The sequence below is a fragment of the Haemaphysalis longicornis genome, unplaced genomic scaffold, assembly GCF_048455015.1.
Source record: "Haemaphysalis longicornis isolate Haplotype H1 unplaced genomic scaffold, Haemaphysalis longicornis Haplotype H1 scaffold_7, whole genome shotgun sequence".
Classification (NCBI taxonomy): domain Eukaryota; kingdom Metazoa; phylum Arthropoda; class Arachnida; order Ixodida; family Ixodidae; genus Haemaphysalis; species Haemaphysalis longicornis.
Window position 1 is genome coordinate 66,621,521 of NW_027526422.1, and position 72,089 is coordinate 66,693,609.

Here is a 72,089-nt window from a genome sequence, read left to right on the forward strand (position 1 = left end):
GTAGTGGAGGTCTCCGGATTAATTTTGACCACCTGGGGATCTTTAACGTGCGCCGAAATCTCGTGCACACGGGCGTTTTTGCTTTTCGCCTCCATCAGAAAAGCGGCCGCCGCGGCCGGGAATCGAACCCGCGACCTCGTGCTCAGCAGCGCAACGCCTTAGCCACTGAGCCACCGCGGCGGGTAGCATATTCACGGTAGTAATAGCCACTAGGAAAAATTAGTAGTAGTAGTAGTAGTAGTAGCAGTAGTAGCAGTAGTAGTAGTAGTAGTAGTAGTAGTAGTAGTCTTAGTAGTAGTAGTAGTCGTAGTAGTAGGGCCACTTAATTTAACATTGCGTTCGGGGTAAGGTTGTGGCAAAGGCCCGAAGGGCTCCCGCCGTCCGCGACGTCCAGGGCTGTGGCCGTGACGGCTTCTTGCGTAGCGAGGTCAGAGCTCCACAGAGCCTGCTCCCAGTGAAGGGGGAGGAAAAAAGGGGAAGCGGTCGCGTGGACACTCACATAGGGAGTGGAAGAGCGTGTCCAGCGCATCACATAAGGGGCAGTGGGGGGAGGCGAATTGGTGTGGGTTGGATATACACAAGGACAGTGTGGTGTGGGTAAGTGTAGGTTTGTAAGAGCCGTCACATGTGAGCGACCGGTGGAGCAAGCGAAGTTTGCGGAGAAAGTAGGTTCCTGGGGAGGAGGCGGCAATAATGAGTTATCTCCCTGTACGTGGGAACGATCGAGAGGGACATTTAGGGTATGCCGTGTGTTGGCGCAGAAGAAATGGGAGCCCGGGATATCAAAGCTCGTGCGTGTTGGTGTGCCGACTCTTTACAACCTACGCCGGTGTGGGCCGGGGCCCATAGCAACATCACGGGGTGGGAAAGGAAATTCTAAAGAACAATCTTGAGGGTAGCAACGGAAATGACGCCCTTTAGGTAATAGCGTATAGCAGCTTGGGAGTCGGAATAAATGAAAGGGGTTCAGGTAATTGAGTAAAGGCAAGGGCAATGGAGGGGGCGGCGATTTCTGCCAAGACCTAAGGAGGTGGACGGGTGGGGTAGGCCGCTGCGTCTACGTAGAGCGTGTGCTCAGCGGGAGGGTAGCAGGAGAGGTGTGCTTGAGCGCAGGCTAAGCGGTGTGTATTGCGGTAGGTGGGATGCATATTTCGCGGGATAGGCCTATGTGCCGTGCGCGGAGAAGCCGGGGGATGTGAGCTGAGGGTCTAGTAGCAACAGAGGGTTGGCATGGATTCGCTCAAGGATCTGCCGGCCAGCCGGGGTTTAAGAAAGGCGCGCGAGCTGGGCCAGGCGATGGGCTTCGATTAGTTCGTCTACGGTATTATGTATTCAGGTAAGTTAACTGCTTAGAATGAAGCGCACAGCCTTGTGATAATGCAAAATGTAGAGAGACCCTGTCACAAAGTGATTTCAATTGTTCGAACGAATTCAATAGTTTTAACTGGAAGCACGATAGGTTGCTCAAAAATGGATTTTCGAATTACGCTCTTTCTGCGCGGTAAGCCGCGTACATCTCCGCATTTCTCTTCATCGTTTACGTTGTCCTTCGGCGTCGCGTTCACGCAGTTCATCATCCTTAGGTGCCGTCGTTGTTCAGCCTCAAGAACTACAACCTTATTCTTAAAGGGACAGCGAAGTGGAAATACAAGTTGCTCTAGATAACACAAATATACCCCTCTTACGCGTAGCTTTTAAAAAATAGTGAAAACGTGAAGACAGGTGCCACCGCCACTGGCTAACCGCACAACTGGCACCGGAAGTGGTTACAACGTCTGGCGTGCAGAACGACTTTCCTGACTGCCACTGGATGGGGCAACTAGTCCATACTTGGGTTGGCGGTACCGCTTTTCGAGGAAGCGTGCGAGGTATGCACGAGTGGTTGGTTCGACGCCAACATTCGCGGGACCTCAAAAGGACTAACATTGTCACGTAGCCAAAGACGACGCAGCTGTCTTGAATAAAAAAACAAGTTTATTGGAGCGAACTTTGCTCCCCTAACAACTCAAAGAATACACACGCGGCGAAACAGCAATCAACAAAGTGACGCGGGTAGACTGGTCTCGGCGATTAGAATGCCGCGGCATCTGCTCAGCGGGAATTTATCACTCGGCGCGAGTGTTTCTGGAATAGTCGAATTGTATCCATAATACTGTAGATCAACGAAGATTATTCTAGGCTGTTCACATTCGTTCGGAACGCTCTCCCTATCAGAAGAGATAACACATGCGGCACAGAAAGAAGAACGGAACACGCGCCTCCCTTGGCACAGAGACAACAGCGATAAACAGTGGCTAAACTGTGGCTAAAGTGGCTAAAGCAAAACACAAATAAACAGACCCAATGCATGGTTCGCGGCAATATGTTTTTTTTTTCAACAAAGTGTAAATACTGATTACCGGTCCTATGAAGGAACACTTTGCTTAGTGGTCCAAAGCTGCAAAGGATGCGGGACTGGCCAAACCGCTCTATACGTGGTCGCGTTGTATTCGATTTCTTCTGTACCGCTTTGCATCGCCGCTGCTTTGCTTTCTCCCGCTTTATCGTGACGCAGACAGCGGCTGCAGTCGCTGTTACCGTCACGTGTGATCATCATTTGATTAGCGATTTCTCAGCATTTAAAACATCTTTCAGCACCGCATCAAAGCTAAAAGGGCTATGGGGAAGTCGAACTCTTGTTTGAAACCACCTTCCTGGTTATCTTCAGTGTCGCTTTAATACCTTTTCACAGCGCGTACGTGTTGCTGTCCTTCTCTCGAGTTTAAAACCCCGAGTAACGTGTGAATAAGTTGTTATGCTTGCTTTATGCTTATTGTTGAACTATCAACATTGGATGTCCCACCTGCTGTTTTTATCTTGATCTCTTCCAGAGTGTTTGTACCAATTCATGGATCATGTAGACTCTTTGGAATAAAATTCACATTGAAAAATAGAAGTCGGAAATCAAGTAGGCGTGGATAAATAAAATATTTTGCATACTCTTCAAATTTACAGGCTACTGTGGGACGCATGCAGCAAATAAACGAAACAGTATTGGCGATTTACTCCGGCTGTCCGGCAATTTCCCTCTCTGCGTGTACTCACGTCACAAGTTCGCAAATAATGATTTGTCAAATGTCATTGATCCGAACCTTGTTTGAAAACATACGCAGGATACACATGGCAGCTTCGGGCGGATGTTATTCACGATCCTTTAGTCATTAGCAAACCGCAGAATTAAAAACAAAAGTCATGTCTTGATTTATTATGCGGTTTCATACGCCGACGCTACACCTGTGGCCATGAGGCGCGTCGTAGTGGATGGCTCCGGATTAGTTTTGGCCATCTGGGGATCATTTAGGTGCGCCGAAATATCGAACCCACGGGCCTTTTCGCTTTTCGCATCCATCAGATAAGCGGCCACCACGGCCGGGAATCGAACTCGGGTCCTTGGGCTCAGCAGCACAAAATTGGGATGCCTTACTTTGCGTCGAGAAAATACTTCATATAAGAAAAACGTGAGAGAGTTTGAGAGAGGGAGAAGGCAAAAAGAGGTCCTTAAAGACATTAAATACAATTGAGGAGGCCAACTCTGCTAGCACCGGGTATTTCTGCGTCAAATGGATATGAGTGTAGTGATACAAAATGATCGTGGACAATCTGGTGGAGAGTGGCGAGGAGGTGGACAAAAATGCATTGATGTTTAAATCTTGAACAATATTAAAAACAAAATTCCAAGTGAGATAACACTTGAAGGAAGAAATGAGGCGAAATAGAAAGAACACAGTGTCTACAGTACCGTCGGACGGCGCTTCAGATAAGCTCTGTAGCCATGTAATCAGCGCCGTTCGAGGTGGGGGTTATGGAAAAGAGGAGGGGTCGCTGAACGTGCTTGCTGCCAACGTTGGCATTGGAAAGCGGTGCAGGTTGAGAGACATTCAATGTAACTATTCAGAGCTCAAGAACAGCCTACAGGCTCGGAAGCCTGTGTACACCAGTCGTTGCCATAAATTTCACTCAGAGCATTACAGAGCTGCTCGGGGAAGTTCAATGCTATGATAACCTGGCTAATCAAGGTTATGGAATAGTGGAAGCGTACAAAAGCGAGCTTGTCTTTCCTTTTTACGCTGTACTGGTTGATTTCTTTCGCTATCTGGGGTGGCATTCGCAGTTTTGTGTATTTTATGTCCGTTTCAAAGCGTACATTTTGAGCCAACCTTGATTGGCTGGAAGCAGATGACCCGGCGCTGGCGGCGCTGGTCTGGCGCATTTTTTGCTCACCAGTTTGTTGCTTCACGTTTCTTAAAACGGCTGAATAACAGTTTTTAATTTTCAGGTTACCGCTTCAGTATCACTTCTCAGTTCTTTTTTATTTTCGCCTAGTTACCGCGAAAAGCGCATCCCCTTGGGACCTTGTTAAAGAGCTTGGTGACCCCTACAAGTTTCCCACTGTGCGTTTTTTTTTCTTTTTTTTTTGGGGGGGGGGGGGGGATGGGGTACCTGTACGAACTCCCCGGGAGGGAGTTGACGCGTGTATTACTTGAAAGTTTGTTCCCTGTGTCCATTTACCTTCAACCATATTAAAGTATTTAGGCAGTACTGTGTTGCAGCGTGTCAACCACATGCACATTCAGGCAGCTCGCTTTACTCCTACGTTGCCTGTTACACCGTAGCTTAATAGTTAAGAAGTATTTGTTTCTTGGCCTGTTAACTGCCGCTTGTTTAACCAACCCGAGGGAACTGACCATTGCTTTGTTTTGTGCCGGATTGGTGTGTTCTTTTCGGAGGTTCTCCAGTGGACTCTTTAGAAAGATATATCACCCCATATATTCGATTCTTGCCAGTGACCAAAAACTGCTCTGTGCCCTATGATCTTTTTTGGTTGATTGAAATTTTCAGCCTCCGAAGCTTGGCATGATTGACCGCAATGCGGAAGAATCTCCAGGAATAAAAATCCTCCGCAAGCAATGTGCGCTTGTTTACAGTGTCTATGCCGCTAAACCACAGCAGCAAAAATGGTTGTACATTCTTCAAGCGTGCGTTTGTCCGCCTGATTTTTAGAAAGATGTTCCAATGAACCTACTTTTGCCTTTTAAAGTATGTCGCTTAACGTTCTACCCCGTGATTTTATATTTTCGAGGGGTAGTTTTTCATCGTGCTGCAGAGGTTCCGTGTCAGCTTCCTGATGCCAACAGTGGTGGCGCGAGTCCGGCACTTATTTCTTAAATATTTTTTTTGCATCTCTAGTTTCAGTTATATTTTCATGGCTTAGGTTAGTTTTCGGTGTTTTAAATGATTGCTTTCATTCTAGGGTAGTTTACGTTACGTTACGTCGGGAAAAGCAAAATAGTGCCGAATGCGGCATTCCTTTTTGCGTAGCTTTACTGGAGTGCTTACAGTACCGTTGGACGTCTCTTTAGAAATAGCCTAGAAAGAAAACTCAGCAGATGAGAGGGCAGAATATTCATTCAACAGAAAGGATAGTACAGGCACGACAACGCAACGAGTATACAAGTCTTAGTCACTTGTCACTGTTTAACAACTAAAACGTTCTTCAAGCCGGACTTCTTCTGAAAACATCACAAAATTTTAGTTCCCCAGAAATGAGTACGGACAGCTGAACTTGGGCGCGAGGAAGTGGCGCCATTAAAGCCCTCCTCCACATCGTAAACGGGACAATGAGCTAGCTGCTGTTCGCGCAGCGGCGAATCGGGGACAAATGCACATCATGTGGTTTGTGTTCTCGCGCACAGCGCTCGCACGGCTCAACAGCGAACTTTTTCCTCCAGAACTAAATTTGAGTAAACATCCCGCTTTATTTCTGTATTTCCAAGCAAAAAAAAAAAAAAAAAAAACACGCTTTGTCGGCGCAGAAATTCTGAGAAAGACATACAAGATCGCCTTTGCAAGAGCACACGTTTATTTTTAAAACGACACTAAAGGCTGAATGAATTTTTGTTTTTACTGAAACATCACACGTTTCGTTGCATTATTCGCTGAGAAATAAGTAAATAACGCTAGCATTTGCCTCTCCTCTTTTCCTTGCATTTTTTGTGTCGTAGCCATTGCGTCACAAAGTAGGAGCGAGGCACCGGTGCTGTATGGCGCTGTCGCGCTGGCAACGGTAGCTTTTTGCATCACTAAGCCACGGCCGCTCGATGGAACTAGTTTCCATCGAGCGGCCGTGACTAAGCTATGGACGACCCCGGCAGCGTTTCTCTGGTTGAGGAGGCTGGCTTGGACTTTAAGGATTTATCACCGACGAAGTCAGAAATTCTTTTAGGTGCTGGAGCAGCCGGTGTGCAGCGGCCACCCAGACCCCATCGAACCGGCCGCGAGCGAAGCCCCTTCTGAAACGTTAAGCACCGTTTCGAATATCGTGCAAGCGCGGGCTGCACGGCTGCCCGGCCAGGCGCCGTTCAGGCGGGCGCCTTCAGCTCACGTCGCCTCGCGATCCGGTAATCTCATAATTTCTCCTCTCGCGTGAACCTAGCGTGAAATAACAATCTCTTTCCGGCCCCCTTTTTGAGTAGTCCTCGTGGCGCAGTCTTTCCGGAGGCCCAAACATAACAAAGGAAGAGCTAAGCTACGCACGCTTTAGGGATTGTTTATCAACAGCGGTTCGCGGCAAGTGCAAGAGCACAACTTCGGATCGGTCGGCTAACCACCTGCAGTACATCTTGTTAGGGGCGAAGCACCTTAGGACCTCGCTTTGTCAGTGATTTGTCCCTTGGCGTCCGTGTACACAGTGTTGCGCATGCGCGAGGAGCATTGCATTGAATTGGATTGGATTAAATTGAATTGTATCGGATTGGATTGGAATTGTATATACTGTACACACATGTTGTCACTCATTTACATGCGCGAGTGGGCAATGCCACGGGTGATTTACGGTAAGAACGATCCCCAGTGCTTTGTCCACTCGTCATGATTCACTTCGTAGAGATGCGTGAATTTTTTATTTTACCGCTTCCTTCCGGGTTATTGCTTGAAGAAGCTCGAGCGTTCACCGTCGTAGGTTACTGACTTCGCTAAGTGCGCACCAATGCTTTTCCAAAACTAACCTGAAAGCATGATGGCTGACTCTGAAGCGGGAGAGCAGTAGCCTGTCCCGCAGTGCATAAAAGCTGTAGTCTGTGTCAGCTCACGGAACGTTTGGATTTACATTTATTTCACACGCTCAAAAATTTGGGAACTGTTCACCAAATTTGAGAAAACATTCATAGATGCTTCTACAATGTATCGACGTTAACAACATTTGTAACGTCACAAGCCGTATAACCAAAAGCGTACGGGGCTTCGACACCTGTTTTCACGTTTGTGAGATTTTCCGCCTCACTTAAGAACTCCTAGTTGCGAAAACGGTTGGTTTAGATTCTCGGCACCGTAATCTATTGATACCAGACAACTTGTTTCCACCCTTTAGTGTCCCTCTAAGCTGTTTGCAATTAGAGAAAGATGTCTGCTCTTGCGCTACAATGCTTGTAACCCGTAATAAAGATCCTTCGAATATAGTCACCGACTGAATTTATTACCCCGACATAAAGTCTCTGATTTCACTATCTAGGAGTAACCGTGCAGTAATTTATTATGTAACTCACATATCGATAACTTTTCCGCCTCAGCCTTCCATAAACTATCTGTTTTACGACTCGAATTATAAATGCTCCTTCAGGTGTTTAGCGTCTGGCTTTCCAGTAAATAATAAGACCAAGGTTAGAATATGCATGCACCCTTCGGCTGTCTCACCCTTCCAAAGACGCTCCTCTCGGTTTTCTTTCTCCACTCTCACGGCCGGGCTACAGCGGCGGCGACCGCCGCTCTAGCCCGGCCGTGGCCGACGCTGCTGCGGCGTTCGGGGCGCCGCCCCCGTGAATTACAGGTAACGGCTGGCAGAACCACTGGTTTCGCTCTTTGTAGAGCCACGTGTGTGAATTCAAGTGACGTCGCATTGGCAATTGTCGTGGGTGTCGTTTAAAGCTTAGCTTTCCAACCACCTTCACAGCGTGGATTGGAGCCAGTTTGCTCTCCTTATTTGAGGGGCTGAGCTTGTTCTTTTTATTTATATCGTGCCCACCTGCTTGGACCTGTGGCGGTCTGCATTAAGGATTGATTGAAATGAAATGAAATACATTGATTTGAAATCATTTTATTAGATGCCAAATTCTGCCTACATAATTCAGAAAACATGACGAAATTGTTTGCAAAGCACTTGCGCTGATGGGATAGATTAGATATAGAAACAAAGCATGTTAGCACGGTGAATGGTTTTTATTACGTCTTAAGAAGCAAGGGGGAAATCTTTAAGTTATGGCATAGCTACTGGGCCGTTATTTGTTGACGAATGCGGTGATTGTGACGAAATTGCTCTCTCCACAACTGAGTTCTCAGAGCTCGCGGTGCCTGTGGATGCAACAGTGCTTCCGGACGTAGTGGTGCTTTCGGATGTAGTGGGGCTTTCCGTTTCGGCCCGTTTTGGTGTGGATATTTCTGATGTAGTGGGGGTGTCGACTGTCGATGATTGTTGGGTAGGCTCTGAAGCGTCAGTAGATACTTCAATGCACTGTCCGTTTACACAAACCCCTGTTTTGTTCTCATTTGATCCTTTTGAGGTATCTTCTTCGGTAGTCGGCCCATTTTCCTTGTAATTGAGCTGAATGTTTGGTAAGAAAAAATAGTTGTTTGATCTTTAGTTAAGAAATTCATTTTAGAAATTGTATAGTAGCGTCATTTTTGCAATAGGGCCTAGTACTGCTCTGGGTAGTACTACCACGGTAAGCCGTTGACGAACCTTAACCTATGAGCACGTGCAACTACCAAGCGGTACAACGGCACTCAAGCCTAGTTACTCCACATGCGCCACTTACACGAAGCTTGGACGGTATAAAACGCAGCCCAGCATAAAGACCAGCAATAGTAGAGCTCGGAGCCAGTGACCTAGGCTTAGCATGGTAATGAATGTTCAGCAATCTGAGCAAAGTGAGCGCCTACAATTTGGTAGGCATATTTTGTTACCAGTGAAGAACATGTAGGCTCTGCTTTAAAAGTGAGATAGGGCCTTTTGTATAAGGAGAGCTTACTGACTCAAACTGATATGTGAAAAATGGTATCACGGCGAGAGAACTTAAAAAATAGTCTGCTTGAAGATTAATAAATTACCGTGTGCTTTTCTTCCGGATTCGCGAAAGCGAATATGGGATTGCCTACGGCGCCCACAAGTGCTCACGGGTAGCTAGCTATCTTCTCAGGCACATTCTGCCATCAGTGAGTCAATGAGCCGTGAAATACTTGCAACTTTGTATACTAGCATTAAAAGAAGTAATATTGGAGCTAAGACACTGCATGTGTGATTCTGTATGCTATGCGACTGAAAGAAGCGATCAGCCCTTTGAGCGCAGTTATTTTCCAAAAACTTCGCAACATCAATGAAAAAAAAAAAATCAAGTATAATTTTTCAGAACAATTGCTCAGAACACAAGATGCGATTGCGATGACCATGATAAAATTAACCTCCCCAAAAACGCTTATAGCACCGGCATAAGCGGTATTCGTCAGAAACCTTTGTGCAGGCATAACACAAACAGTACGCGCATCCTGGCCTTCGCCACCACGCCTGCACGACGACATATCAAGTGAGATAAAACTTCGGTATAAGGTGTTCACGCAATGTAAGCAGGAAAGTGTGTGTAATGCACACCCCGATGTAACGAGGCATGATGCACAACATGAAGGGATAGAACAATATGCAATAGTAGTGCAGGCAGTTTTTTGACGCAGGAAAATGGGTGAATATTGCCTGACAAAAAATAATCAGTTCCCGTGCGTACCTTATTCTTAAATTTCACTGCGCACGAATGGAAAAACCTTTCCGCCAACATTGCCACTATTACCGGTAATGTCAACTTCAAGAGTGCCATTGAAAATGGTTATCGTGATAAATCGTATTCTTTGTTTGTTGCCTAGCTGCTGATGTGTTTGCCCACCCCTCATGTAATAACCCTCCGGGCGCCTTTGAGGTACTAATAAATGAATAAAAAAATTAGGCAAAAAAAAAAAAAACTAGCGGGAACACACCTTGCCGATATTTTTCTCGTTACATTTTATCGCAATCGCTTCGCTGCTTGTATTAATCACGGGTAAGCTTCACTCCCGCGTTACTTGGATTGTCTGGCAATAAATGCTATGCGCCGTCCCGCTGGACGTCCAGCGCAGCTGTTGCACAGCCAATAAACGTGCTCATCGGGGTAAACGTGCTCAACGCTTTATTGCTTTGTAATAATGGTAGCGACAATCGCTTTGTGGCCAGGATCATATGACCTCTACCCTGTGGTTGGATGAGTGAGGTCGTTGTAGCATGAAAGAAAAAAAAAGTTCCAGATGACATCTACGTTTACGTCTTAAGATGTATCACGCGACGGCGTTACTTCGGTGTCGAGGGATCGTTTTGGCACGGATTTGGAGTATTCACCATGTATTCGTTCCAGACACTGAAATTCCGTGACTGGAACTCGACTTAATCAGCGTGGCAGAAGAAACTCAGTGGCATATACAATTGTGTGGCTTAAGATTTGGGCGTGAAAAACCTTTGTTGAGTAAGGGTTAGTGAAAATTTGGGAAAACGGGGTAATGAGATTGCAGATCCCAGGGGTTGAAGCCAAAGTCTAGGGCCCCAGAATCAGCTCACGCTAATTTTCAGGCTACAAGCTGAAAAGAGAATCCTTCCATGTGTCGATATCAGAGGAGTATATATTGAATGCACTGTTCAGCCCTCGGCATTATCTTAGATATGACCTGATTTCGCAGAAGAGCCTGGGTGTTTCCCGGTATTTAACACGGCTTTAAGTTAATGTTAGATGTTTTCTACCAAAATTCGCAGTCAATCAAGATTTGTGGTTATGTGTGTTGGGGCATATCCTGCGCTGAATTTGCGATTCTTCCGTGTTGAAAATCACCGTGTGGCTCGGGAAGGGTTGGTGTTTCGAGGCGTAGGATGAGGAGCCGTTTTTCCAGGAGGCATTTTCCGTAAGCGAGTGTGGTAGTCGTGGTTAACAAGAAGTGTGGTATGCGAGTTCGCGTGGATCTTGGTAGTCTGCCTCCTTTCCTTCCAGACCCGTGTGTGCGGGTGTTAATGGGATGTTTACTTCGTTGTTGTGCATTCGAGAATCTTTCTGAAGTGTTTAGGTACAGTGCCTGCAGCGAAAAGACTAATGGACTTTTGAGCATGTGTAACGACGTTGAAGCATCTATTCTATAGTTCCGCTACGCGGATAACGAAGAGGTTGGTTCCGATTTCCGCTATTGCATTCCTATGTTTGGGAGGGTAATGAAGTCGCAGCCATTGCCACTGAGACAATTGTTGCCTTCGTACTTTCGGACGTCCTGGCGTCTAGGCACACTGTGTTTTCGGGCTTTTTGAACTTTCCTCGAAGGAATGTGATCCCTGGTTGTCACCACTCGTGGGTTAGATTTGGATCTATGCTTTTCAGTAGGGGGAGCTTTTATGTAAAGTCACTGGATCGGTAACATTTGGGTCATGTCATCCAGCCATTCTTTCTCTTGAGGTGTCCGTATATTTGGTAGGGTGACTGCTCCCAATCACGTTTTTTTTCCAGAAGCCCATTTTGCGCTAGGAGATTGGCATCTCTGGTTTCTTCAAATATATTGTAACACACAATGTAAAGACCCTTGCTGTGATCATAAATGTTGGACGAGAGTGGGCCCTTCTTTATATACTGCCCTGATGATTGTGTTTATTTGGCCTTCTTCAGTGCGCGAAAGTTTCTTGTACGGCAGGCTGTACAATATCGGGCTCATCATCAGTGGCTTTGTAAGTTTTACCATTTCTTGTATCCCCCCTCTTCTCCTGTCAAGACGTTTTACAATGTGGGCCAAATGGGCAAGGATTTCCTCTATTGTCGCGATTGTGAGATTGTCTCTGCCCGTTCCGTGTAGCGCCATGCCAAGGAGTCTTACGTGGCTGTTCTCTGGGATCATATGCATGCTGAGCTATCTTTCGGGGTTTTGTTGAATTGAATGCGTGGCGCCATTCATCGTTTGCCGAACAGAGCTTGCGGCGGTTGCAGGGACGCGAAAAATTCGAAAAAGTTATTTTAAGTTTTGTACAATTAGACGCCATATATTCGCTTTTATTTCTTACTGGGACGAATTTTATTCTATTTGTGGTTATGACCTGGGCTTTCGTTCGTTTTTAAGAGCCTGGATTTAATCTATGGCCCCCATTTAAGCTAGGTGACGCAATGTTGGTGCCGGCATTATTTTTGGTCGTCATACAAGCGGTCTGGTAGAGGTGATGCGGGGCGTAAATTGCGGCACGGCCGGAGGCCGTGTCTGCCCAGTGTGTGCCTACACAGGCCGCCTAGAACGAACGTCACTTCACAGGCGCGGTGCAAGCTCAAATCGGGTATCTTTTTTCGTCTTGGTGGTAGTATTATTGCCCTCCTTTCGACTTTCGAATAGCCGCTGCTCTGTACTCCCGATTCCTGCGAGCCCTCGTACCTTTGTGTTTCAGTTGTTTCCTGTTAGCACCGATGACGCACTTCCGTGGACGCTTGATGGGCACGGCTGATAGCGGAGGGCTAGCCGGCACGGCAAAATCGAGAAATGAGCGTAATACTCGGTCGTGTTAAAAAGCTGATTTGATTGATTGATTGTACGGTTTAACGCCCCGACTCAACACAGACGATGAGGCGCGTCGTGGTGGAGGGCTCCGGATTAATTTAGACCACCTGGACATCTTTAACGTGCGCCCAAATCTGGTAAATACGGGCGTTTGCTTTTCACCTCCACCAGAAAAGTGGCCGCCGCGGCCGGGTATCGCACCCGCGTCCCCGTTGATCAAAGTTGTCCAAGACAAAAGTTGCCCAAAACGAAAGTTCGGAACCAGTCCTGCTTGTGTTTTATAGCGTCAACATGTAAGTCATCCACGATATTGACTGGTGTTTCTGGTTCTTTCTTCAGCCGTGCAAAGTGCTTATACACAAAGGTGTCAATGTGTGTTTCGGATTTCCCAGGGGCGCTGTAGACTGCGAAGGTTAGCATTTCGTCACTGGTTTACACCACAGACAGTACATTATTAGGCAAGAATATCCAGAATTTGGTCTCCTGCGGAACTAAGGGACTTCGCCACAATCATAAAACCCTTGGTCACTACATTTGGGAAGCCGAACGGTTGGTCCGCAACCGGTTTGTCCGCTCCGATACTCCCCAACGACGAACTGCTGGAAGGATGCCGCAGGAAACAAAAACGAAAACAAAACAAAAGCAAACAAACAAAATAAAAACAGCGCCACCAGCCAATACGCTGCCACTAGGCCCCGAAGCCTTTGTTTTCGAAACACAACATTTATTTACACAAATGTACAGGCGGCCACTCTCAGAGGTAGCACGGAGCGTGGCGTGCTACCTCTACGGTGCGTGTCGTGCTAGGGAGCGTGGCGTGGCGGAGGGTAGCGTGGCCGCGCTCCGCGGACCGCCACGACGGACTATGCGGGAGTCTTGCAGCACCTACGCAATCAGTACCAGAGGCGGAGATCATAGAGTTTCTTACTATATACACTAGAGAGAAATCTGGCGCTGGCGTCTATGCGGCTCACATCAAAGCCGTCTGTGTCATCATGGGCCGCCATTATACTGTGCACTCGCCTTAGTTAGATTACCGGCTTGGATTGAAACGCCGTAAATTTAAATATACTGCCACGAAAATGCTAAGAGGAGTGTGTAACTATATAATTATAAAATAAAACTCGCTCTTTTAAAGCAAAAGAAAAAAAAACAAAGCGTGATTTTTTTACTGGGAGTCTACCAGAACGTTAAGGCTACAACTCTGCAGACCAAGCTTGTAGTTATCAATAATGTGAAATTTCGGGAGAAACTCAAGACTTATTTTGCTGATATTTCAAATAATGAATAGTTTGAAAAGGACAGAAAGGTTTTATGCGGGAACCTATACAAAAACGAGCACCTCGTTTTCGCGGTGTTTTCTTTAGTGTTTTCGTAACAACTTTCGCAACGGCAAATTAATTACCCGCTCCGTCAATTTTTCTGATAAAAAAGGTCGTAAAAAGGTAGTAACGGGCGTATTTACTAACTCCTTACGAACCTTACTACCCAGCGGTTCTGTACGTAGGCTCTGCCACTAGCAACTGCATGGTTAGGAAATTAACTGAGTGTAGGAAGTAGTATGCACTAGATTAAGGTCGTGCTTATGACTAGGTTACGCATGACTAGTTAGTAAACGCATGCAGCTCAGAAGAGTGTTATTGCTAGGACTTTATTAGTGGAGGTAGTGGTGCTTACTGCCTCCTTCAGTTACTAACCCTGACTAGTGGTAAATTTACTACCTCCAGTTACTAAGTACCTAGTGTATACTGGGACAAGTAACTTGTTAGTATTCGATTAGTGAATGCCCCGACCTTTTTTTAAGAGTGAAGATGTCCGGGCGCTATTAACCGGGAAGCGCACACTCCTTGCCTCAAACTAACGTTTTGACACTGTGGGCTTGTGCTTATGTAAATATGTACCGACGGTCGCTCGCGGACACTAGTCCTCCCCCTTGCTTATAATGAAGCACAGCTCTCCTCGCATGAACCAAAGGAGCGAATTTCGTGTTTTCAAGCAAAGCAAGAGAAGCGAAGCGACTTTCGACCATTTCATCCGGAGCAGCTACCTCGTAGACATAGCACTGCATAGGGAAGAAAGCAAACCCAAGACGCTTAAGAATCCAATAGACATGCCAAGCCACCAGCTGTGGTCTTCCCATAAGGCCATAACCAGCCACGCAGATATGGATTCCTAGGCGCAGTTTCTTGTCTAGTACACTTACTAAGAAACTCTATGGTGGAGATGGCTGCCTCTCGTTTGCTACGGTTTCTTTCACCTTGCCGTGCGCATATACATGATACACTGGCCCGTACGAGGCGTTGACCTCACTGCGCGTACATACTGTCTTGACCTAACCTTCGGCCACCTTCAGGTTGAGCATTCACTTAAGTCACACCAAATACACAAAAAGGAACTAACAGAAAACTATTGCGTTACAAAAAGTGTGTAAAATTTGGAAAGTACCGTGTTCACATGTGGCTGTATAGGTTGTATTCACTGGCGTGTAAAGCGTGCGGGCTACCATGTGTGTACGATGCCAAGCGTCCATATTGCTAGGCGACGGAGCCAAATAACGTGCCTCTGGTTACGTCGGGCTCCACGAGATAGCGGTACTTGTACGGGCTGGCGCCCTTAGGACATTGGGAGGTCCTAAGGTACTGCGTACCGTTACAGGCAAGGGAGTAAGCCGGTTGACTCTCGGGTACTAACTCACGGTCGTAGCCCAATGGGTAAGACTACTGACACTGTCTGTTCTACCAGACACAGGCTCAAATCCTCCCGGTACCTGTGCGATTTTTTGCATTGTAAATGTCATGCGCACGGACGCGGACGGACATTGTGCGGTCCTAAGGCACTCCGCACCTATAACTTCAAAGCCTACGTACGCGTGCAACTGAGTCGTGATGGACGACTTCGCGCGCATATGCTAGCGAAAGCCGATCACTCCTTCGAAGTCGGTCGCCTGTTCAAGGTTCAATTGCCTGTTCAAATGCACGGTGAATTAACTAATTATGACAAGTAAGAAATAATTCAACACATGTTATACCCTTCAGTGGCATAAAAACAGTGGCCCACCAATACATGGCCGCGTACTACGACTAATATAATTCTGAAAATAAAATTAGGTAAGAGGAAAAAATAGCCTGGGGCACAACAAACTTCTTACGTATCCGCAGCGGAAGCCGTAATGATTTTGCATTGAGAGCACGTAAAAAGACTTGCTCTTATAATTTAATTGTTTAAAACTGTGACTGAAAGTTGTCCGTGCACTACTACTGCACTACTTCCAATGGTTATGCAGCTGTTCGGGCACTTCTCCGACAGAAAACTTGTTTTAAGGTAATTGTGATTAAACTCTAGATAAAGCCGTTTTCTATAACCTTGCTTCTCTTGCGGAAGCCCATATACTGACGAGTCAGAAATTCACCAAGCGTTTACCACTTCAGAACGAGGTAACTGATAATGCAAATTCAAATAAAAAAACTAAGCGTGATAATAGTCGCCTTATCGGCCAATGGCATTATGATTTTTTTCCGAGGAATTAGACTGCGAGCCACAGAGCATACCGAGAAAAATTGACTTTGCCGCAAAGGGTATACTGCTGTCGGACACACACACACACACACACACACACACACACACACACACACACACACACACACACACACACACACACACACACACACACACACACACACACACACACACACACACACACACACACACACACACACACACACACACACACACACACGCACACGCACGCGCACGCGCACGCACACGCACACGCACACGCACACGCACATGCACACGCACACGCGCACGCACGCACGCACGCACACACGCACGCACACGCACACGCACGCACACGCACGCACGCGCACGCACACGCACACACACGCACACGCACACGCGCACGCACGCACGCGCACACGCACACGCACACGCACATGCGCACGCACGCACGCACGAACGCACACACGCACGCACACGCACACGCACACACACACACGCACACACACACGCACACGCACACACACACGCACACGCACACGCGCACGCACACGCACACGCGCACGCACGCACGCACACGAACAGCACACACACACATACCGGGATCTGAGCCATATACAGCCCGCTGTACAATTTGTTTTACTAGTCACACTTATTGTATGTGATAACAAGTTGTCTTTGCAATTAGATGAAAGCTTCCGAATTACAGGAATTATAGGAAAATAATAAGCCAGGATACACTTACTATGCACTTTTCTCTGTTTGTCAAGAGCTGTGCTTCGTCACCGCATGCGAAAAGGCATAGCTGATGAACCTTGTTCTGCAATAAAAACAATGAAGACAAACAATTTTAATTGGAGAAAAAATAGACTAAATTTACATTGATTTTAAGGCAAGCGAAGATTCAGCACGATCTTAATGCGCAAGTCCAATGTTGGCTGATATTTTTGTGGACCGCTGTAATTTTGGTCTTCCGCAAGTTCTTCGGGATAGGGAGAAGTGCGTGAGAAAAGTGGGCAAGACCGCCGGCTTTTTCGAGTAATGACTACCGACAATTCTTGTGATATCGCAAAGAATGCGTTGATTCGGAGCATTCTTGAAGCCATTGGACAATATACGTCGCAGCTTCCAGGCATACCCCATACATCTCCGCCGTGAATCACCATATTCTTAACGAGTTTTTAACCAGATCCTCAACTACAAAACAAGCGAAATATGCAACACAACATTGAAAACATGCCTGCCAATCAATACGCTAAGCATATACACTGGAGTAGTACCTAAAGCAGAACCAAACGTCCTTAGTTCTTCGTTCGACTTAGCAGCACTTAAAGTCAATGATATTGTTCGCTCATTACCACCAGATGCCACCATTAAAGGTGCTTAACCAGAAATTACCATCTTTTCACCTGATACATTGTTCATAACGTATTACCCATTTCCATTTACAGAGGCACACAGGTTCACAAAGATAATGCACAAGATTTCTTTGTATATGCAGTCATCAACTATTACACAGCGCACGAGTAAATAAGGTCCAAATAATGGGGAGCATCTTTTACCATCGTAACACTTGCGTCGTCATCACATGGGACCCCGGTCATGCCAGAATTCCCGGAAATGAGACAGCACATTTGGTTGCACTTTCAAAGCTCGCAAACAGACCGCAAGCCAGCTGGATGCCTTCAGAGTGCGACTATGATCCTGATGAATACCGGACCTCTATCCAACTGCGACGGAAAGACCTTGTGGCTTCCCTACATTAATTCACTCCTACTGTCCGCCCAAGACAACTAATGACGCTTACAAAACTTTCCCCTAAAAACCGCAATGGTTTTTCATTCGCCTCTTAATCAAGGCATATTCACCACATGTAAAATTGCGGGCAGCACTTAACGTATTCGTTGGGAATACCCACAATTTCACGAGGAAATACATTCTCAATGCCAGCCTTCTCGATAACTCACGACTAAATTACTTAAATGATCTCCAACATCTACTCATACACACCAAAATTATCAATCGCAGTCTAACCCCGGTGTTCTGAGTCCCTCCTCCACTCGAGCCTCCGCTCGAGAAGACCCTTGAAAGCGAGTTTCGGTTTCATAAACTAACCTCCACTCGAGTGTCTACTCCAACGGAGGAGCCGCTCGGCGATTTGAAGCAGCCACTCCAAGGTGTCGTCTGTGCTACCTTGAACCAGGCAATGCATACAGTACTATTTTCAAGATGGCCACCTACGCTCCTCTCGGTTCGAGCCGGCTGTGCTCGCTCGCCTCTTTCGCTGAGTTCGCGGAGCATGTATCCCGCATTGACGGGGCATTTAATGAAGGTTTAGGGGACTTCCGCACCGTGAATTTGCCATGTCAGCGCGCAAGGTACTGGCTGAATACGCTTGAGTACTTTAGCAAGGGCGAATTCGTGTCGCGGTGCCGCTTTACCAAATCGATCACTGCTGGAGCTGCCGAGGTGGGTACCCTTCAAGCCAAGCCCCAGCAACCGAGACCTCCCACTGCTCGCGCGGCTGCTGGTTACGTTGCGATGTTATGGCGCCGGGACATTTCGAGTTATAATGGGTGCCTTCGTCAACGTTTCGCCGCCGACAAGCCGCGTCGTCAGGCGTTGGTTAGAACTCGTAATTCGAAGCGTCGTGATGTTTTCTGCGACGGCAAGTGAGCTCCGAGATATCCGTGCGGACTTGTCTTTATCCTCGCAATGACAAGGTTGTCGCTGTTTATTTTTGTTACGGTGGATAACAATCGTTTGGTGAAGCAGTAGGTATGATTAAAAAACCCGGGCACGTAAGAAAATGTCGCTTATGCCAGTTGGCTAGTGTCGTGTCAGGCGAGCCCAACGCGCCGGACGGCTGTGTACCTGCTGCCGGCATGGTGCGCGCTGTACGCACTGGTGCTTTTATGTTTGCGTGTTTGTTCGTAACTTCTATTGTTTATCCCACCACCACTCTTACTGATTTAAAAAGAATGTGCACTAAATTTAACCACAAAGAGCTCGTTCTCCAAGCTTATAGTATGTGTTTTATTGGCGTTTTATTTTCTCGACATCAGCCAGTGTCATGAGCTGCTCATAATACTGTAACGGCGTAATTTGGTCACATATCTGCCGCTACGGTAGCATTCCGATCGGAGTGAAGCAGTCAAGGCGTTGTAGAAGTTTTAAAGTTAACTGATTTAATTTACTGGTAACATTAATGACATTTAGCACATAAGAATCAGAACGAATAAATTTGTTACATAAATGAGAAGGACAGTCAATAGATCAACAGTACTTAGCGGGACATGGCTGACTGGATCTCCGTCTCCCGGCGGGAGGGCACGACGACGAGCGGCAGAGTTTCTGAAGTGAGTCCTGGTGCAGGCCGCCCGCCGCCCCCAATAGCCGGAGGCGCCGCGTTATATTCGCTTCAAGCGGTCCGGTGAGGACGTATTGGGGGAAAAAGCGCATCCTGGAGCGTGCGGACGCAATGGAACAAGGCTTTCTGCAGCCAATCGGGGAGACGCTTCTTAGCTCCAATCAGCCATGTTCCCGCCAAAGTGAAAAGGAAAAATCAAACACAGACAAAAGGCCGAACCCGAAAACGCGCGCTTGGAGAATTATGGGTGTAAAGAAAGTAGTTCAGACAAAACGCACTAAGTAAAGAGTGACCCGGAGCCCGAGAGCGACCAGCGCACACGGCACGGGGGGAAGGAGACGCCACTGTGGCGCTGCTGGGACGATGGTTTCCCCCTCGACAACCGCGTCTCTTGGTCGGCACACGCCGGAGGAGTTTCTCAGAAAAAAGGGGGCCAGGGCATCGCCGATGCCGAACCGCTTTCACACACAACACTTGGAAGCAAGAGCCCTGGCGGCGGGCACAGAACGCTAAAAATGAACAAACAACATCAAGAGACCTCGACTTCGCGACACCTCCCCCGACGGAAAAAAGAGGATTACGAGTCAACACATCCAACGAGCCAGTACATCCAACGTGCCATCACATCCAACGTTGGATGTGTTGGCTCGTTGGATGTGATGGCACGATGGATGTATTGACATGCTTTTGGATGTAATGGCACGTTGGATGTGTTGGCACGTTGGATGTAATGGCACGTGGGATGTGATGGCACGTTGGATGTAGTTGCTCACCCTTCTGAAGAGGGAAGGTGGAATGACAGCAGCGTCAATAGGCACTGCCGTGACGATTACCCCCTTCCCTTCTCGTGGCTTTGTTCTGTCCCCCTCCGTCGGCGAAAGCGAGGTGTGGCCTCCGCCGACGCCAGCGAGTCGCAACCCTTTGTATGGGCCTAGTCGAGGCTTTTTACACCGCGTCGGGGAAGGCGTTCCTGTCCTCCTCCTGCCCTTCGGGGACGGACAGAGGGGTATCCCAGGGCAAAACCTTAATTTGTACAGTCGGGATCAATTCGAAGGTTATCGCGGGAGCGCTGACCGACCGCGACGACAGCGCCTAGCGTGACACTTTTTAGCATTAGCCACAACGGGATTATGCTAGGTTTTCTCTCCCATGGCTGTTCCAGGAAGTGCGCGCACTGCCGTCAAAAAACGATAAAGGACACGCTCGTTTTTTTTTTTCTTTATCCTTTTCTCTTGTCATCGACATACTTCGCACTGATACGCAGCCTTCTCAGGGTAACTATGCCGGCATGCCGGGGCATTGTTGTGTAGAAAAAAATTGTAATTTGCTTCCCCAATGCCGCAATGCCGAGGTGTCTTCGGTGTTATTAGGTTGCCGAGGAACGAAACGCGGATACGTCAAGGAATAAAAAAAAAAAAAAACTGCGGCAGTCGGCCTTTGCTGAAGGGGGTGAGCGAATTCTATGCAACAGCCAGGGGGTGAGGGAGGGCAGCATAATCTCATCTTCGTGAATGAAAAAAAGTGCCACAGAACGGCGTTCTGGTCTTGCTTGCTCGGTGCTCCCGCGATAGCCTTCAAATTGATCCTGACTGTAGGTGCGCTGCGGAGGGGAGGCGGCTTCGTTTACGACCACTCGCGCATCCGTCAACGAGTTCGTTCGTCCGGAGCTGTTACCAAGAGCGGTCGCATTAAGACTAGCTCCCGTGGCTGTTTCTGGGCGCCTAAGAATTTTTTTATTCGCACCGTGGCATTTCCCATCCCGTGATCTTTTTCGCTTCCGCACGTTCTGCGGAAAAAAATAGTGCCTTGACACCCCCTTGCCTGGCCTAGACGAAGCTGCTGCGCGTACTTAGCGACACAAAGGGCATCCGTGGCCCGATCCAACCGGGGCGAAAGTTTTAGGTGAGTTCCCGCGCAAGCAGGCGCCATGCACACTCGTTCCCCACTTCAAGGGCGTCGACAGGAATTCGGGGAAGACAGGTGGCTGACCCTCACGGCGAACGTACATCAGAATTCCGCAGCCCCTTCGGTCGAAAATCTCGGTTCAGCATAAAAAACTTAGGGGTTTTAAGGAGCGTTCGGTGCATGAACATATAAATTTGTCTTTTATTTTGTTTTTCCTTTGATTTGTTTATGGACAGGATCTATGGCATCTGTGCTCTTGGGATTATTTAGCGCCTACTTATGAATCTGCATACTTTTCAAGCGATTTCTCCTGTAAATATTTGTTGAGGATAGTTCCTCGATCATCTCTTTGTGTGATTTTCTCGTAAATGTTATTTGAATTGATTAATAAATTCCTTAAATGCATTCTTTTAAATTTTCTTCTGAGTAGGGAAGATTTATTTCACAAAAGTACCGAATGTGGGCTTCAGAGATACCAATGAACCGCGATCCAACATCGCCCATATTAGGGGGCGCTGCTTTGATGTGAATAATGGCTGCATAAAATATTTCTTGCGCACTAAGCGATATTCCGTGCTGTTAAACAAAGTGACTTATAAATGAGAATGAGATAGTTTAACTATGCAGTTAGCAAAAACTTATCAGTCGGAACAGTGGCATTAAACTGTTACAAAACTTTATATTTTGTAACTCAATGGGATAAACAAAACTCAATGTTCTGTTAATTACAAAACATAGAGTCTCTCGCAAAACCGTCATCACCTTCCGCTTTCACGGCGGCACTCAAATTAGGTTGACTGATTTGTGGGGTTTAACGCGCCGACGCAACGCAGGCGATGAGGCGCGCCGTAGTGGGGGGCTCCGGATTAATTTTGACCACCTGGGGATCTTTAACGTGCGCCGAAATCTCGCACACACGGGCGTTTTTGCTTTTCGCCTGCAGCTGTAACACAGTTACTTTTTCCTGGTAACGTGCCCATGACTGCTGTTCTCCTCGCATTCCTGCGCAGCGAGGGTCCACAAACTCTGAACTCCGAGTCAGCCGGTGTCCCTCGGAGGGTGAAACTAGTGTGTTGTGTGTTTGTTCTTGTGCGTGTGAATGCGTGCTTCTCCTTCCCTCTCCGAGCCGGGGACGGCCGGAAAAGGAATTCGGCCCGTTTCTCCCGCTGCCCTGCAACCCCGGCGAGGTGTTGAGTTACGTTACGCGGAACCGTGCCGCGACTGGGTCCAGAAACGCCACGACCACCAGTCTGCCGCTGCCAGCCCTCGAGACAGCACCACTTTTTTACGGAGCTAACCAGAGGAAGGGACTTTTCTTTTTTAGACTTGTAACCTTTTCCTCTTTTTCATTTATCCTTAATTAAAGTTTGTTTTTTAAGCCTTGCAATGTTTACCCGTCATCTTTATGGATAGCGGACGCATCCACCCCGTCGAATAGCGTATGGCGAGGCCAGAATAGGACCCCATTGCTAATAGCGAATTAAGTACTTCCGTTATTAGGAGCAAGAAACGCACACAAATACAAAACCCCAAGAAATTGAAACTTATTTGTTATTACGTTATAAAGGCGCATACTCTTTTCCCCTTGCAGTGGCGCTCATTTACGCAAGCGTTGTCGTAGGCCCGTAAAGTGCAAAGAGAAAATAGTTACTCTCACTGACACTGAAGGTCATACCCGATCCTGGATAAAACTGTAGCCCTTTCAGGCTTCATTACTATCATGAACTAAAAATAGGTTAAATCGCAAATAACAAACTCTCGTGTACTGTTTCTTCACTCGTTCGTACTGCAGCGCCCTTTCAATACGTTCGTAAACAAGATGTTATCAAGAGGGCATTTGCACCGGAAGTAATGAAACGTTGGAGGTGTGGTGCATTGGATGTACTTGCTGAAATTGGATGTAATGGCACGTTGGATGTGGTGGCACGTTGGATGTGGTGGCGCGTTGGATGTAGCGGCACGTTGGATGTGATGGCACGTTGGATGCAGTGGCCAAAATTGGATGTTTCTGCTCGTTGGATATGATGGCACGTTGGATGTGATGGCACGTTGGATGTGCTGGCACGAAATTGGATGTTTCTGCTCGTTGGATGTGATGGCATGATGGATGTGTTGGCCCCAAGCGAAAAAAGAGTGCCCCCACTCTTCACAAAGTCTAAAACATAAAAACACAATTTCGCCAACTGACAGCGATACTGAAATGACATGGCATGCGGACTCGAGAAGACAAACAACAGGCTCTCACACATGTTGGTCGATGAAGTATCTAGGCTGGATCAGTCACCAAACACGCGTGCACCTAGTAGAGTTCCGTTTTCAGTTCACACACGCATAGTCTCTTGTCCAGCACAGACGAAACACTCCACTTGCATACAACGTCAAGTGAATAACAAAACCGACAACGTGTATAACAACAGAATAGCATGCACACTCTAGGACTCATACACTGAAAAGATCGAAAAACCAGCTCCGCTAGCCGGGCCGCACACTCAGTTCTGGGGAGCTTGACGTGAAACAAATAGTCGGTCCTTCGAAACAGATCGCATAAAACATAACACTGAAACAACTTGCAAGGTAACTAAAAGTAATTGTCAAATAAAAAACAAGCCCGGTCTCGGATATCTTCACACAATAATACTCAGTGCCTTAAAGATAGGAGTACAAACAGTTCATAAGATGGCACTAGAAAACTGAAATAAAATTATATACAAGGGCTCACCGTATTGAAGTTATGTCTGACGCGCAAGTTGAAATCTACGCACTCCAGCCACTCTTGGGCACTATACTCGACACATTTCTATATTCAACCCTACTTCTTCCAAAACCATTATTCTCGTCCATTATGAAAACCGTGCATTCGAAGTAGGTCTCAACGTTCGTTCAAACACTGGAAATCAACACACAATAGTGGCTTAGAAAACGAGTTACAAGGCAACTGCTAATCTGCAAACACAAAAACTGCGCAATACAAAAACTTGACAGTCGCGCGTATGAAGCATGATACAAAATAAAGGGTTGCGCCTGACGAAGCCTTTAAGGACAGTTCCCACGCTTCTACTCGCTCAATACTCCGATACAAACAATAAAAGCGAAAAAACATTCATACTTGTTCATTAACACGAGCGGAAATGATACAGGTAAAACATGATCAAATATCAACGAAGAAGACTTTAAAGCTACATAATAGTTACTGTTCATGTTTACAAATGAAGAAAAGAATCTGTGAAAGTTTATGCAGTGGTCAGAAACTTCCGCCAACCCGACGCATTCGCAGCACTGCACACCCGCTAGCTGTCCCCGTCCGCGGCATCCCGGGCACCCCTGCTGGTGTCTTTGTCTGTACTTCAAGCAGCGTCGTGCAGCGTAAACATCTCCTCTACTCCTCGTTCCTCTCAGACCCCCAACCCCGAAGTGGCTGCCGTATTTGATTCATCGTAAGTAGCGCTTGAAACGGGACACAGAAGAGAAGACACACACGACGGCGCTAACTCGCAACTGACTTTATTAGGCGTAAACACGAATATATACTCAGAAAGAAAGAACACGTGCCCAGGTCAACCCCGAAAATGCAGTTTGATAAACACAAAGGTCACAGGATTACGATTAAAAAAAAAACACACAAGATTACACTGCACATAGTCAACTACCAACCAGCCAAACATCTAAGTTAATGCATTTGACAAGAACAGAAATTCTTTTTCATGAAGTGCCACCGACGCGCGGCTGGCACACTTATCATCGTGCTTTCTTATATAAAAAGCTTCGATTACCTCGCGTGTCAATTGGTGCTTGTGTCGCCACAACACGCTGGTGTTTTCAAAAAGTGGACTGCATTGCGCCTAGGCCTTATCTTTGTGGGTCGCGCAATGTCGAGTGATATGTGCATGAGGGTTGTTTTTGAGCGAACTCCGGTGTTCCATCAGACGAACATTGATGCATCTGCCTGATTGGCCGATATAAACGTTGTCACATGATAATGGCAATGAGTACACATGCTTCGCCTTTTGTCCCGCGCAAGACAGGAATTGTGTACTCATTGCCATTATCATGTGACAACGTTTATATCGGCCAATCAGTCAGATGTATCAATGTTCGTCTGATGGAACACCGGAGTTCGCTCAAAAACAACCCTCATGCACATATCACTCGACATTGCGCGATCCACAAAGATAAGGCCCAGGCGCAATGCAGTCCACTTTTTGAAAACGCCAGGTGTTGTGGCGACACAAGCACTAATTGACACGCGAGGTAATCGAAGCTTTTTATATAAGAAAGCACGATGATAAGTGTGTCAGCCACGCGTCGGTGGCACTTCATGAAAAGGAATTTCTGTTCTTGTCAAATGCATTAACTTAGATGTTTTGCTGGTTGGTTGTTGACTATGTGCTGTGTAATCTTGTGTGTTTTTTTGAATCGTAATCCTGTGACCTTTGTGTTTATCAAACTGCATTTTCGGGGTTGACCTGGGCACGTGTTCTTTCTTTCTGAGTATATATTTGTGTTTACGCCTAATAAAGTCAGTTGCGAGCTAGCGCCGTCGTGTGTGTCTTCTCTTATGTGTCCCGTTTCAAGCGCTACTTACGATGAATCAAAACCAACTAGCCCAACTGTCAATTTTACTGCCGTATTTGGTCCAAGACAAAACCTAACTTCGGTGGAAAGGAGCCGAGGAAACGGATATCAGGAATCTCTAATACAGTGAGATCTGCGCAAAAAATCAGCCTTTTTATAGGCGCGTGGGGGTCTTCCTCTTCTTCGGGGCCCTTTCGCTGGGAGAGCCGAACGCTTGTGCTGTTTAGATCCTGACTACAAAGTCGTCCAAATCCCGCGCGAAGAGCCCACGTACTCCATGGCTGCACGCTCATAAATGTTTGCTTTAGCATCAACAGCGGCTGGTTACATAAGCAAGCTGGTGCTGATAAAGCAAGCGAACCAAAGACAACCAATCAGTGGGCGCCCCGGATACACGGAGAAGGAAAGCCTACAGGGCTACAGTCATGCGGTGCGCCGAGAGGCAAAAATCTCTCACCTTAATGCGTGAGCGGAAATTTGGCCGCCGCGGTGAAGGTCGGCGGTCGTGGAGACGTTCGGTTCATGTCACCTGCTCCTTCTCGCCCGGACCGGCGCCTTGCTCGTCGAGCTCGGTGTCCGCCAGCTTGGTGCCGCGGTGATGGCTTTGGACTTGAAAAGTCCCTTGTGCACTCACGGCTGTCGATGATGAAGTCTGTTGAATCGGGTGTCTGGTCGAACATCTTGAAAGCGGAGCAGATCAAGTCCAGATTGGTGCACTGGATGGAGAGCTTGACGACGAGCAGCACGAAGAGCGTTGAAGAGGGGGATGGGGAGCCCACGATGGTAGAGGGGGTGTTCGATACCGCGCACTCTCCACCACTTTTGTAACGGCGTAATTTGGTCACATATCTGCCGCTACGGTAGCATGACGATCGGAGGGAAGCAGTCAAGGTGTTGTAGAAGTTTTCAAATTAACTGATTTAATTTACTGGTAACATTAATGACATTTAGCACATAAGAATCAGAACGAATACACTTGTTACATAAATGAGAAGGACAGTCAATAGATCAACAGTACTTAGCGGGACATGGCTGACTGGATCTCGGTCTCCCAGCGGCAGGGCACGACGACGAGCGGCAGAGTTTCTGAAGTGAGTCCTGGTGAAGGCCGCCCGCCGCCCCCAATAGCCGGAGGCGCCGCGTTATATTCGCTTCAAGCGGTCCGGTGAGGACGTATTGGGGGAAAAAGCGCATCCTGGAGCGTGCGGACGCAATGGAACAAGGCTTTCTGCAGCCAATCGGGGAGACGCTTCTTAGCTCCAATCAGCCATGTTCCCGCCAAAGTGAAAAGGAAAAATCAAACACAGACAAAAGGCCGAACCCGAAAACGCGCGCTTGGAGAATTATGGGTGTAAAGAAAGTAGTTCAGACAAAACGCACTAAGTAAAGAGTGACCCGGAGCCCGAGAGCGACCAGCGCACACGGCACGGGGGGAAGAAGACGCCACTGTGGCGCTGCTGGGATGATGGTTTCCCCCTCGACAACCGCGTCTCTTGGTCGGCACACGCCGGAGGAGTTTCTCAGAAAAAAGGGGGCCAGGGCATCGCCGCGTCCGAACCGCTTTCACACACAACCCTTGGAAGCAAGAGCCCTGGCGGCGGCCACAAAACGCAAAAAATGAACAAACAGCATCTTGAGACCTCGGCTTCGCGACAATACGTAACAAGTTCAGTGCGGAAAAGTAGCTAGGGTGTCGCATGACCATTCTCTGTCTTCCTCATTATACAGGCAAGTGAAGTTTGCGTTAAACGTGGTGTCGGAATTAATCTTACAAGGCAATCTTTAGAATGAACCCATTTTGTCCTCATGGCCTTTCAAAGACTTATGTTCGACTGCGCCTATGTATCAAATCTTTCCGCTCCACGAGCATGCGGTGGATGAGCACACAATTCTACCGCATGAAGAAAACAAAAAAGGATGCTACTCGGCGCAGTCAGCGCTGTACGCGCGAACGTGCAGTGAACTGGGATGCAGCGAGCCCGTCCTTGTATTATTTTTTGATTGCATGAACCCATGCTCTCTCCCCCTGTACTCGTTTCCATGCCCCGCACTTAGAACGGACGATCGATTACAGACTTTCACTGAACAACCGCATAAGGCGCTGGCTTGACGTTAGCTGAGCCTAAAGGTCAGAGTGATGCTACTAGGATGGAGCCGCTTCTGAGCTTGTACGTGGAGTAATAAAGATATCACTCTCAAAAGGTCGAAACTAAAAGCAAAGCATGACAAAGTCCTGCCCATAGCTTTGAAAAACGCCAAAATTATTCTGATTCATAAGAAGGGAGATCCCAAGGACCTTAAGATTTACAGACCCGTCAGCCTACTCTCAGTTGTTTACAAGCTGTTTACCAACGTTATAATTAGCCCCGTAGGTGGCAGCCTGGATTTCTAACTACATGGAGAGCAGGCTGGGTTTAGGAAAGGGTACTCAACCATGGATCACATCCATGTTGTCAATCAAGAGATTAATTATGAGAAAGCGTTTAAATTACAGATTCAAAAGGGAGTAAGACAGGGAGATATCATCTCGCCAGAACTGTTCATAGTATCTCTGGAGGGGAAATTCAGAAAGATTGACTAGGAAAACACAGTATTAAGGATAAAGGGAGAATACTTGAGTCATTAGACGTTTGTAGACGACATAGCATAGCTGAGTGAGACTGCAGTATACCTGCAAAAATGCTAAAAGAACTACAATCAGAAAGCGCGGCCGTATAGGGCTAAAACATATGAATAAATCTAAACTAATGAGGAGTAAGCATGCCGAAAGCGACCTATTCAGCTTAGAAAACGCTAGAAGTAAAAGAACATAACTACCTCGTTCAGATGGTTAGTGCTGACCCCAACCACTAGAGAGAAGTACGGCGCAGAATAGTGCTTGTCGAGTACTCCCCAGCCTATGGGCTGGGGAGTACTCGACAAGCACTCCCAAATAATGAAAAGTAAGCTATCTCTTTCACTCTAAAGAAAAATCTACAACCAATGCATACTGCCGGTAATGAAAAACGGGGCTGCAACTTGGCGCCTTACTAAACAACTACAGTGCAAACGTAGGTCGGCTCAACGGGCCATGGAACAAATAGTAATAAGAGTAACACTTAGGGACGAGAAACGAGATTCTCAGATCAGGGAACAAACTCGAGTAGAGGATATCATAGTTCAAGTAAAGAAAAAGAAGTGGACTTGGGCTGGCCATGTAGTGAGACGAGCCGACAACCGGGAAGGAATTAGGGAAATTCGGTGACCAACGACGTGTACTCGAGCGGCGCAGGACAGGAGTGGTTAGGATTCAATGGGACAGGCTTTCCCCCTGCAGTGGACCTGAGTAGGCTGATGTTATTGATTGTGATGATGACAAAGTGTACGCTCAGCGTTTGTTGAGCACAGTACTGCACATTTGTTCGCAGCGTTAACTTTATCAGGGTGAGGCCGAACTTCTTGAACGCCGACGAGATGGCCGAAAATCGGGATGCGGCGGCGACCAAAGCAACATTTCTAATAATTCAACTGCAGATCATTTCGTTCGTTGTGTAATGGTCTGCGAATCGGTCATGGTATTATTGTTTTTGAAAACCCGGAACCATGGTCCTGACAGTACCGAGCGACTCGATCGGCTCCTACTTCCGCAGGTGAATGGGCTTGTCGGTGGTTTTTTAGTCAGAAGGCTTGCGGAAACGGGGAGGGGGGGAAGGGTCGTAGCTGTTGCGTAAAGTATTTGTACCAAAAAGTGACGAACTGTGGGAATAGAGGCAAAATGGACAGGCTGGAAACCCTTTTTTGTCAGTTTACCACGTATGACCACTTGAACCAGCGATATAGTTGGGAAGCTGCCGTAGGCTACATGACCGGGAACCAGGGCCCTAGCTTGGACGTCACGCCGAACTAGGTCGGTAAGCGTCTCCGGAACGGTGTGTCTATGTGATCCGCGCACACTGTGGTGGTTCTGCGTACCGTGGTTTTGCGGCAGTGTTTAAAAGTCGAATGAATTTGTGCGCAATGTGTCGAATTTTTGACTTCTTCAATACGCCGACAATCTACGATGATTTAGTTCATCGTGGTGAAGTTGTTGCAGATCGAAAGCTTGAAAATATCATTGGCGATGCCTTTGAAGAAATCGCCGTCTTTGTCATCTTCAATCACGGTATTGTCAACTAGACGGCCAACCATTAAAATATCTCGAATGTAACCGATATATGACTAACTTGACGTTTGAGCACGCGAACCAGGCTCAATTTTTGCCTACCTGGTGGCCACATGTTTCTCGAACTGGACAATATCTTCGCCCTACACACACCTCAGATGATAAGTTCGTCTTCATACGCCCCAAACTAAGTGCGTGCCGTAACGTGTACATAAAAAATTCAATGTCCTTATACTCTGGGAAGAAGGATGACTACTGAAAGAGGGCGCACTTGAAAGAGGGCACGAAACAAAACATGTTTTTGTAATTTGCGATTTAGCTTTTCTCGTAGTCAATTAGCTGAATGAAACTTAAAATGTCTAGAGTTTAATTCCAGCGGACAACCATGGAGCTGTCGGTTTTCCTCCCGCGTCGTACGCATCTTACTGTCCCGAAACCAAACCACCGTAGCATAAGGGCATAAGGGCAGCACAATTCCTCGAGAGGGATTGTTCTACCATTCCCGTTTGGAGATGTATGATACGCGAAACTATGAAGTGCAACCATGTAAACGTTGACACAAATTTCGAAGGATTCGATGCCAATGGAACCTCCCCGCCGTGGTGGCTCAGTGGCTAAGGCGTTGTGCTGCTGAGCCCAAGGACGCGGGTTCAGTTCCCTACCACGGTTGCCGCTTTTCTGATGGAGCCGAAAAGTGAGAACCCCCGTGTGTTCCAGATTTCGGCGCATGTTAAAGGTGGTCAAAATTAATCCGGAGCCCTCCTCTACGGCGCGCCTCATCGTCTGTGTAGTGTCGGCGCGTTAAACCTCGTAATCAATCAAATCAATGGAACCTTCCTACGAAAATGAAGAGATAAAATAGAACAATTATATAAAAAACGGAATTCCAGAGTTAAGGTTGGCAAAATATTTTAGCGCCACTTGAGTGTTTGTTAAAGAAATTGGGAAAGTGAAGTTCACAAACCGTATGCACTGCAAGTATACCGACCTTGAAGTCTTCCCTCGTGCTTACGTTACAATCCGGGTTGTCATAATGTGGAGGGGTTGGCGGCTGTGTGGTCCATGGTGCGACTAGAAAAAATGTAAAAAAGCGTGAAATTTATTTTCAAATACCTCACAGATGTTCTCAAATATGAAGGAGAAATTCGCGAAAGGGAAACGCTTATACGTATGCAACAAGAAATGTTTCCGAATACAGTCGAGCCCGCTCATAACGAACCTGAGTGTCACGCGGCCTCCGTTCGTTATATCTCGAAGTTCGTAGTAAATGTACCACAGTAAAACAATGTCAAAAGAAAATTTCTTTTTTCGCAAACAAGTCCGCGATGGCTGTTTGTTTCTGCAGTACAGACTTTATAAGGGCGGTCTCCAGTTTATGTAGAGCAGCCGCGCCATCTTCGCCGAGGCCCTTGACGTAAACAAGTTGCTTAAGGTCCTCTTGTAGCCCATTGAAACAGGCGCGCTTATAGGCGCAGGCTCAGAAGTTTCGTTGTCGTTCGTGTCCGATTGCTCGGCATCGCTTCATTAACGATTAACATTAACGATTCCTCCGCACTTCGTTAACGATACCCTCGTCCGTGCATGGTTACGCAGTGTCAGCATCTTCATCGGCGCAAACGAAATCGTCCAAGCCGAGGCCATGGCCACCATGTCGGAGTCGATGACTCGCTGCCGCACATCGCCGCCGGACTGACCATCGGAAGCATCAGGCTCGGCTTCAGGTTGTGTGTCGACGGCTTTGCGGAAACAATTCCGCACGCAAGTGGCTGTCACCTTCGACCAGGCAGCCTTCACCATCTCTACAGCTGAATACAGCGAACCTCGAAGCGGCAAGTTGGCTGCCGGGCGGTCAACAGCTATGACCAAGCGCTCCACAACACGGGGCCTATATGATACCTTAAAGGCACGTATTCCCAAATCAATCGGCTGCGCTTTCGAAGTGGTATTGGGTGGCAGAAAAAGCAGGGCCACTGCCGTCAGGGAAGTTTGCACGTGGTACGCAGAGCCGTTATCCATCCCGAGCAGCACGCGCCTGCCTTTCCTCTGCATTCCACGGTCGAACCGCTCAGTCAATCCGCGAATAAATCGCGCATCATCCGAGCCTTACCGTTGTGCCTGTAGCGCACGGGCCCATAGCTCCTAAAGCAACGCGGCTGTTTCGACTTTCCGATGACGAAGGGCACGCGGCGGTCGCTGCCATCCATGTTAGTGCACAGAAAAGCTGTGACGCGCAGTTTGCTATGCTTCCCACCAGTGCATGTGTCTCCTTTCATAGCGTGCGTTTTATACAGCAACACCTTGTAAAATAACGCAGTTTCATCTGCGTTGTAGATGCCGCGCTCCGCATAGCTTGAAATAACTTCTCCGTTTTTTTTTTTGAAGCCACGCTGCAACATCTTGGTCACTTGCGGACGCCGCCTCGCCGACAATCAAATTAAAAACAATGCCGCGCCGCACCTTGAAGCGATGTAGCCAGCCGTTGCCTGGGCAGAAGTCGGGAAAATCCCGATTGCCCATTTTGCCTGCTACGAGCTTCGGGAAAGCGACCTGCGCCGGCAGAGTTGGCAGGGGCCGTCATTTCAACCCCCATCGCGGCGCCAGCCGTTCGCTGTAACCGATCGGCAGAGCTCAAAGACGTTCGTTGTACGTGGGATTTTACGCCATTGAAATAACGTATATTTTGACGGTCACACGCGTTTTGTTCATTATAAGCGAAAGTTCGTTTTAAGTGGGGCCGTTATATGTGGGCTCGACTGTAATATCTTAGATCATTTATGGGTGGCCGCTGTTTGGAGTTAATGCACATTTCGACGTTGCTTAAGCTTCAGTATTTCGTTAAAGACTGTTGTAACAATTCGCCACGAAAGGTTAAAGACGTGGCTATCTAAAGTTTTAAAAACATCCTTTAAAGCTGCTCGTACTAAACTTATGTCTTCTATTCGTTTTACTTCTTTATTTTGGTCACACACGTCGTAAGAAATTGCCATTATAATATGTGCAAAGTTTCTGGATTGAGGAATTGGAAACATGCTTAAAGGAACGCTGGCCAGAGCATGCCTGGCACTTGTTCTTGGAAACAGCGGTCCATTTCAAGTCGCAGGATATAGCTGTTCGATATTTTGCGGCGAAAGAAAAGGTGCAAGAGCAGCAGTCAGCATAAGCCCGAAAAGCGTCTCCACGCATTTTCAACAGGTTGCAAAGTTAGTGCACGAATAAAAAAACATACGAGCTGAGGAGCTCCCGGTAGGTGAAAAAAATGGCCCCGCATCTGTTTATTTTGCGGCAGATGTTGTCACAAGGCGGCAATCTTCTGTCCCCCCCTACCACGTTATTTCTTCTCTTCTCTCCCCTGTCGTCCTTCCGCGCTCTGCCCTCCTGTTTCGCGCTTTCCACGATGAATCTTCATTTGCTCACGAAAATTCAATTTTCCTGCGTTCCACTGCTCGCCCCATCTATTGGAACCTTTCGTTACTGTTGAACTTGGAAGGCCGGCATGGGGTCTAGGCTCGGGCGGGAGCTCTTCTTGTATTTTTGGGTCAGAATAACGTTTTGAACGCGTATTTTTTCTTTGTTAGCGCACATATCAGGCGTCAATCTATTTTCAATTAACAGAACACTACCTAGTGCGATTTGCATCCATTTGCTGCTTCAATCTGCCTAGTGTTTTCTTGTTGCTCAACAATGTTGGGAAGTATGAAGCACGGTACCAGATTTAGTGGCTTGGAAAGGTTTTGCCTATACATAAACGTCTCGCTGAAGAATTCTTATATATTGTGGCCGGGTGGCTGAATGGAGAGACAGACAGACAGACAGACAGACAGACAGACAGACAGACAGACAGACAGACAGACAGACAGACAGACAGACAGACAGACAGACAGACAGACAGACAGACAGACAGACAGACAGACAGACCCAAATTTTCTGGTTTAAGTAGTCTGTACAGCACACTATGGGACATGCTCTTCGACAATGACTGTATCGCGCATCACTAAAGGAGCGGCGCACCATCGAAGACAACGTGAATGACATGCTTCAGCGCGGAATTATACGTCTCTCTAAGAGGCCCTGGGCGTCACCCGCGGTTTTCGCGAGAAAAAGAAAGATGGGTTCATTCGGTTTTGCATACACTATCGCCGATTGAACACCATAACTGTCAAGGATGTCTATCCTCTTCGTTGCGTCGACTACGCCCTTGAATGTCTGCAGGGAGCAGAATATTCTTAATCGCTGGATCTACGCTTCGGGTAGTGACAAGTCACAATGGTGGAGGTTGAACGAGGGAAAATAGTTTTGTTACCCCTGACGGCCTTTATGAATTTAAGTTTATGCCGTTTGTGCTTTCGAACGGCTTTAGAACGTTTGGGATTTTGAAAACGCCACATTCGAACGAATGATGAACAGTATTTTGAGGCGTCTGAAGTGTAAGAGGGGCCTTTGTTAGGTTAATGACATCGCCGTTTTTTTTTCGTACTTCAAAACACATCCCACCGGCCTAGAGCACGTTTCTACCTGCTTTACAAATGCTGGGCTCCGTTTAAGTGACTATTTGGAAGTGTCACTTCGATGCGCGCAAGCTGACAATACTGGGTCCCGTTTTTTGCTGAGGACGGTGTTCTTCCAGACGATAAAGAGCTTGGAGGCGTAGCAGAGTTTCCGAAGCCGATCCGATTGATAAGTGAGTGAGCGAGCGAGTGGGTGAAAAACTTTATTGATATGAGCTCTAGGCACTGATGGTTCGGCGCCGAATAAAATTTATTGTGCTGAAAACTGGGGGAGTAGAGGGGCGAAATGGGATGTTCCGTGGGTCCTTTACCATCAGATGGCCGCCAGTAGCCCCTGGGCCCTAGCGGCATCTTCAGCCACTCGGACGACTCGTAGTTGGGACTCCGCGTCGGAGCTGAGCAGCATTGCTTCCCACTGCTTCAAATTACTTATGCTAAATGTCGGTTAGGGGTGTTGCGCCAATGGTGTGCTGTGGGTAGGTCCAAATGATATAATGGAGATTAGCTTTCGTGGCGCGCCACTGGATGGAATCTTTGTAAAGGTCAGGATACAGGTGGTTGCAGGCGGCGGGGTTGAGCAAGAATGTGTTAGCCTGTAAAAGCCTCAGTGCCACAGTGCCTGGTCAGGGACTGATGTGGCGAGGTGGCCTAAACGGTAGTGATTGACTATTTGCTAATATTTGACTAGCCTGTCTTTGACCCCCGTGCTGAAAACGCGCTCGGACGAGTCGAGGTATTCCGGGCAGCTCGAGCCTCAGGCCACCTCATGAGCTGCTCGTTTCACGGCTGCGGACGAAACGATCCGGGCCTGCCAGTCATGGAAAACTTTCAGCGAAAAGTTTGGAAATCCATGCGAGGTGCAACAGCCGGGCCTCCTACGAAGGGAGAAGGGCCACCGGCTTTGTTGAGCTTTCCACCACTAGGGCAAGCTGCGCCATTTTTTACGAGAAAATTAATACAGATATGGATTTACATTTTGTCTGCAGCCCAGAAGCGGCTCTTTCTTGCAAGTACAAAGCATGAATTAAACACAGTGATCGGCTACACACTGCATACGCAATGTAGAAGATAACTAACCACGGTTATTTGCGCAGAAATGGGTACAGATAATGATTGACCACATTTTTGCACAAAAAAATTGCCTTGACTAAAAAATAAACACGCAGGATTGTGGGGCCTCGAACCCAAACCATTAGAATACGAGTCCAGGACTGTACCTCAAAGCCACGAAGATCGTTTTTATTAAAACACTTCAACGATAAAACTGCTAGTCATCACCTTGCCAGCAGGGAAATATTAAAATTGTTTGAGGTTGGTCAGTGTTTCCATCACAGGCAACCATTCTGGAGGCTCAGGCTGAGCCCTCCACACTTCAGTAATCATACGCATTGAATCACCGAAATAATGTATTGACCATTTAGCGTCAACGTCCCTATGGCGTATGGCCATGCGGGATTTCCAAATTGCATGTAGGGCCAGGACCATAACGAGGTCGTAAGGTACTTCTTTACTCTCAATCGGTAAAAGCCTAATACCGTGAGCGTCCAGGGGGAAATCCTTTTTGAGGGTGCGCTGAAGCACATCCCAAAAAAATACCCCATCCCAGCAGTCCAAAACCACGTGTTCTTCAGTCTCAGGTATTCTGCACGGGTAGCAGTCAACCCCACCCAGCAAAAACATTACCTTTTCCTACTGCCACGTTTTCACATCAAGGTCGCCCACGTGAAGTTTACAGAAAATCGTCTTAACCAATGGGCCAATTGCCATACGTTTCACCCGCTTAAGCACGTCCTGTCCTGACCCTACACGATACAGCGACCTATACAAAGGAACGGGAAGTACGCAATCAACAAGGTCATTATACAATTTTTTACGCGTCACACTAGATAGGTACTCTAGCGTGAAGCGTGCACGCAAAAACTTGGTGGCTTCTACCACCTCGCGGAAGTAGCCTTTCGTTGCACCTATAGAAAACAAAGCTGACGTTACAACAAAATCAGGAAGCGCTCTGGCCAACTTTACCTGACACACAGTGCGCAAAAAGGGGTCCTTCAAATCACGAAGAAACAAAAAACGATTTACCACTTGACGCAAAAACAGATGCGATAATGACAGACCACAAAGACGCACGCGCCGAAACAGGTTCGTGCGGCTGGTTCTCTCCCATGACGACTCCCAAATCAACACAGCAAAAACTCGGTGCAAGGCCTGTACATGTGCCCGCGAACAGTGCAACACCTGTAGAACGTACCACAGTTTGCTAATTAAAAACACATTACACACTGAGGCCCTCGCTAATATTGAAAGTCCGCTACCCTTCCATTTCTCGGCCTTTTCACGCATTTAGACTGTTTGACTGCGCCAATAAGGGTCGCTGTCTACATAGTTCTCGAGGGGAACTCCCAAGTACTTCGCCGGCGTCGTCTACCAGCTGATGCACTCGAAAACACTAGGCGTACTTTCCCAGTGGCCATGCCAGAAGCCTAGACATTTCTGCCAATTAACACCCCTGGCACTGTACTTACAAAAAAATTTCAAGGTGTTTACAGCAATAATTATGCTTCTCCTATCTACAAAAAAAAAAAGAGCAATGTCGTCAGCGTAAGCTAACACTCGCACTTCACACGACTGAAGTTTAAAACCTTTGACGTCTTCGCTCCTGATTATACTTAAACAAAAGGCTTCAATGTACAAACAGAAAAGCAACGGAGACAATGGGCAACCCTGACGAACGGCACGTTGAACAGGAACGGGTGTGCCGATCGTTTTGTTAATAACAAGCCTAGTAGAACACTCAGTGTACGCCATGCGCACACCATTAAGAATAACAGAACCAACATTCACGTGTTCCAACATATTTAACAAAAGTTCGTGGGACACCTGGTCGAAGGCCTTAGCCATGTCTACCTGGAGCATTGCCAAAGACCCTTGCATGGCGTCACAACACTCGAGAACACTTCGGGCAGTATGAATATTTGTAACTATCGACCGCCCTTTGATCCCGCACGTTTGATGCGGCCCTACCACGTCCTTTATGACAGTCTGTAAGCGGCTAGCCAATATTTTCATTAAAACCTTATAATCTACATTTGTCAGACTAATAGGACGATACCCAGGGATCTGCCTGAGTTTCGCCACCTCCTCCGATTTCGGTATAAATACAGTGTGCGACACGAGAAAAGAAGGTGGCAGCACACCTTTGTGGTACGCCTAAGAGTAAACTTTACATAGGACCGGGCTGATGTCACCCTTAAACGCCTTGTAGAAAGCGGCGGTCAGGCCATCAGGGCCCGGCGTCTTCCCTGGGCTCAACTTGTCAATAGCGCCGCGTATCTCTTCTACTGTAATATCTATTTCGAGATGCGCCATAACTTCCTCGTCTAAGCACGGTAACAAAGACGTAAACTCTTCTCTAAACTTGACGGCATCGACAGGATGACAAGAAAACAAGTTTTTATAGAAGTCACATAAACAACGCTCGATATTAGCCTGGTCACTATGAACCACGCCTTCGGCTTCAATTTCCACTATCGCATTTCTGCGAGCATACTTTTTTTCCACGCTGAACGCTCTTTTAGTCTCAAAGCCACGAAGATCGAACAGTATGCTAACAGTATCGAACAGTTCCGTTTCGCATCGTATGCGAAACGGAATGGCGTGGTCCTGCGAAGACAAGTTTTACTCTTCGCACTCCGTGAAGAGCAACAACTCCACCATCGCAATTATCTGCTCCGAAGGCCGAAAGTGGTTGTTGGTCATCGACCTGCATTTCCTCGGCGACATATGCGCCTCATTTCACGCTGATCCGAGTTGCGATCATGCTGTCATGCTAAATGCTTACGAGCAGCTCCATCTAAGATACTACTGGCGCGGCATGTATAGCTTTGTGGGCAAACGTGGGCAATAAACTAAGTTATTTTACTGGCACGCCTTTTCTTTTGTGTATTTTAAGCCGTACTATGTGCTTGTAATTTTCATAGTCTGTGACCTACTGTGACATAGTGACAACTTCTGGCTAACGCTATTGATTAGCGGTCTCCGTTGGAGGCTTCAGCCATCGAAATACATGCTCGCGTGAATGAGCTGTCTAACACAATTTTGGTTTATGATTAGGCATGTGCATGAACATAAAACTGAAAGGAATCAATTGCGAAAGGGTAATTAGAAAGAAGAAAATTGGTGCAGCTTGTGGTGTAAGGCTGGAGAAACAGATCGGCTGGCGGCCCACCTTCCTTAGTCGGAGACCCGGCTGTTGTACCTGACATGAATTTCTGAACTTGCCGCTGAAAGTTCTCAATAACTGGCAGGTCCGGATCGTTTTAAAAAGTATGCATCCTTTCATATCTCTCCCAAAATGAACAGCGTTGTCACGCTCTAAAATTTGCGGGAAACGGCTGCGGCAACTAGGCGCCTGTAGCTCGAACTCGGCGCCCGTGCTGCGCACTTCAGGCAGAAACGCACGTGAACTGGCAAGAAGAACAGCACGCCAGAGATCTTGCCATGAATGCTGGGCAGAGTGTTCTCGAAGATCGAGCTGGCCGACGCCGGGCGCTCCTGACGAGCCGCACGCTCCCGTGCGCTGGGTATTTTTAAAGACGATAGCCTTTCTTGGGCTACTTAAACTCAGAATTTTTGGTATGCCACTCTCTGTCTGTATGTCTGTCTGTCTGCGCCACGATTCAGCCACCCGACCAAAGTGAAACTGAATCTGCACAATAGTCTTATATACCCACAGCCAAATCTAAATGTCAAAGTCCACAGGCAATCGTCATAGTTGTCAACATTGTTGAACAAGAATATATTACGCAAATGTGAGACAGAAAATGAATACAAAGTGATAATCGCGCCGTTCCTTTGTTAAAAAAATCGTGAATGCTTGGTTTTTGCGATATCAAATGAAATACTACCTCAACTACAGAAAATCGTCGCCTGCTGTTGCCAGCGCCACTATAACTCCTGGAGGAATCTTAAGAAATCAAACGCCGACTGTAACGTAAGGTTCCACTAGATATGTTCCAAGTTCCGCTTGGAATGCACCTGGAGCAGAGCAACGTGGTTTTATAAACATTGTAGTAGGGTGCCTCGAATCACGCCCGTCTCCGCAGTACGGAATCGCTGGCATCCAGGCACCCGGCCTGGAGCAGTAGAACGGGGTAAATTTAAATTGACTTAAGGAAACCTGTAGCGTGTTACCTTGGGAGGAACGATAACGGAAAGGAACAGCATAAAAGGTGAGCGGGAAAGAGAAGGGAGACGTTTACATGGGAGGCGCGCCAGTCAACTATTATCTTTTGTCGACATATGCAACGAAAGGAGCAGATACGCGGCCATTTTTTTTTGTATTTTTGCTAGCTGCTCATGTGGCGCAAGCCCCCACGCAAGCCTGGATGACGCCGCTGTACACGAGCCTCTATACCATGTGTTGCCCAGTGACGTCATGGCTTGACGGGCTCCCGTGAGACTTGGCGGGGCCATGCCTAAGCTAACGAAGCGAGCACAGAGCTATTCACAGCTGCACCAGGAGTTGCTAGGCAACGCGAGGTGATGTCGTCGCTCCGCTAGCTTTTTTTGGTGCGACGGACGGATAACGCTCGGCTTAAAGAGCTCTGTTGTTAAAAATTCTGCCCTCCCACTCTGAAGAAGGACGACCAACGAAGCTGTGGTACCCAGCCTTTATTTGAGCAACAATATGCTTTGGCCGAGGCGTAGTCCAACGGGTGCACGAAAGAAAACATATTTTAGGGGCGAAGCTCCTAAAGCCATGGGTCTGTCCATCCCTTGTGTCTCGTGGTACGTGACCGCCGCATGCTTTCGGAGATGTCGCAAAGTGGGCCGCGTTGCACGCGCAAGAACCGGCTGCAACCGGCAGCGCAAACTCGGCACCGGGAGCGCGAGCTTGTCTGTGTTCGCCAACGGAGGCGCGAGCGCACGTGCACTGCGAGGGGGAGATCACGCAAGAGATCACGCCACGAACGTTCTCGGAGATCGAACGAGACGCAAGGACCTTTGCTCGTTTCCTCTCGTCTTGTTCGGGCACAAGTTCGCCCTAAATAAAAGTTCTTTCTTTACCGTTGTGTCCCATCCTACGTGACAAATTGTGGTGGAGGTGCGGGGTAGTCCTCGATGGCGCGGGGTCTTTCACCAGGTCTGGGCCTGGGAGCATTGACTCCGAAAAGAAAAGTTGATTTGTACAGTGTACGCACACAGTCTTACGTCTTTCTTAATGATGTAATGGGCGAACTTTCACGGGAGAGTTACGGTTACCGATGATCTCCCCCTCTCGAGCTTCGCCCCACTTATCATCATTCATTCCGTGGATATGGCGTGATTTTTTTTTTCTGTAATTTGCGACAGAGCATACTTCCTCTATTAATTACCTGAATGACAGATGGACGTTCTAGTGTGCCATTCGAGCGGACAAACAAGGGGCTGTTCATTTTCCTCCCGTAAAAGCCCATATGTATTGACAGCGGACAGGAATTCCCCAATATTTACAACTTCACTGTGAAGTATGTAATTTTGAAATGTAAATGAAGCTCGGCATAAAGCTCGAATCGTCTTAGCGGGTAATTGTCAGCTAACCTATTTCGAATTATTTGCAATAAAACAAGAGTTATAGCTGGTTTTTTGTAATCACATTCCGTGCGTAGATGGACGTGTTTCACTGTGCAGACGTCAATGTGGAAAAGCCAGCTTACAAAGACAAAACTTATACCGATTCGGGTAAAGTCGGCTTCACCTCTAAACACAATGCAATGCTGCGAAAAACAAATAGTCAAAATATAAGCCGTCTTATATCAATATATGAAGGCATAGGACGCTTTTATCATTTTTTACATTTTTTTAATACGCTGAAGCTATAGCGCACACTTACGATTCAAGGGATTTTAGTGGCGCCTCATGGCATGGCTTCGCTGAAGTGTGATTCTTGTCTATACCGCTGTGTTGTCGGAAACGATCTGCTCGATCCTAGCCATAGACAGCGCCACTGTAAAAATGAGTTTCTGCAGCCCGAGGCAATGACAACGCTGAGTATCACGGACAAAGGAATATCACATTATTTAAGATCGAAGGCAGCAACAGCCACCGCTGGCCCGTCAGCTGCTTCCTTGTGTCTTAAATATATGTGTTGTTGTGGCCCGGCGTTTTCATTTCCTTGGGCTGCCACAGCATAACTCATATATTTCCGACAGAAGGCTGCAGCTAACAAGCCAGCGATGGTGATGCTTCGGCGAACGCTCGGAGTCCGTGGGTACTGAACACTCACGCCACGAGGCTGGCGCAGTGAGCCTCAGACGGTTCTTGGTCGTCTTCGGTGATGGTGCTACAAGTAAGACGGCGGGGGGGGGGGGGGGGGGGGGGGGGGGCATGGCAGCTGTTCGAATAGGGCGCCCAATGAGGTAAGGACGGTTCTGCGCTAAATAGTGAGTTAGGAGCTGGCCAGCGCCTCAGCCCCGTACCCACCGTCTGGTAAGGGGGATAAGAGTAATGCCGTCAGTTCAAAGAAGATGTTAGAGCGTTTAGGCTGTTCCAGAGGCAGGACAATCTGGGTAGGGGTAGATGAACGGATAAATACGCTGCAGGCGGTGTCGAAAAAGGAGGGTATGAGTTTGCACCAGTCGCCATAGCCGTTCTTCGGCATTGGGTAAATCCGGGTGTGCAGCCGCGAGCTGGGGAACTAAGAGGTGGTAGTGTGCCGTAATGTCATGGAATGTTACGAGGCTGTCTCGAGCTGATAGCACCAGTCGATGCCTCGACGACGACCACAGTGAACGCTTCTCGTTCTCTTTGATACGAGGGCGGCCGCGAGCGTACCAGTAAAGGAGGCGTCCGAAGCGGAGGAGGTGGCCATCGCCCTGGCCATTGCCGACGCCGGGTGCCAGACCGTGCTGAGTGACTCGAAGAATGCGGTGCGAAATTTCGCCAGGGGCCGAGTATGCAAAGAAGCCGAGCTCGTGCTGCGGACGGCGAGGTTACAACAGGAAAACAGGAGCATACGTCTCAAGTGGTTTCCCGCACACGCAGGCGAAGACGCGTCGGCAACGAACGACAACCACAACGAAACGCCCCACGCGACGGCGCGAGCTCCGCAACCGCAACTAACCGCGCCGCCGCAACCGACCATCCGGAATGGTGTGGAGTCAAGGACCGCCTGACAGACTATTACGAGGTAACAAAGTTCAACCACCTGGCTCGAAGGACTCTCCCGCACTTCACCCAGGGTTGAGCCGTGCAGAGGCAGTGTTGTTACGACAGCTGCAGGCAGGTTCGCTACCCACCCCGGTCCGCGTATTCCCAAACCATATCCCGTAGGGACCCAGGCCAGCCCCCCATCCCCAAGCTGCTACGCAGCACCGTGACGTCACTTCCTCTATGTGCGTGACTTCATGCGACGTGGATCGCCCCCCCTTCCCTCACCTCCGTTCCCTCGTTTCGGCTGCTCTGCGGGCGGCCGATGGTTTCGCTCCTTGCGGGGGGCTGGCCTGCGGCGGTGGGGAAGCTGACGCACATGTGGTAGAAGCAAGAAAGGTTTATAAAACCTCCTTGGGTAGAAGTTAACCTTTTGTGCTTGAGCCCCTGAGCTCTCCGCGCTCTTCTTGCGCGCCTGCAAGCTGATGCTGACCTCCCATCGTGTTCCTAGATAAGCGCTCGGCTCGGTGCTCTAAGTGCGCGCACTCGGATGTACGCTTTCACATACGTGTGCCTATTATAAACGTTCCGGAAAGCCAACACTCTCATTAAAGTGAAGACAAAAAATTGTTTTGGTCTTTTGTGGTCGCGCTGCTTCGCGGTGACCGATGGTTTCGCTTCGAGCGCGAGCCTGGCGTACGCGCGGGGAGGCTGAAGCTCGCTCTCCGTGCTCTTTTGCGCGCCCGCAGTCGCTCGTCTTCCATGCTGTTCCTAGTTAAGCTAGCGCCCTGCGCGTTGCTCAAAGTGCGCGCGCAGATGGATGCTTTTGCACGTACATGTAGTTATTGTTTACGTTCCGGAAAGCAAGCACTCCCATTAAGGTGAATACAAAAATGTTTTTCTGGTCTTAGGTGGTCCTCTGGACTCCATACCGAAGCGCAGAACGTTTGCTCTCACGCCGTTCAGTCGAAAGCACACGCGTATATCGGTCGCTCGTCTGCTGCGAACATCAGCGAGCGTGTTTTTCGCCATACTCGTCTGTGGCTCGCACTCGCGCAGAACTGCCCATCACGAGATCCGTTCTCATAATTGTGTGCGCCACGCGCGTCCCCCGTGCATTCACGAGATTGTCGCGCAGCTTATAACTTCTGCTTCATGGATGAGCACGAGCAGCCGCTCGAGGTCGTCAGAGATGACCTCGCGTCAACATATCATGAGTCTGTGTTCCTCGCGAACCTGCCTGACGAAGTAGCCAGTCAATGCCTTCATGGACACGTAGAGCGGGTGCACCAACACTATCTGGATTGTCCAGAAGGTCCAGAAGCGGGACGAACGGTACGTTTTTCGATACGACGCGTTGTGGTACGTGAAGCGGCGTTTTGTGACTTGTGTTGTACTATTTATATTTTTATTCTTGCTATTTCTTGTTTATACATTTGTACACATTTCTTGCGTGTGTGTCGCTTACAGTTGATGCACGAACTGTGACGCAATGCGCGCGCATTAAAGGCCAGGCACCCAAGAAATCTATATGTAGTAGCTAAAAAATGCGTCGCAGGAAACGGACACAAGCTGCTCATCTATCCTCATGAGTGGATCTCGAAAAGTGACATTTTTTTGCCGCTATTTGGACTCCCAGATCACTATTCAAAAATAGTGCGACCAGGAGATAACTGTTTTTTTTACTTAGTGTCATCTCTGCTGCGACTACCACGGCCTCAAGCTCACGCGCAGCTATTCATTAGTCTCACCGAAAAGAATATACGTATCTTATGTAGCAAAATCTATGTGTGCATGAAGCACCAATTGCTAAGAATAACTAATCGACATTGGCAACAGTGTGAATGATTATTGATACTAAACTCCCCCCTGATGGCTTCAGTGAACAGACTGTGGTCAACAGCCCTGTACAGAAGACATATCACATCCCTCGAGTACTTCAGAAGCTCTACAATCCAACTATTACGTAGCCCTTGGTTTGTCTAAGGTTTCGATATTGTTTTCCTAAATTGTTATGACCAGCAGTGCAAATTATGCAGCATTCATGACCGAGTGTAAAACGTGTACATTTCAGCTAGTGTCTTTCTTATCAACGTATCACCCTTGCTAGAACGATTCACATGCATCTTAATTAATGCAATTAAATTAATTCAAAAATTAATGCAATGAAGTTAATGTTAACGAAATTCTATGTAGGAGTGCTTATGAAAGTGCCAAAATGTAGCCGCTCATATTTCGCAAGGGCGGGACAGTTTGTAAATGTAGTCATGGTTAATTTGCAGCCTGTCTTGTAATCCTTACCTGCAGCACCGAATCCTGTTTTGAGGTGTGTATATAGTGAAAGAGCACCCAACTCAATTGTATACTCTTCTGTGTGTTGTAGAATGGCCTTTCAATTAGAGTTTTTGCTTTCCAGAACGTATATACCGTATTTACCCGATTCTAGCGCGCACTTTTTTTTTCCGAAAAAATAGGCCGAAAAATCGCATGCGCGTTAGAATCGGATACCAAACCGAAACTGCCGAAACAGCGGAAATTTCGTCCCACCCATCGCCATCGCCATCTCAAGATGGCGCCAAAGCTTTTAGCAACGATTTTTCGGACGCAGCAAGCCTAGGCGCCTAGGCTTTTCTATCGGCGTTCACACAAATCGTCAAATCGTTTCACTTGCGCGCTTGATAACAGCAATGGCAGCAGCAGCTCCCACGTGTTCAAAGCGAGTGGTCGGCTGAAGCGTGCACCTCTGGAGAAGCTCTCGGGATGGGCGTGCGAGGCGTAGGCCACGATCCCATCGACCATGGTTGAACGTTCGTTCAGAAGTGTGGCATCACGAACGCGCTTGAAGGCACCGAGGCCGAGATGTTGTGGTCAGCGGAGAGCGACGAGGAGCGAGATGAGTGAGATTACTTCGGGAAATAAATCGCCCGTTTCTCTCGCATTCGTTTGTCTGGGTCACAAAGTCCCGTGCGCGTTACAATCGGAGGTGCACGTCTTTTCGGTTTTTTTTTTGCCAGGAAAATCGGGTGCGCGTTAGAATCGGGGGCGCGTTTGAATCGGGTAAATACGGTAATAGCCACATGCACGTGAAAGAGTCCATCTGCGCGCGCGCACTTAGAGCACCGAGCCGAGCGCTAGGAACACGATGGGAGGCCAGCATCAACTTGCAGGCACGCAAGAAGAGCGCGGAGAGCTCAGGGGCTCAGGTACAAAAAGTTAACTTAGCTTCCCCAGCGCAGGGGCCAGCCCCGCGCACGGAGCAAAACCATCGGCCGCTAGCAAAGCAGCCGAAACAGGAAGGGGGGGGGGGGGGAAGAAAAAATCCACGTCGCATGAAGTCGCGCACATACAGGAAGTGGCGTCACGGTGCTGCGTCGCTGCTTGGGGGGGGGGGGGGGGGGGGTCGGCCTGGGACCATACAGGATATGGTTTGGGAATACGCCCCCGGTCCTGATGAAGCACATATATCCAGAAGCCTACCCTACCGACACGTGCCAGGTATGCCAGCAAGGGAGGGCGGACTTCGTGCACGTGTTGTGGGACTACGTCAAGTTCCCAGAGCGAGCATCAACAAGAAGAGGAAGGCTGCCGTCGAGGCTAGAAGCAGCGATGGCGAGCTTCGACCAAGAAGAACAATCATGGGCCGTCCAGCGTGTCCTGGAGGCTATCGAAAGGCAGAAGCCGAGCGAAAACGACGGGGAGGCGCCTTCACGGGCGACGAACCGCGGGAGTAGCAGAAACCGACGCCGAGTAGAGGACCCCCCCAGGATGACGTAGAGGCCCTCGTAGCGGCGCTCTATGCAGTCGATCTGCAGGCTATCAATAAAGTTGCTTCCATCCATCCATCTCGAGCTGATAGGGCTCCGTGAAAAGGTTGGAAACAGCACTGGAGTAAGGGACACTGAATGTATAGTCGAAAATTTAACAATTCCGGTACATTCTTTTTTTTTTTTTTTGCTTCATGGTGACCATACGGGCAAAAGGGCGGAGCGTCCTCGCGACATCGGTCCTTGATAGCGAAAGGAGTGTGGTGCGTTTAATGTCGAGACTGTGCGGGCCGCTTCAAAACGTTGGCAATGATTACTAGAGACTGGATGTTAAGCAAATGCCTATCTTGTTCTGTCCGCTCCTATCGCCCCACTTTGATATATGAGCATGAATTACCCGCCGCGATGGCGCAGTGGCTAAGGCGTTACGCAGCTGAGCATGAGGTCGCGGGTTCGATTCCCGGCCGCGGCGGCCGCTCTTCCGACGGAGGCGAAAAACAGAAACGCCCGTGTGTACGATATTTCGGCGCACGTTGAAAATACCCAGGTGGTCAAGATTATTCCGAAGCCCTACACTACGGCGCACCTCACCACCTGCGTTGCGTCGGACCGTTAAACCCTACAATAAATCCATTATGATCATAAATTAGAGGTTAGGAAGGGTTTTAATGGAGGTTAATAGCGCCTATATGTGCCTATTTTGGCGTTTGTGCGTAAATGCCTATAAATACCTATAATTGCCCAATTTAAGAGTCGGCGAATATGGGAACACTATCTAGCCTCAAGTTCCGCTTGCGAGTGCAGTTTGAGGCCGTTATTTATGTTATCGGGCAATATTTACTGTTCTGAAATCTACTGTGTTCAACTAGCCTCAAGTTCACCCAACTTACGGTAAACAACCGCTAGCTTCAGTGAAATGGTACGCGCCGCCCAGCATTCGCCATCGCACTGACGTGGCGTGGTCGATTGGTGAAAGCCAACACCCTACAAGTTCATTATCAGCTACAAGAGGGATTTTGAATCGGAAAGTCTGGAGGTGGTGGTAGCTTGATCTTGTTTTCATATTTTGCACGCATATCTAGCTAAGTTCCGTGTGTTATCCAAACACCTTTTTTTCCGACATGTGGAGCTGCAAACTCGCATCTAGGTACCACACTCGCATCCAACTCGATTTTCAACTGAATGGTTGAGCATCCAACACGCCTTTGTTAGCAGATCACTCATATATTAAAGACCCAATTGCGAAACATTACTGCGAAGCTGCATTTCCTTGCACCTTAAAATTCGCACTGCCAACTTGCTCTAAAACATGTTTTTCCATCAAAAAATCGGTTCGGCTTCTAACCACCCTTCGAAAAATGATCTTCAAGTGTGTAGAAGTGTATTTGATGGTGTTGGGACGTCTTGCCTGAGCGATGTGGAAAATATTATTGCTTGTCAGAAAATTGTTAGACAGTTACATAACAGTCTTCATGTATAAGACCATGTTTATTAGTCATGTCTGTCTGTTTTTATTGTGTCGTAATCAAATTGGGTGAAGCACACATAAAGTAGCACTCGTTTTAATCAGCATTCACAACTCTCAAGAATTCTTTTCATGCCGGTTCAATATACGCGACGCCCGAGCATGCGACGGTGGCCATTGAACATGAATGTGAGCAGTGCGGTCGATAATTTATGCCGGCGGATCGCCAATAGTTCGGCAATATTATGGGACGGCTACGTTCAACTATTGGCGCAATTCAGCCATCATAAACAATAACAATTATGTTGTTCATGCCGCAGATAGAGGTCGCGCATGATTTAGCTTTAAGTATTTGCGTTTATGTCAAAATTCATGGTGTCCATTGCTTGTATTCACTGGCGAGGCGCGCATGCAGGCAACCGTGTGAGTGCGCCGTCATTCGTTACGTCACGCTCCGCGTGATGGCGGTACTTGTCCGTTCTAGTGCTTGCACGTTAACAAAACTCTACCTCACCGAACGCAAAGTATTGCCTCGAGTCCAATGTGAGTGCGATTAATAACATCTCTGTTGACACCACCGTTTAGAATCGGGTTGAAACGGAGCAGACGACGCACGCCGATGTTTTTCTTGGGTGTGCGGACGCAGTGGCCCAAGCCGTACCATGTCCGTGACGCATCGGCCATGTTTGTGGTCGTTTCCAGTGTTGCCAAGCAAAAAAATTGACAGCTAAACTTTTCAACGAATACCACCTATATATACGACGTTGGGGGCCTAAAAAGTTGGTTTGTCTGTCTTTTTTGGCGCTTTAAACGCGCTTTTCTAATGCCTGAAAATCTGGCCCCTAATGCTTACGCAGCGTTTTGGCAGCCACTGTAATGCGGAAATTCAGCATAAAATATCAGGATGAAATCAACCAGACAGACTGATAAGGAAGGTAAGGGGAAAATATACCTACTCGGCATTGTTCATAACGCTGAGAGGCATCTGTATCAATTTTAGGACCTGGCTGAATGAAAGCCAAATGATCTTGGAGGGGACTATTCAGTGGTGAAGGATACAAATATATCGCAATTTAAAAAAAAATTGTAGAAGTTCATCGCGGGGAGTACTCCTTACGATGAGAAGAGTCATCCTACTGATCACTACACTTAACTGGGAAATAAAGCTTTGTACTTAAGTACTTTGCGGACAATATAATGTAGGCCACTGGTGCCCAAAAAATGCCACTCATTCATGAGTAGAGACGGGCTGAAACCTGTCAACCACCGCATTGCCTGTTAGCATTAAAAAAAACATCATCATTGCCTTCACCTTCGTCGTTGACGTAGGGCATTGTCCAAGAAGCTCAATTTAATCCATAGAGATCATCACTTTTGATCACCCTCTGTGCCAGAGCTCTCTTTAAGCCCAACTGTTGTAAGCGCTCTTTGTAGTCGTCAACGCTGGATATTAGGCAAGAATTATTTGGAGGTACATAAATGGGTCTCTACGGGAGGATCTGGTCCATATCCCTCGCGAACTTGGGGCTGGGCCATATGCGCACGTTTTGCTACGGTTCCTGTTTTTCTGCCCCATACTGGCTGAGCACTCAGTTCTATAGCCCACACAAGTGGTGGCTGGAGTCACGGGACCTGTCGAGAAAGAGTAAATACAGCTAGATGGCGCACCGTGCTCTTGATTGAAGTCAGGTGGGTGCTTACTGCTGAATCCATGAGCGTTATTCAGTGCACTTAGGTCTTCTTCCTCGGAACTTGGACTGGTTATCTGCGCACGTACTGCGCGGCAGTCTTATAGTTTTCCACAGTGTTGGACGGAACGGCGTTACAAGGAACGGCGTTCCTGGAACTAGTTCCTTTTTGGAGGAACGGAGGAACGCCACCGTTCCATTAAGGGTCGGTGGAACTGTAACGGTAACTCGTTACGTTTTTAAAGGAACGGCAGGAACGGCGTTCCTGCCGTTACATCGCTAGGATTTGGCTGTTTTTGATGCCAAGGCTCGAGTACAAAAATCAACAAAGCGCTACTGCGTCTTTCTTCCCATAAGATGGTCAGTTTGCCCGCCCTTCAGCCGTACGTGCTTCCGCGAAGGTCAAAGGCAGAAGAATAACCACGCAGGAGGCCGCAGCTTGTGCTTGCTTTCATGCTGGTTGCTTACGCAGCGTTCGACGGGTTGATAGCGTAGCCGCGAGAATGCGTTTCACCCTTAATCGTTTGTCTGGGGAGGCCATAATGCGCGTCTGGCCGATAGAATTGTTCCCTGGCGGGGAAAGAATAGAGAGTTTTAGCAGTCCGTCCGTTCTGTCGTATGCGTTGTTACTGGGTTGACCGGCACCCGTCTGGGCACTTGGGCATTCGTCGCGGTAGGGGGATTAGTTCCGCGGGCCTGCCTTGGCCATGTCCGTGCATCCGCACCCTTCCTACTCGCCCTTCCGCGCGCTCAGGAGCAGACCGGTCCTGGTCAACCCGGTAACATCTTAGCCAACGAAACGGACGGGCTGCTAAACGGGATCCGGACATTTCGGTGCCGGACATTTCGGTCCAGGACGTTTCGGTGTGGACATTTCTGTGCACGGACATTTTGGTGCATGACGTCTTGGCCCAGACATTTTGAGTGAGGGGATGTCCCAGGCATTCTTTGAACATTTTTTAGCTTTAATATTGTGATTTCGTGACTTGATATCATTTTACGTTCGAGAGTTGTGCTTGCGCCGCCGTTCGTGTAAACGAACGCTAAACCCTGGCGGAGCATTGCCACGTGAAACCCTATTTCTGTAGCAGATGGTAAAAAGTAACGTTGTTAATTTGGATCCGTTCAACCATTTTTTGTTATTTTCACATTCATGTGAATAACCCTAATACTTTAAGTGTTACAAAAGCGATTTTCTTTCACTTCACCCAACGGTGCAAGACGCTGCTGCTTTTAGTCTATCCCCCTCCCCCAAGCAAAACTTCCGCGAAAAAACAACAACAGAAAAACGAGGTCGATTAGGCGCGTGTGCATTTCGTTTTAATTATTCTCTCAATCAATCTCGCCTTCGTTGCATTCGGTGTCAGTTCTACTTAAAACTAACAAACCGACGATCGCACTTACGGTGACGTTACTTAGGGGAGGGGAAAGCTGAGCCCCGCCGGCAATCATCCCCCTAAGTAGAGAGACAGGGGTGTCACTTGTGCTTCACCATTGCATCTACTGGACTTCGAAAACTATAAGACGACTGTTGCCACCCTCGTCACACTAGCCTATTCATTTTGTTTTGCTCCTTATAATTGATTTGATTGATTGTAGGGTTTAACACGCCGCCTGGGGATCTTTAACGTGCGGCGAAATCTCATACACACGGGCGTTTTTGCTTTTCGCCTCCATCAGAAAAGCGGCCGCCGCAGCCGGGAATCGAACCCGCGACCTCATGCTCAGCAGCGGAACGCCTTAGCCGCTGAGCCACCGCGGCGGGTTTGCTCCTTATAATGGGAGGAAGCGATGTATACCTGGGGTATCCATGATATGCGCGACTCGATGAGTTAATTCCCAAGGCGGTGACTGAAGGCGCAGAAAGAGCGATTCCTGGAGTGGGGGCACCGTCGATATGACCGCGACGCGCGGAAGGGCGTAGCCAGCAAACGATAGTGGCCATTGTGTTCTCAGCGGCTTTTTGGGTGGCTTTTTGTGTCACATTATAGAGGTTTCGTGCGCCAATGGTGAATGTAAAGCTTTTTATCTGTTTTAAACGCGAAGTGTGCTATGTCATTCTTCTGAATGGATCACCCAATTCCTGCAAAAGCCTCAACTAAGAGGCTAGCAGTATGTTCTAAATAAAAAAAATAAAAAATCAGTGCGCTGACGCTTCGGAGACCGTGAACTCCACCACGCCAGTAGGATTTTCAGGGGAAACCAAAAATAATACGGCTGATAAAGAAATCTGGTCGACATTCGAGCGTACAGGCGGGAGGTAGGAGGGGGGGGGGGCGCTAGAACGAAGAATTAAAATGTGGTAAATGTAGGCTTGTAAACATTAAACGAAGGTTGGTTGTCCTGAACACAATGGGTGGAATTTGTATGCACAACCGGTACGCGCTTAATCAGCATTTAGGACATTAGAACCTGCGGCTGTTTTCCAAAAGGCCCGTTTTTCCTCCCCGACAATATCCTAGACCAGTGTTCGCGAATTCATTTTAGCAAGGCAGCCCAGCCTGCGTAATACTCTTGATAAGGTTTTCTACATTCTGGGGGGCTAGCTAATGTTTGTTACTTTTTGGATATTGAGAGTGTGCATGTAATTTATGTAATTTGAGGGTGTGTAATTTAAAAAAAATGCAAAAGAGGTGGTAGACCATCGTAAACACGGGTAATTGTCTTAGCTAAAAAAGAGCGAATATAAATTAACAACCTGTCATAAATAAAAATAAGCCGGTCCCAGTCGATGACGACGTTGGCGTACTTGTAAAGCGGCGTGGACTCTAGGTGTTTGAGCCAAGCGTGGATGTTGCTTCGCCGGAGAACGGCACACCGGTTATATGCGCAGCGCGCCCGAAGGAGAGGAAACCGCGGAAGAGAGAGTACACATGCGCCGGCCCCAGCGCGTCTGCCGCGGCTATGACGCAACGTGCCGCGGCTATGACGCAACACAATCCAACACAATCCACTTTAATCCAATCCAATCCAAGCCGAGCCAAGCCAAGCCAAGCCAAGCCAAGCCAAGCCAATCCAATCCCAGCCAATCCAATCGAATCCAACCCAATGACCCTCGCGAGAGAGTGTTTGCTATCGGATAGGAGAGGGGGTGAGCGGCGGAGAACGCAGCTGGCGTGGCGAGGAGAATGGGGGAGGGGTGGACAACGCCGACGACGAGGACGACGACGACGACGCCGGAGGGACAAGGCGAGTGAATCAGATGCTCTGCATCTAAATGGCCCATCTCCCCGCGAGGGGGATTCGAGTTAATGCGTCGCATAGGGGGTGGGTGTATTGCGTTAACGTTTAGTGTTTGGGGAGTTGGTGGTAGTGAATGCGTTGTATCAGCAGCTTCTTGACGTAGTTTGAATGTGTCAAGGATATAAGGCGCGTTCGTAGCCTTTCATTCTGTGTCGGTTTTGTGGCGCAGTGGGAAGAGCACCATGTACTTCGCGTTCCGCCCACATGTAGTGAATGCGTTGAATCAGCAGCTTCTTGACGTAGTTTGAATGAGTGAAGGATATAAGGCGCGTTCGTAGCCTTCCATTCTGTGTCGGCTTTGTGGCGCAGTGGGTAGAGCACCATGTACCTTGCGTTCCGCCCGCAGTGTCGTGGGATCGAAACCAGGCGCCGGTAAGTATTATTTTTTAAGTGCAATGCACTTCTTAAGCGACCCTGAACCTGCGTCCACCGGCGATGTCCGCGCACGTAGAGATGGACGCGCGCAGCCTGGCCGCTGACATAGCACATACCCACGTGGGGGATTGGCCAGGAATCTCCTCGTCTTCCTTGGCAACGGGGGGAGATGGGCGCGCGCTGCCTGGCCGCTGACATGGCACATACCCACGTGGGGGATTGGCCAAGAATCGGGCGTGAGAAGGGCTAATGCACCTGCTTAAAGGAGTACTGACACGAAATTTCCAATCTGAGATCCGCTCTAGCAATCAAGTACAACGACAACACAAATAGGTGTCTGTGAATAAATGCATCTTTCTTTCTTTGTAGTTGTGTGTGTGTGTGTGATCTTTCTTTCGCGAACATTACCGAACCGCGCAAATTTAACTCGTGCATTCGCACTTTCACATTCTTCCCCTCGGGGAAATGCGGGGAATTTTTTTATATAGTGTAGGGGGAGGGGTGCGGACCTGTTGTTGAGAGCGAGGAGGGTAGCGTGATGCGGGAGAGGAGGAGTGGGGGAGAGGGCGCACCTGGAATGGCTGTTGCGGACGCCGAGGCACGCCAGCGCCGGGTGACATCGTGAGTTAAAGAAATGCTCTGCATTTTAAAAAAAACGTGTGCTAAAGAAATCAATCGGCTGCATAACAGGTGTCCCCAGGAAAAGGTATTAAGCAAAAATATATAACTGTAGAATTTCTAAAAATACCTGGCAAAGATCGAACATGGCATCAATAAAAAAAATAAATTCACTGCTCCAGATTGCTGTCCATAACCCACGTTAAGCGGAAATAAAAATATAACGGCTCTCGCAAACAGGCAAGCACCGGATAATTTGGTCGCCGAAATGTCCATACACCGAAATTTCCGCACCGAAATATTTTGCACCGAAATGTCCTCGAGCCATCTGGAGTTTGTCCGGTGCTCCCTGAAAAAATTCGCCTAGGAGCGTTTCTTTTGATGATCTTTCTCTCCAGATAATCTGCTGCCGGTGGTGTTAATATCCGTATAATATACGTAGTTCGATGTGAGTTTTAAATGTCTCACTTAATTTCGACCCAGCATTATTGACACTATATTTTAATTTAAAAACCTAATTGTAACGTTAATGTAACGCCACGTTCCAATTTTCGAAGTGGAACTGGAACGCGTTACTTTCGCAATAAAGGAACTTGTAACGGGAACTCGTTTCAAAATTGGCAAGGAACGAGGAACGAGCTTTAGTTCCTATTTTGGAGGAACGTGTACAACACTGGTTTTCCAACGGTTCAATAAGCGCGTCCTGGGCAGGGTGTAGGGGTGTTGGGAGTGATTTTTATCATTAATAAATTTCTGAAGTTCTCCGTTCGTTTCCGGAGTTGTATTCCCAATTTTGTCGTTGTCGTTTTTTGGTTTTGTTTTCTTTCGTTGAGGACAATCGCCACATTTTTGTTGCAGTGGCGGTCCCAAAAGGGGGGGGGGGGGGGCGGGGGGCGAAAGGGGCGATCGCCCCCCTGCTTCCCCCCCCCCCCCCCCCAAGGTGGTCCTCAGCTTTTTGCTTTTTGTTTTTTTCTTAAGCATCCTACTTGTGCGAGGTCGCAAACGTGTTGCGACCGTCAGAAATGCGGGCTCGAGCCAGCCGTTGTACCGCCTAAGGGGGGCCAAAGACCCCTGTGCCGCTAAATGATTGTGCGCAAGCGGGTTACTCCGCAAACGCGCGCACACCGACATGGTTATCACCTCCTCCACAAAACTGTTGCAAGAAGGGGAACGGTTCTTTATGCCCCCCCCCCCCCCGCCCCCCCCTTTCCAAAAAAAAAATTCGCCCCCTCTAAAACCAATCTCTGGGACCGCTACTGTTTTGTTGTTGAGAGGCCGGCCACTGGCTTAACATCTTGTGTGAGTATTTCGTTTTCATTTCCTACAGTCCGTGTCGGGGTAGCTTTTGGGTACCTTGCCACGGACATGGTGCACTCGTAAGGCCAAGAACAGGCTGGGCTACGCCCCATTGTTCCATGTCCCGAACAAGTGTCCTTCAATCAGACGCCAGTGGCCAGAACACCTCGGTTTCCGAGGGAATTTATGTATCTAGCAGCTTGGAATTCTGCATCCCAATAAAAGAACAGCCGGTGCACCATGAAGGGGTAGTCCTCAGCGTAAAACACCCCCCACTGTGTTCGGAATGCAGTATTTTTGTGGTATAGCAGCAGCCATTGTGCGGCAAAACATGCAGGTTTGATTCGGCGCGGATTGCTTTAATTGTTGTTTTTTAAAACTTTTCGGCACGGCTTGTCGTCGTAGCTCGTCTGGCGTCCTGCACCCGACCAGCGCACGGCATCACGGCGTCAGGCACCCCAGCAGAGGCTTCGAATAGATCACCGCCTCCTCTGGTCGGGATCAAACTTAGGTCCCTCGCGTTACGAAGCCGATGTCACACAGGCACACGTTTCTCAGATGCGAAGTGTTGGGGGTGATCTTTGCGCCGTGCCGTTGCCACAGAGGCTGCCGTTGCTAGGCCGCAAAACAGTACAGATTAACATAAAATGAAAACGAGACGAAGTAACACTTTAATTACTCCAAAATAATTAAAACTCAGCAATGTGTATCTGTATAGGCCTCTTCGGGGGATGCGGCACCAGGCTGATACTTAAACTAGTCAAGACAGCGAACCACAGCCCGTTTGGCGAATCACTGCTCTGCACTTGACAGCTTTCACGTTGAGTGGAACTGCTTTAATTTTTTTTATTTCGGCAATGTTCTCTGCACCATTTCACGATTATGGGCCGCAACCTGCATTGCTCCACGAGCGAGTCCGCCTACTGCATGCAAACAGACACTGACGCGCCGCTGGCAAACTTCGCCGTTGCCGCTTTACTGCAGGTCGGTGATGTGTGAAATGGGCACCGACAACTCGCCAGCACAATGCGGAATCAGCGGACTGTTGGCCTGGTCTTACGCCTCTTACGACACTCAAACGTGTCAGCCGACGTCCGAAGGTGCGGGCGAAATGCCTTTCAGTTGACCGTCTCCGATGGGATGGAGGGTGTTCAGACTGCGTACGCCTCGGCTTGTCAATTGACAGTAATCAGTATGATACCTGGGTGCCATTATCGAAGCTGGCAGGCTTATTCGATCAGATCTTCTGCGGAAAACGTAGCAGTGGCACGGGGGGCAAATTCTTGACGTATCGAGAAAACGGGACCAAGATAACGTCAGACACAAAGCATATAGCTACGGGGAACCTAAACCAAAACTGACGTGGACAACTTTCCAAAAATAGAAACAGAAGAACTACATTCCGGCACATATGCTTATAGCAAATATAACTGAAGTTCTTCCTGAAATAAACAATAACATTCACCCAACCGCACATGCATACGTATGAGCTTTAAAAACGTGGACATCGCCCGACTATATTGCAAGAACAGTTCGCATAGTTTGGCGTCACTGCTGTTGTTGCTGCGGCTGCTGCAGACTTCGCGTGGTATATTTTCTGCTTACCGCTTTTATAATTTGAATACTTCTGGAGGGTTCAGATAAAAGAAGAAAAACATGTGTATTTGAGCCGGTTCACAAAATATGGAAAGGAGCAGAAGTTCGAAAAATCCACTCCAGTGTCCCTTTCATGTGCTCAAACCTCCTCAATATCGACCATGTTGCATTTTTGTGCATCATTAGCTAGCACGGCAAGACGTGGCGTGCAATGCTGCCGTATTTTATCTTTTGTAATGGCATAGCAAAACAATCTCAAAATATAATTATAAAAAAAGTTATTTTTCTCCTACTTATCCACACAGTGGCTGTCTAAACTAAACGTTTTGATCACGAGGTAATAGACACGAGTCAGTTTCCTTATTGCAGGGGAAAAGTATTCAAGGTACGGCAACGGTATTACGACAATGCCATTTCTACGTGTCTGGTGCAATTCACCGTATGCAATAATAATGGGTTTCCTCATACAACGCATTTTTTAGGACAACCAGCCTTATGATATCACTTTTATATAACCAGCATTCAGCGCCGGTTGTACAATCGCATGTTTTGATTGGTAAGGTGAGTAAGCCAAAATAATTGTAAAGAAATCAGGTTCTTACGATGTGCCGTACCTTTAAAGGAAGGCTGAAGCGACGAGTTATCAGGCGGTAGTACGGCTTTAACAACTGGATGTTCTTCTATCCCATTAGATGGGGCTGGAATACGAGCATGTGAAGCAGCCATTTGAAAAACGAAGAAAAATTACGATTGTTGTAAACATCTCAATATCAAATCAAATTAAAAAAAAATATTGTGTATTTTCCGCTCCGAAGCTACACCTTGACTATGTGGTGTGCCACAACGGAGGCTCCGGCTCCATTTCGATCCACATGGGGTTCTTCAACGTGCGCTGAAATATAGGTACACTGGCTTTGCTGTTTTTTACCTCCATTAGAGGAACTGCAGTGCGGCAAGTAGCAAACACACATTCCTAAGCTCAGCAGCACAACGCCATAACTAGTGAGCCACCCTGGCCGGTTGCCTAAATATTGACCCCGTTGCAGTTCGCTGCATTAGAAAGAAGGCGCGGAGGGACGTGGCGTTAAACAATCCTGTATTTCCTCTTTTGAAACAGCCATTGCAGTTACAGCTTGAAATAAGTATTGAAGGTGCACCACCATTATTTCGATAATGTTAATTCTGCTTATCTGGTGGAATACATAGTAATAAGGGTTCCTTTTTGATAAAGAACTTCAAGCTGACAACCGGGCTTTAGCGATGGCTGTGAGCGGCACATGCACAACTTTCATGTTTTTGTTGCTAAAATGAGAGCGTTAACGTAACTGTAAAAAAAGAGCATCTTACGTTGCAATGTATCATTAGCGCCAGGTTCGACCGGCAGGACATCAGGCGGTGGTATGGGATCATCAATTGGATGATCTCCCGTAACAATAGGAGAAGGGTCTTGAATAGGATTAGCAGAAGCAACCATTAAAAAAGCAGCAAGAAGTACGATCGTCGTCATTGCACCGACGTATGTTTGAAGCCAGGATTAGCCCTAGCGTCTAGCTTGCAGGGTTCTAGTATCAACAATAAATGGGCGTAGACCTGGGATAACTAAAAATATAACAGCTGGCGTCCATGAACGAGATTGGCTGTTTCTTAAGTGCCCTTTTGTGGAATGGCTTTTTGCGTGTGGTGAAATGCTCGAAAAGCAACAGTGCGACTGAATGCTAGTTTATTATCTCACATATGTCATAAGGCAGAGAATGCCAAGCGCTGGCCGTCGGAAATTCCGGCCATAAGCTCTAAAATGCTGTGCCATTAACCATGAAAGCCATAAAAATGACCTCTTAATCTAGAAATGCATATAAAGCACATAATGCCTTCTTCAAAAACAGGACTGAAGGATGGGTGTTCATATTTAGAGACACTGTACGGAGTTCAAGATATTAACCTCCCTTTTGAAGAGACCCGGGGTATTATAATGTGACTGACCGTTAGGAGTGTATAAGGAAATGCCGAGTGCTCCGGCTGGCACCACCATTTTGAAAGCAACATAGATATACGTTGGAAGGAATCGTTTCGGTATATAGGTCAGCGTTTCTCGGTGCTGCATCCGATGTTAATTAAGAACTGTCTGAAGCCAAATTGGTGCAAAAGAACGATTATGCAGATCATCCGCAAAACGAAGATGTTCTGCCCCGTCGAAAACAATGTTAAGGACACACTTGGCAAGCAAACAGCACCCCATCCACCAGAAAACGCCTCCAAGCGAGGCTTTGATCTCTTTACTTCACCAGGCCAAGGGTTCTCAAGCGTAAAGCTAGTGTGCAGGGAGTACGCAAGATTACCTCAGCAACAAGTGACAGCCGATGGCAAGACAGATAAGCATTACGACCAGCCAACAGAAGGCTTCCGGCCATTAAATCAGGCGTTTTCTTTGAATTACAGGAAGCGCTGGAGAAAAAGAGAGAAAAATATCCTGAGAATAGCAAACTTCTTTCTAAGCCACCAAACAACGTCAAAAATATCTGTTAGAGAAATTTAAACGGAGAAGTGTCTGCCCGCAAAGTCTTTTAATCGCAAATTGTATTTAAGATACGACCGAAAGAAAAACTAGCTGACCCGCAGAAAAAGAAAGTGGTGCTAGTACTGATACGAAAGAGCTAGAATTGTTCTGGGGACTCGTTAATCATTTCTTACTTTTTGGTTAAACAAAACCAATTTAAGGATAATTTGCAGAGGAAATTTTGGGACTATTTAACGCCGTAGAGATTGTGTTCGGCGCTTTTAAATAGGTGCGTTTAGTAAACGAAACTGTGTGTGGACATATAAGGGTGACGCCCAATTTCTTTTTTGGGGGGGACTTTGAATTTGCGTTTGTAGGCACCAAAACTTTCCAAATCCGGGTGTAGTGTACGGCGATTCTGACGTTGTAAAAAAGCACTTACGGTTGGAAACCGTAACAAGATGCGCTGATGATAGCAAAAGCGTGCGAGAGCAGCAATAGCGTGCACGAGAAGAGGAGGACAAACAGAAAGCGAAGTGAAGCCGGCATAAGAACAGTGCTCCGTCCTCTCTTCCCTTCCACCCCCCCCCCCCCCACCCCCACCTGGCCTTTGGCCTTCCTTTCTAATAAAGTTTGCAACAACAACGAAGTGCGGAAGCTAAGCTGGCTGCCAAACGCTTCCCTGCACAGCGCCCCACGTGACATGTCGTTCCGCACGATGCAGAACGTTAATGAAACGTAGTCACAAGCTCTGCCCCGAACTTACAGCCACCTGAAACATACCAATTAGCCATTATTAACAAAAAAAAAAAAACTCGTAAATTTGAGCTTAGAAAAAAATGCGAAAATAAATAAAATAGATCAGCACACCACCAATCTTGCTGTGTGAAAAAGAACAAAACTTCATCCGAAGAAGGCTTACGCCATTACAAAGCAAACAACCTTTCACACTTTCATGCTTACATGTCATAAGCCAGGCTCCGCATCTCTTATTGCTGTCCACCGAGGTGTTTCGCGTTTACTTCTCCTGGCTTCATATTGTATTTTGCTGCGGATGAGCAAAATCAGTGGCCTCCGCCAATGTACATATTTCCCTTTTTATAAGAACTGTACAGTTGCAAGTTTGTCCAATTTACTTTCCCTTTTTAACACGATAGTGTTTTATGTCGGGATCCATCAAAATCTGACCAACGTCATATCCCTTACGCAAATGACATGGGCAGAAAAATGCGGCTGTGTTAGGATTCGAGCCATGTGCTCCGTAGCCGAAACGGGAGGTGCCAGGCGCGTTACCGACCCCGCTACGAGCTGGAGCACAGACACACGTATAAACGCGCCATATATCTTTCATACGAACTCCTCTATATCGATGGTGCTGCCATCTAAGAGAGGTGAAGCGAAGTAGGGCATCAGGATGGTAATGAGCGCCGACAGTTTGCGCCACCTTAGCCCGTCGCGACGCAGACGCAACGCTCTGCCGTACACTCCACGGAGAAAGGATGCAGTGGTCGCACATTTGCGAAAGTTGCACACCAGCAGGTTGTCGCCCACCAAGCACACCCAAAATACAACCCCTCAAATCATACTCTTTTGCTGCAGCATACCGAGAGTTCAGCGATCGATTCGCTGACAACCCGATCGGTTTCGTTCGCATGGTTTGCGAGCGCATGTGCCTTCATTCAGGGTTGCACTGTGCTCCGCCGCGTGCAATCCAGTGCCTAACGTTGATAAGTGTGACAGGGCCCGGCGACAAAATATAAATAGCGGTGTGAAAGTTCATATCGCTGCTGAATAAGCATTCAACTGATCCTGTGAAGGCACATCTCACTTTCATGTTTTACCGACTCCTATGAAAGAGGAATCAAGCACATTTTTAATTGTAACATCTAGTGCGATTCGAAGATTGTCTGTAGCAAGGCTAGTAAAAAGTAAAACCAGCGGCAGTATAGTCCAAGTTCATTATTGAAATTGTTACAAGAAGCAACTTGGAATTAAATAAAAGCTCGCACACACAAATACAGCCTAAAATGCGGGTATTAGAAAACATTCAGAAAATTTCCCGAAAAAAATTCCCCCGCATTTCCCCGTGGGGGAGAATGTGAAAGTGCGAATGCACGGTTGTCGGCCCGCTTGCGGCGCTTGCGCTCGGCCCCCGCAGCCCACCGCCTCGCCGCCTTCTCTTCCATCTCTTCCATCGGGTTTGTAGTATCACGTGTACACCACGCAGTTATCAAGCCGCTATAACGCCGCCAACGCACGCCGCTGACGACGTAGTTTGAATGCGTTAGATATAAGGCGCCACTGACACCGATATAAGCGTCGCGTCCGTGGCTTATTCGGTAGAGCGTCGGGCTGCGGCCCGCAAAGTCCTCGGATCGAAACCTGGCGCCGGATGCTGTTTCTTTTTTAAATATAGAGGAGCACTGCGGACGCCGCCGCCGACGCCGGCGGTGGATGGTTTGGGGTCGCTTATAAAGTGCATTCGCACTTAAAAAAAATCAGGACTGCTTGTGCAAGGCTTCAACGCCGAAGCTGTTGTAGGTGATCACTGACGCATACAAAGTTGAGTTTTAGTATCGTTGTGGAGTCGTGGTTGACGTCGGCGGCATGGCATTGGATTGCCCTTATGTTGAGCGAGGCCGGAGTGAGCTCGTCGTTTTGGTGAAACTTTTCATATGCCACTCTGCAAGCTCGACTTATCATTTCCATGCCGAGCCTCTCGAAGCACGGCCTCTTCCTCAGCCAGGCAAACAATCCGCGGCCGGGCCATGTGAAGTCAATGATCACCTACAGCACCTTTGACATCCAGGTCGTGGCTCTTGTATACGGTACAGAACGCATGCTCACGACATCGCGAGGACGAACGAACGACGGGCGTACGCTATGACGTGTCTCTCGCGTTCTGAGCGAGTGTTGCCCCAATACAGTAAACGCCGGAGGGTTTTTTTTTGTGGCCGATGTTGGCCAACCTCCCTAAGTGGGTATGCTTGGCTTGACGAACGTGCGCTTGACGCACGCGTGCATGAGCGCTCGGCATTTTCTTAGCATTTTGAACTACGCACGCCATGCACAAACGATTTGCGGAAAAGCTTCGCTGTTAAAATTAAAAATTATACCCGCCGGGGCTTGAACCCAGGTTGACAGCGCCAGAACTCGTAACTCTACCACGACACCACACAGTAATTCCTTTTCTTTATTATCCCCATACAGTCCGAACGGTGGATTTCCTTTGCCAGGAGCTCAATAGAAAAGCAGGTGCAGTGACATCACACATGTCACGTGGGGTGCTTTACAGCGAATCGTTTGGAAATATGCAGGCAGGCTTGAGACAGGTGGGAGCTGCAAGAGTCAACAGGTTAAGTGAGAGCATCCATCCATAGGCTCCCGTTCAGTTGCTCCGGGGCACCTACAGTTCCTGCCGGCTTAGCGGGGGGCCCGCTCCACACCACCAGCCACCCGTTCCTGACGACGCACTAGGCACCCGTGCCAAATTTGTGTAGGGGCCCGGTCCTGCTCAGGGCACGTTTGACAGCAGAAATCTATTTAAAGAAGATAAAAAGGATCATAAATGAAATAATAATTGGCTAAATCTGCCTGAAACGGGCAAAACAACCCCACTTGCAAAAAGAAAAATGAATAATCATGTGCACAAGCTTGACGCAACTAGACTTCGCACAGCTATAGCTACGGGACAGTTGAAATCGACTTGCAAAGTAGCAAACCGCCCAACTGACAAAAATTCTGAACCATAATCGACCAACCTAGAGATAAAATCTTGCTAATATCCAGAAATATTCAGGTAAAGTAGAATAAAACGACGTAAAAGAGGCCACGCCTCTGAAATGTGCAAAAACAAGAGTAGGACGGACATAAAGGGAACAAAACTTTCAGAAATTTTATTTATAATGTACATTTATGTAATAAATAGATATAACGCCTGTTGAAAAGAAACGTACTTCCCGTAACACACAATTAAAAAGAAAAACAAAGTAAAGCAGTTCTACTCAATGTGAAAGCTGCCAGAAGTGCTGAGCAACGATTCGCCAGTGGGGAAGTGGCACCCTCTCTTGACTGCTTCTAGTATCCGCCTGGCATTGATGCCGAAAGTAGTCAAGAGAGCGCGCCGCGCAGCCGCAGTATGCAGCCGACGGGACCACCACGCGTCCTTACACAGCGTCCAGCTATGGTGAAACCCTGCGCAAAGCCTGGCAGCTGAGGGTTCAGTTCCCACATCCACATAAAGACCTAACGGTCCCGGAAGCGCAAATCCTGCGAAAAATCCAGACGAATAGGTACATACACAAATCAAGATGGTCCAAGATGCTGCGACACAAAGATATAGACCTTAACGAATACTGTAAGATAAGCGGCGAGACAGCCACGCTGTTCCACGCCGCATGGTCCTTCCCAATAATATGGGGAACAGGCACCAGCAACACCTCAACACAGCCTACTACACTGGATACATGAGAGCCGGCCCTGGCAAGCACATCTCTACAGGACCAACTCAACCTGCTGGGAAGAGCGAAGACAGGCGCACTAGCCACTGGGTCTCTGAACCTAGGGTTCCACTCATGAATTCCACTCCACTCTATCCCCTACCACATTCCCTCTTTTTCCTATTCCTCAATAACGTTTGTTCGATCAGTCATTATATTATTATGTACTTTTGCAGCCTAGCAACGGCAGCGTCCGCAGCAACGGCGCAGCTCAGAGATCGCCCCCGCACACTGCATATGAGTAACGTGCGCCTCTGTGGCGCAGTTGGATAGACATTAGCTTCGTAACGCAAGGGACCCAGGACCCAGGTTTTATCCCAACCAGGTGAAGTGGTTATCTTTTCGAAGCCTCTATTTGCGTGCGTGACGCCGTGATTACGCTGGCCAGATACCGTGCCCCCGGACAAGCTACGACAAGCCGCGCACCTTAAGTGCCCCGCACTTTAGTATATGATCCTGCAGTATATGATCCCGTGCCATACGATTGCTACTCCGAGGCGGAAACCGCATACCTCGCGACCAGCCGTCCCGTTTTCATTTAAGCAGAGTACAGAAAGCCTGTGGATATATGTTCAAACATATCCCTAGATAGAGCTATGCGTCACGGGCTCGTACGATTTATAGAATGTGAATGCGCAGCCGCGGCTCCAGGGTCTCATGCCCACTCCCCGGTGGCCGTGTTCTTGCTGGCAGCCCGGGGGTGTTTCTGCCGTACCTTGTGAGATGCCCGTGCTTGTGCGCATGGCTACCAATTTCTCCTGCTGTGCAATGGCGTTCTATGCCTTACCGCATGCTCCGGCAGTACCAAAGGGTAAGCTTCACCGATGGGTCACAAAGTCGACTTCAGTCGGGAGACGTCAGAACACCAGCCAATGCTCCCTCGGGCGAGCTGTGACGCCATTTGGCCAAATATGTTAAGTGTCGGCAGGACAGGTGAGACAAACCATGGTTGAGGGGGAAGCTATGTATTTACAAGTTGGTCATGAGAGAGAGAGAGAGAGAGAGAGAGAGAGAGAGAGAGAGAGAGAGAGAGAGAGAGAGAGAGAGAGAGAGAGAGAGAGAGAGAGAGAGAGAGAGAATGCGCAGGCTACTCGGTTGGTATGGAGACTGGCACCGGAGCGATGTGTTCCACTTCCGCCTTCGTTGTCTTCTCAAGACATCGAACAAAACTTCTACCACTTAAAAAGAAAAGCGTTAGTATGAGTGCCGTGCGCTTAATGGAGAGAATAATCATTTGATCCTGACTATAACTGAACCAACCAGAATGCTAACATTCTCGTCCTGAATGTTGCTGTGGCTCCACCTCTTGTCAGGTAAATGTTTTAGCTTGTTCAGCCGCCAGCGTAGGAGGATGTGTGAAAGGGGAGTTCTGGTTGCGACTTCCTCCTCCTTGTCCTCCTTGATTGTCTGCGAAGCTTAGATGGCAATGACTCTGTGTATTTTCCGTGTCTGCAAGCATAACAACTCCTGAGGCTTCACTTGTGTTTGAAGTACCAGGCGTTGGAAAACAAACTTTACCACTAAAGCCACACGTAGTTAGAAATATGATTCAAACCGCAGGCTTATACGTGGCATTCGTTGAATATGCATTGTGAGTGAATTGGTTACCAATAGGAATTATTTTCAAGATCAGCAAAGTCAAAAGAATGCGTTCATGTATGTGTGCATGTATGTATATATGGATGACCGCCGTCAACGCTCCCGAGAAATACAATTTCCTTATACCTTTAATCTAAATTCCGTGCCACAGCTTTGTTTTGTGCTATAAAGATTTGCTGGTTATCCACCCACACGGTGACTAATGATTTTTTTTCGAATTTTGTAGCCTCGTAGCTCAGTTCCAGAACGAAGGATTTTATTTAAACCAATCCCATTCGATTCCCTGTACCTTGCTGCCAATACGGCTTATTTTAGTGTTCATTTCAGACAATAGTAACTTATATTTATTGTACAAAGAAAAAAATGGCTAATAGTAGGCCCTGCTCCATTTTACGGATCAGTGAGCAGAAAACCACCTCGTCATCATGAAGACGATGGCCTTAGTAACACAACACGTCAACGGCACACATCAGACAAGAATTCATCTTGTTATCACAGCTTTCACTTGTTTTGAAGAATCAGAGAATTGCGCTCAGCTCGTGAACACTAAGGCAGCAAAAGTGCAGCTTCTCGCATGTGCAGCCGAACGGTGTGAAAAATCGCCAGATCTGGGTGAACTTTGTATAGTGACCTTATTAACCACAAACAATTGTTTTCTTCTAAGATAATAATTTATTATATTAATAGCTAGAAAAATGCAAAATCCGCGCTTAACTCGTGGTCGAGTCCCGTAAAGGGCTCCAGGTGCCCTGACCAAACGCGTAAAGATCAAAATAACAGTACCCTGATGTTAAGGTTAAAGGAGCCATGAAGAGAAAATGCAATTTGGTTTTATTCGAAAAATTTAGTGTTTTAAAGTGTCCCCAGCGCTTGTCCGGATACAAACGATGCTTTATTCACTGAGAAATTTAACCATTCAGGTTAAAATTTTGATTTTCCCGCTAAATCGTTTGTTTTCGGGGTCTGCAATGACATCACAGGAACCGACCGCTCTGCAGCCTAGAATACCTTCATTCGCGCATCCGCCGTACAAGGTAGAGACACGTATACGCTGGCGCCGCCATTTTGGGTCGCTTGCTCAGCGCCGAAGCAAGTCATTGTGTCAAAACCGCGCTAAAATTATCGCCGCAACGCGGTTTACTGAAGAAGTTTGAATCATATGGTCTGTTTCGCGTTGCTAGGTCTCGTGGGAAACGAAAAGAACAACGCGTTGAGCACGTTGGCTCAATTGCGGCGGCACGGGGCCGTTCAAAGGTTGTCTCCACCCTGTACAGCGGTGTTGGTTTGTTCCCGCGTTTCTTTACGTTACCCGAACCTAGATGGCGCCACCATACCGTGGCAAGCGTTTGGTTTGTTTTGTCTCGTATTTAAACCTGGCTTGTTTATGTTCTGGGAGAAAATATTCGTTCCCTGAAACAGTGCTCGCTCGACAAATGTGGTCACGTAAGACACCGTTGCTTGCGTCAATCGGCCAGTGTCGTCTGAGACAACCCCAAGCCCCGTAGTGCTGTGCAGCTAAACCAAGCATGCTGTGCTCAGTACGAACAGCAGTACGCATCAGTACTTCTATGTTTACATGTGCTTTCGTAACTTCCACTGTTTGTCCCATCATTCTTATTGATTTGTAAAGAATGTGCCCTAAATTTAAGCGCAAATCGCTCATTCGGCTAGTTTGTAAGCTCTCTACCTAATTTGCGTCTGCTTGTGCCGGCCTCCACCAATCGCAGAGCTGGCTCGAATGACATCATAGGTTCTGTTGCGGGAAATGAGCTGGTGGGTCGCATGGCCATTCCCTTTTTTCCTAATTATGTAGCTTATTTGAGCAAAGTTTATGTTAAAAGTGGTGTCAGTATGATTCTAACGAGGCAATCTTTTAAATGAACCAAACTTGTGTTTTCTCTTCATGGCTCCTTTATACAGCGAGACCAAGGGGTACCAAATTTTAAAGAAAATGGCAGCATCTCCACTCCGTGGATGATGGCGATGGTGCGGAGTACGGGGACTAGAAATGACATCCAAGTTGCTCCCCGAGTGACAGCCGATTTGTGCCCCGACCATCATTCGATTTGAGCCGTGAGCTGCCCCTTGATTATTCCCTAAATGAAACCGCAACTCCCGGCTGAAATCGAATTTCGCTTGATTTTTGCTTGATAGTGGTGTGAGCATGGATGGACGCGGACGGACATTGGGAGGTCCTAAGCTACTCCGCACCGTTACAGGCGAGGGAGTAAGCCGTTTGACTCTCGGGTGAGAGAGAGAGAGAAAAGACTTTATTGAATGTTCGCCTGCAGGAGGGACGAGCAAAGGCTCCGCGGAGCCACCCCGTCTCTCGACGCTGCCTAGGGCGTCCTCGAAGCATTGCCCCGCAGGCGTCCGCCAGTTCGGCGCGCGAGGGGCCTTCGGGGATGTCCCCTCGAGGCCTCCGTCGGCGCCTCCCCGGGCTTCTGCCTGGCGAGAGCCGCCTCGAGCTGCTGGACGGCTTGCAGCTGCTCCGTCAGGTCCGACGATGCAACCGCTCGTGCGATGGGATCCGGCAGCCGCCCCTGTGGCGCGGCCGCTTCCGTTGGGTAGCGAGAACAGTCCCATAGGATGTGGGTCAGAGTTGCTCTGGCACTCGCGCACACACTGCACACGTCACTTTCATAAATCTCTGGGCACACGTGGCGCGCGAGCGCCGGCGTGATCACCGATCTGGTCTGCAACTGCCGGAAGAACACTGCCTGCGCCCTCGTCAGTCCCGGGTGGGGTTGCGGCATAGTCCGACGTTTGAGCCGATACCAGCGCAGGACCTCGGCATACTCGACGAGGGGCTCCTGCTGTTCGATGTCCTGGCAGCCGTTATCGCCTTGCGGTTCTCCGTCCCTCGGTCCCGCTGAGCCGGGGGGGATCCCGGTGGTGGTGGAGGGGGCCACCGGGCGAGCCGCCGCGCGGTTGGTGAGCGCGCGCGCGGCGGCGTCCGCCGTCTCGTTGCGGTTGGGGTGGCCGCTGCCGTTGTTGCTGCTGCCTGCTTCCCGCGTGTCCGTGTGCGCCGGGAACCACCTCAGGTGGGTGGCCGGCACCGAGTCTCTCACTGCACTACACTGCACCACGCGCACTGCACTGTTACACACTCTGTTGCGGGTGAAGTTCATGATGGCCGAGCGGGAGTCGCTCAGTATCGTTGTGCATTGCGGGTCCGCTAGCGCGAGCGCGATCGCGACTTCTTCCGCGTGCCGCGCGGACGGCGCGCGGACGCTGCACGCACTGTGTACTTCGCCGTTAGTGGCTTTCACCACCACCGCAGCGTAGGTGTTGGGTCTGTCCGGGTCCACGAACAGGGCGCCGGTGTCGTCGGCGTATGTTTCCGTGAGGACCCTGGCCCGGGCGGCCCGGCGTTCTTGGTTTCGCTCCGGATTCACGTTCCGAGGTAGCGGGGGGATCTTCAGTCTTCGCAAGGTTTCGGCCGGCAGGCTTCGCGAGTCGGCCGCCGCAGCCACCCGTTCCCCGAGTCCCAGCCGTTGGAGGATGTGACGGCCGGTCTTCGTGGTCGAGAGGCGCTCGAGCTGGGCCGCGCGCTTGGCCTCGCCGATCTCCTCTAGGGTGTTGTGAATGCCGAGCTGCAGTAGCCGCTCGGTACTGGCGCTGTTCAGGAGGCCCAGCGCTGCCTTGTAGGTCTTCCGTATGGCTGCATTTATCCTGTCTCGTTCTTGCGTCTTCCAGAAATGGAACGCCCCCACGTATGCCACGTGGCTGATGGCGAATGATTGGACTAGCCTCAGCAGGCTCGCCTCCTTCATCCCGTTGTGCCTTGTCGCCACTCGCTTGATGAGGCGGGTGGCGGCTCCGAGCTTTGTGATCGTTCGGTCGACCGTGGCACCGTTGTACCGGTTCCCCTCGATGATCATGCCGAGTACCCGGAGCACCTTCACTTTGGGGATGATCGTGCCGTCTTTCGTCCGCACCGTGATTGCTGAGGAGTCTTCTTCCGCCCTCTTGCGGTACGCGCCTGGCGGGGGGATGATCAGTAATTCGGACTTCTGTGGGGAGCAGGCGAGGCCAGTGTCCCCCAGGTGATCTTCGATAGCTTCCACCGCCGTCTGCAGAGTCGACTCGATGTGGCCGTCGCTGCCCCCGGGGACCCACAGGGTGATGTCGTCCGCGTAGATGGTGTAGCGGACCTGCGGGATCTCCGAGAGCCGGTTGGCCACCCCGATCATGACGATGTTGAACAGCAACGGCGAGATCACCGAGCCTTGGGGGGTCCCGACGCTGCCCGTCTTTTTCAGCGATAGTTCCAGGTCTCCGGCCTGGATCATTACGGTCCTCTCCGATAAGAAGTCCCGGATGTAGTTGTACGTTCTCCTGCCCATGCCCAGCCGCGAGACCTGCGCCAAGATGGCGTCGGGTACTATTATAACTCAAGACGACTGACACTGACGCTGTCTGGTCTACCAGACACAATCTCGAATCCTGCCGATGCCTGTGTGATTTTTTGCGATTGTGAATGCTATGCGTCCGCGTCCGCGTCCGTACGCATGCTCTGCGCACGGCCGCAGACGGACATTGGGCGGTCCTAAGGTATACTCCGCACCTAAACGACCCCGGGAGTTTGATTCGGTGACCAAGAATAATCGATGTTCTGACTGTAAGCTATTCAGCCATCGCCATCTGACTGCTCTTAAGTTGCTTTTGCCTGAAATTTAAGGCACAATGAATGGAATTTTTAAAACTTTTGTTGGTGTTTGCATTGCAGAGACGGGCTCAAATAAACGCACTTTGTACAGTTTACCCATTCGCTATTATAAAACCTGAAGGAAGAAAGAAAATTAAGCGAAGCTTGCACTCGCGCGCAAGACTTGCATAACGAAGCTGTTGTAGGTGAGCATTGTCGGACACATAGTTAAGCTTCAGTATCATTGTTTATGTGCATAGTAGCGGTACTGGTAATCGTCGTCATATGAATTGAAGACGTCGTCGTCTACTCCTCGGCGTGTGGTGAATCGAAAGACACCCTTCGCATTGTATACTTAAGCTTGCAATAGGTTACGCAGGGCTTAAACCATAGCGAAGCTACAGGATTTCTTTATACGTGAGCACTGAAGACACATCACCACGTATTTGTACAAGTTTGAAATTGTTTATTTACATGTTCCTTCGTTGCTTTGCAGTGTGCTAGTAGTAGTCATCGTCACATACATCGATATCGTCGTGTTCCGCATGGCAAGCATTACATGCGCGGTAGCTCTAGACGGCTGGACTGAAGTTCTTTCCTTTTGATGCGTAGCATTCTTTGCTGAGTACCAGGACCATGTAACGCCCTGCATTTCCACGAAAATGCAGATATCGCGTAATTTCCACCTGTAGTCGTTATAATGGCGTTAATGGAGATGATTGGTCGAACGAAAATTTGAAAAACTAAAATAATAAGAAAAATGTAAAGTAATTACGGAAACTGGCCAACCGTGTAACGCCCTACATTTCCACAATAATGAAGATTTCAGGAAAGTTTCAAATGTAATTGTTATAATAGCGTAAACGGAGATAATTGGTCGAACGAAATTTTGAAAAAAAACTAAAAACTAAGAAAAATATAAAATAATTACGGAAACTGGCGAACCATATAACGCCCTGCTTTTCCACAATAATGGAGATTTCGCGAAAGTTTCACTGATAATCGTTATATTAGCGTAAATGAGATAAATGGTAGGAAGAAATTTTGAAACATTAAAAGAATGAGAAAAATGTAAATAAAGCCGAAAATGGTGAACCATATAACGCCCTGCATTTCCCCAATAATGCAGATTTCGCGAAAGTTCTACCGTTAATCGTTATAATACCGTAAATGGAGATACTTGGTGGAACGAAATTTTGAAAAACCAAAAAGTGTGGTTGTAAAAAGCCCACACTCAAGACGAGCAGCATAAGAATGCTAAGCATTAGTAGATAATTCTCTGAATTTCTGCAAAATTAGTTCCACTGAGCGAGCTGGGGACTCGGCGGCCGCCGCCAGGCATGCGCTTACGAGCACTCGGCGTTTTCTCGCTCCTCGGGGTTTTTGCCAGTTTTTTTTTTGCTAAAGTCAGTGCACGTGCCAGGAACACTCGGTGGTGGGTGCGAGGCTCTTTATTCTTTTCTCTCTCACTCACTCTCTCTACGTCATCCTTTCACTCCCCTTCTACTTCCCTTCCCCCGCATTGGGTTGTATGCAGGTGTGCTCCCTGCCGAGCGCAAAAATGTCCCCACTTCACCTCCTCTCCCTTCCCTTTCCCGCAAACCACGACCAACCAACTGAGGCACGCGCTCACGAGGACTCTGCATTTACTGGGTATTTTTTTTCTCCAATACCGAGAGAGAGAGAGAGAATAACTTTTCTTTATTGAGAAAAAAATAAAAATAAAATGAAGTCTACAGGGTGGTCTTCCTAGTCCAGGACACCTTGAGGTTGAGCCGCGTCCAGAGCCCTCTCGATCAGCTGACTCTGATCCGCCAGGGTGGAGCTGGCCAAGTCTCCCTCCCAAAGCTCATGGGTAGGATAGGGGTTGAAGCGGGGAAGTGGGGCTTGGTCGCAGCCTCCTACAATGTGATAGAGTGTCCCGGGGGCCTCGCAGAAGCGGCACTGCGGGGGGCAACAAGTAGGAGACAAAATGTGACTTCTTGTGGGGTGGGGGAAAGTGTTCGTTTGAAGGGCATGGAGGAGTCGCTCCAGCTCTCTCAGGAGTTGTTTGTGCGCTGGGGGT

General features: G+C 48.3%; 1 long non-coding RNA gene across 1 annotated transcript; it reads right to left on the minus strand.

Annotated features, from left to right (window-relative positions):
• Positions 1–8,144: 8,144 nt before the first annotated feature.
• Positions 8,145–58,362, minus strand: LOC144144424 (uncharacterized). The gene is made up of 5 exons (XR_013317250.1): positions 58,129–58,362; positions 57,396–57,479; positions 31,090–31,172; positions 16,859–16,933; positions 8,145–8,632 (listed from the first exon to the last, which is right to left on the minus strand). It is a non-coding gene; the product is annotated as an uncharacterized LOC144144424 (long non-coding RNA).
• Between the last annotated feature and the right edge of the window lie 13,727 nt (positions 58,363–72,089).